This window comes from Platichthys flesus, chromosome 2 (assembly GCF_949316205.1).
Source record: "Platichthys flesus chromosome 2, fPlaFle2.1, whole genome shotgun sequence".
Classification (NCBI taxonomy): domain Eukaryota; kingdom Metazoa; phylum Chordata; class Actinopteri; order Pleuronectiformes; family Pleuronectidae; genus Platichthys; species Platichthys flesus.
The window spans coordinates 9,408,851-9,472,130 of record NC_084946.1 but is presented as its reverse complement, the minus strand read 5'-3'; the positions used below and the strand labels follow the sequence as shown (position 1 = coordinate 9,472,130).

Genomic DNA, 63,280 nt, shown 5'->3' with positions numbered 1-63,280 from the left:
CCAGCAAAGTTAATTGCTTGAGAGACGCAGGTACCTCCACACACTCTTACTGGAGTCACACACCTATATGTGTGTTGATATTCTCTGCATGCCCTGACACCCTCAGTTTGGTTTGTTGAATTCAGATTTTATAACCAGCAGCAGCAGGGGCCCCCATTATTTTTGCTGCATGGCTCGTTCTCAGAAACCTGGAGGAAACACACACTGTTTTCCTTCACACCTCTGTGCTGTATAAGCACCTGAACAACCACACCCTCTGTGGGTACGCTCACATATACACATGCACATGCAAGTTCATACAAAGTTATTGAATACACACAGTTAGATAGTTAGTTGGACTCCCCTTTCGGACTGAGAGACCTTGTTGCTAGAACAGGCCCTGCGAGTGGGGTCTGCAGCATACCTCTCGGAACACGTAACCGCTCATATCAAACTGATACAGATGCACCGAAATGCTGCAATCCAAGACTGTGCTGCCAAACACTCGGACAAACAGCAGCACCTGCCTGAAATCTTGGATTGAGTGGAGCGTAATGCCTTGGCTTCAGAGAGAGGGTGTGTATTTCGGTGTGCCTGTGTGTGTGTGTGTGTGTGTGTGTGTGTGTGGTTGTGAGTTCCTTCAGGAGTGATCGTGATGAAGCAGGACTAGCATTAGGTCATCAGTGCTGCTGGCGTCTCCACAGCTGCTGGGAGACTGGTGGAGACATGTCCACATATGGAGGTTCTCGCTGCTCTCAAAATATTTCATATGAGCAGCACTTTGCTCTGAATTGAAACCAGAAATGTGACTTTGTGGGGTAAAATGGGTCAAATGATTGGTTACAGATTTTCAGAGGCCTATTATTGTCCCAGTAACAAACACCGAATGGCAAAATGATGTACATGGAAATTACAAATGTGTTTCATTACCGGGAGGTTCAGTGTTATTGTCAAATTATTCTTTTATTTTGGTCAATTCTGACTTGAGGCACAATAAATACTGTTTATAGAGCTGAATGGGGTTAGCCAGAAGAACACCATCATGCAAGAAGCATACACCTCCTACAGCTTTCAGTAAAAATTACTTTTTAGCTGAAATCATCTCAAACTCTTGCAATTGAAAGTAAACCATGTGACCAGGTGCGTTGGTACAGAGAAGGCAAACTAGGCCAATGCCTGCAGAGGAGGCCCCCTGCTTGTTCAATCGTGCAGGGCCCCCTGGGTCCCTTGTAACGCCCCTGCCTCTTACCCATGCAACAGCAGAGCATGGCTGCATGTCAAGGGACACAAAGTAGAGTGTGGGGTTAGTGAGGTAGTTGACCAGTGATATGTATGTTCACACCTACAAGCATTGTCATGGATCTGAGATGAAAAATGTTCTGTTCTTATCTACCACTCACAGAGCTTTATAGTACATGTCATATTCACCCATTCACACACACATTCATGCTCTTCATTCTTGAACACTTTTTCTATCACACACCATTTATACACGTAACAAAACTATCGGGGCGATTTGTGGATCAGTATCTTGCCCAAGGACACTTCGGAATGCAAACTGAAGGAGCATGAGATTAAACCTCTGACCTTCTGGTTAGTGGACGACCCACTCTACTTCCTGAGCCACAGCTGCTTCCAACATGATGTCTGTTACACACAATGTTTTTTTGAAAAGCTGGCGGAGGCTCCCAGTCCTTATCCCCAGTGCTGCCGTGGTTTCTCTGGAGTTCATCTTTCCCACATCTTTCTACATTAGAGGCAGCGAGTAAACAACTCATGACCGATGGTGACGATGGACAGAAATATCATAATTATAATGTATTTATCAGTACAATACATGCAATTTTCACCCTAAAGCCAAAGAAAATACTGGATTATTGTCAGCAATGCGATGTGTGAGTGTCGGTGCATTCAAAGCTATTTTCCATCTGGCTGTACAATTGAAACAGGATAGCACATTGGCTCTCTCATATCCACACTGCGCTGCACCCCACCTCTGCAGGCAGCCCGCCTCGCGCCCGGCCAAACAGTATCTGTAGCTGTTGCCATTCCGCCGAAGCTGCTGGGTGCGAATCTGTGCCGTGTTTAGCGAAGGAGATTGTGTATTTTGAGCGTGTGCTGGGAGTACAGAGGGTCAATAAATATTTGATGACAGTGCCACCTCTCCTCAGCGCCCCAAGCCCCAAGCAGATGATCTCCTGACCTTCAGACACCCAGGGCCAGATGAATTATTGAGAGCAGAGCTGTCAGTCACGAGCGCCGGGCCAACTCCAGGTGGAATAGAGAGGGAGGGTTATCTGTGATCACATCTCGCTCTGATGTCAATCTCCAGACCACCTGCTGAATGGACACTTCAGCCTGAGAGGGAAAGGAGTTTGTCAAAGCCCAGCATAGTTATCTTTGTAGCGAAAGCACAATATAAGAGCTAAAGCTGATCCTACATGGATAGATGGATGAAAGAGAGAAAGATCTATAGATAGAATAGAAAGTGTTGTTCTTATCCTTCGGCATGAGGATGAATGCACACTTGACCTGACATTTAAGATAAATGGTTTTCTTTTATCCTTGTTGCATTAGAAGTAATTCATGCATCATGACGAAAGTCTGGCTTTTGATTATGCCAGATGTTCCCAATGTCTGCTGCGACACTTCTGTTTTGTATTATCCTATTATTTACTGCTTACATACTTGCATCACTTGAATGTAACGTCTATTTTGATGTGATAATAAGTGATTGTTCGGGAGTTGCTGTGGTGCCGAGGCTCTCTGAGGGACAGCAGACTATTGAACTCACTGTGACCTGTTAAGCTTTGTTTGGGTGGAGCCCTTCGATTTCACCACTCAGCTGTTAGAAACTGCTGTGTTTGTGCTCGCCCGTATGGATTAATCAATGAGTGTGTGCGCTGGCAAACAGCTGAGAAAGTGATTCAGTGACCGCCTTCATCTTTAGTATGTGTGAGTGTGAGCAGTGTGTGTGTGTGTGTGTGTTAGTCTGTGTGCACTTGTGTTTCCGTAAGCATTTCCTGAGGCCTGTGGTCCAGGAGGCTGCCTCAGCCTGGAATAACCTTCTCTCATGATGGTGTCGCATATGATACTTCCTCAGGCCTTGGCCAAACACCACCCGATCCCTCACCCAACACTTCAGCCTGATCCTTTCCATCACCTGTATTCCTTTTGCTGCACTCCCACCGCTATCACCACCTTACTATCACCTCTTCCCTTTTCCATGCGCTGCACGTTTCAAGTCGCCGCCCGACCCTTCTCTCTGCTCCCTGTCTCCCAGCCCCAGCAACAACTGGGCTCAACTTGCAGCTCATCAGAACTTTTGCCCTGGTTTGGCTGTGGTTGCTGTAGCTGACTTTGGGCTGTGGTCAGTGCCTACATAAGGCTACGGCCATACTACTACATTCATACCACTATGGTTCTAGTTTCAAACTATAACAATCTCTGTCTGCATGAGCTAGTTGGTCCCACATCAATTTTATGTCCATACAATACTAACCCTGGACAGGTCGCCAGTCAAACGCAGACAGTGCGGAATTTCCAAGTCATATTTTAGTAAAATGATCAAAAAGCTTATATTGAGTACTTGAGTGAGTTCAAAGTCCATGGTCAGTGACAGCGTAGCCTGGAAGCTGGGAGACATTCAAAAACTTACTGTGATAAAAAAAAACTGATAGGTTTGTTGAGTTTATAGTTCACTAATACTTTCAAGTTATTGCTGATGTTATCACTTCCAAACACATGAGTAAAGAGAAGGTGATGATTCATAAGAGTGCCAGTGGAAATTACTTTGTTGATCCTTTTTGAGTACTGTGGTGCAGTGAACTTGTCCGTTGATGAGGTTTTGTTCTATATTAAGGTAATTTTTGATAAAATGTTAAACTGTGAGCCCCAAGACATGCAGCTATGCATAATTGGAGACTTTAAATTGAAAAATTCCTTCCCACTAGCAATGGACAATAATCATAATAATCATAATAATATAAAAATGTATTTAACTTGAATTAGGTGATTTTTCAATACATCATATCTAAACACAAGAATAAAGATAATCCGATTAGATAATAGATGTATGGATCCTACTTGAGGACAGATTACCCAATTTAACCAAACCACTGACACCTTGGTATTAATCTGTGCATCCATGAAACATTTCAATCAGACCACATCTCCACAAGAGACTCCCATCCATCTCATGCTTGTGGCCAACCTCTGTGCGCTGTTGACAGTGGGTTTCAACCATGATAAGTGGGGCTGGCAGTCCCACTTAATCAGATCTCCCATTTAGTTTAATGGCGCTCATGAGTGACAGGTGACATTGCCGTTTCTCAAAGGCAGATGCTCGTGAGAAGAAGTGGGCTCTGCATGGATGATATGCAGCAGATTGCCCCCCCCCCCCCCCCCCCAGCTGTCGAAACGAAAAGCTAAGGATGTTCGCCTGCTCAGATCTGACAAACCACATTACGGGGAAGTGTGGTGATCCATATGGATTGGACTTCAAAAGAGGCAGATTGGTATGACAATCAAAATAAATGACGGGAAGGTTCTTACTCTTTAGGCATTGATGCAACCAGAAGGTTGTAGGAAGGGTATCATGTTAATGTGATGAGTCCTTGAACAAGGATGCATACTCAAATTCTGCACTCTGACTTTTCATGAAATGTCAGATATATTTTGATGCATGTCATTATTGCTCATGCACTCTTACTTGTTTGAAACACACAGAGAGTATTGTCTCTCTGCCATGAGAGTGATTAAGCCAGCATCAGTCTTACTGTCCCCAGTGGACACAGGCTTTGTGTTTATTTCAAACACAGTGTCCCCGCTGCTGCCTTTGCTATCTCAGCTATGGGCGTCAGGGGAGGCATTCTGCTCAGGGCTTGGATTCTTATGGGTTTCCTAAGTGAAAAGACAGGCCCTGTCGGGATTACTCCTCCGCTTTATTGCGATGGCTTTTCCATCGACACTTGGACACTTGCATGCTGCAAAGCTCGTTTGCGCTGACCACAGTCTAACTTTTCAGTGTGACTTTTGTCTCGAGCAGCGCGTCGCTTTATGTGCAAGTTCAGCAGAAAAAACAATCTGCCTTTTCGTTTTACCTCCATCAACACTCAGCCGGGGAAATATTATCAAGTTATAACACAGGTGCTGAATATGACTGATATTCAGAACCGACGTGGGTCCAGTTTCACAACCTGCTAGGGAGACATTTGACTGGTATCAGTCTCTTCGGCAAATAATCACCCCTACTCCCATTTCTTGCATGAATTTCAATTTCGTATCTCTCACTCTCACTTTCCCCCATGTCACCTTTACCCTTTCTCATTTTCTCATGATGCTTTGTTTTTTATTACTCTTCCTCCTCTTCATCATAACAAGCTCTCTCTTTTGGTGTGTGTCTAGTAATCGCTCCTAACCCTCCTTAAAATACGTGTATAATAAGAATGTTACCTCTCTTGCACCGAGCTCATTTCCTCAGCAAATCACCAGCACACTAACTCAGTTCTTTAGATCCCCTAAAGTCTATTTTCTATCAGGGTAATTATGAGAATACCAGAGAATTACAATAGACGAATCCAAGGAACATACTTCATCTTGTATTTCTGTGGGAGAGGCTATAAGAGAGAAACAGAGACGGAGTGAGAGAGTCAGTGTAACAGAGTTTGTCGGCTGTGATGGTGAACTTTTCCCCAGTTCCACCTGGCTTCAGCGGAGTGCTTTTCAGCCATGACGGGCCCCTGGGATCTGGTGCTCAGCGGAGCGGCCTGTGCATATGGACTGTGATCCTGTGTGTGTGTGTGTGTTTATATGTGTGTGTCTGGAGAGACAGCTGTCCAGCTCATCTTCCCCCCTTGCGGCCTGCTTCATTTATAATTAACCCAGATGACCAGGTGGCTATGTCCCTCTGTCCCTGCCAAGGCATGCTTCGTTCTGACCTCCGAACTTCTATCAGACATTCCTCAGCTCATGTTTAGCGCTCATGTACGCTGCTTGGTTGACTAGACATCTCAGCCCTGGTTTTGGAACAGCAAGCTGCAGATACACAATGAAAAATTGGACAAGGCAGCTGTAAGCTTCCACCAAAGTGCTTGTGTCTGACATCTAGTCTCCTGACAGCAATCAAACATCGAAACTGAGGGGAGGCTGCCTGCATTCACAGCAATCGGCCTCTTATCAGAAATGACCACTCTCATTTTGGATATTTGTTAAAAACATCGCAACAATGTGAATGTCTTTCAGGAAAGCAATGAGAAAACTGGTGATTATTACTTCTCGCTGTCTGAGTGTGGCTCTCTCAAATGGCTATGACAACTTGCACCTTCACATGTGGTCAGCTGTGTGTTGAGGCACAGAGAATGGCGGCTCTGATAAGGACTGACAAGAGAGTCAAACAAGCATGTAGAGGAAAAAGTTAGCAAAAGGTTAAAACAACAGAGAAGGAGTTGCACCGAGTTTGACTTGAGGCTCCCTGAGGTGCGTGGCTCACTCAAGGCCAGCAACGGGAAATTATACTGCCACCTGCTACTCTCATTCCTGGTTCCCCATGTGATGAAGGACCTGACAATGGTGCTCATCTAGAAGAGAGCACATTATATTTGGGCCTTCGTGATCAGGTTATTTCTACCATTCTCACTATACACATACCCACTCTCAAAAGCACAGACTATCACCCAGACTAACAGTTGTATAAGCCCCTCGTACTGCCTGATCAAATCATCCAGCAGGGTAACCTTTGCTTCATCTCATGCTCTCCTCACATCATTCCCTTACACAACAGTCCCCCCCCCCCCCTTTGCATGTCATCGCTATGAAAACCTTACAGACTTTTCCAGATGTGTCTCAGACTTTTAGTTAGCCCTCCACAACCGCCAACCTTTTGCTCACACAGACACACACACACACAGACACACGCACACACACACACACACACACACACACACACACACACACACACACACACATACACACAAACACACACACACACAGTTTGTCCGTATAGCCTGCGGAGCTGGCCACCAGTGGAGGGTCCAGAATAGGTTCAAGCTCACACATTCTCTGTGCTCTTCTTTCGTCGCCCTCATAATGGTGTGAGGGGGGCCGAGGGCAGGACAGGGACCCAAAGTTAGCGAACAAGGCGTATCCAGTGTCTGTTGTGTAACAGCAATACCTCCAGGCTTCCTGTGCACATGTTCTGTGTAATGCTCATGTCCTGGTGATTGGGTGGGCCATTAGAGGACATGAGGCAAGTGAAACTCTACCTGATTCATACTTCCTGTCACTGCTGCCGCTGCTACAAGTTGCAGCTGGACTTAAAAGTTGTCTTAAGAGAAGATGGAGAGATAATTCCTGATCCCAAACTGCCTCTTTACTTGGCTGAGAAATTAAAGCTTACTGAGACACTCCTCATTTTCTACCTGACATTCTTTCATATTGCACTCTCCTCTGAAGTCAGTTGTTCAGCAACTTGCTCGAAAACCCAGAAGCGTGATGCAGCAGATGTCCTGACACCTCTCTTTTGCACACCCTGCACACCCTCCCTCCCCTTCCCCTCGCTTAAAGGGCAGGGCTATAGCCCACTAATCTCCCATACCCACTTTACCCTTCTGAATGCCCCACCCTGACCCCACCTCGCCTCCCTGTGTTTGCTTTGGCACTCCACAGGACATCCGTCACAGCACCTGCCACTGCGGCCCGCAGCCTGCCTTCACCCACAGCCCCTCGAGCATGCTAAAGGGTGAGCCACGTGTCCCCGGCACCCTCTAAATAGGTGACAATACCACTGTCCTCGCCCGTTTGGATTAAGCACCGGTACAGTCCACTCTCCGTGCCCCAGAAGCTGCTCCACAAGGGGAAGGAAGGGGTGGGGAAGGGATGAAACAGGTGTGTGTTGCTTTTTCTTAGCTGTCCCCGAGGCCCCCACACAAAGCATTTCTCTCTGTCCCAGCAAGGTAGCACTGAGGTTATTGGGAGGAGGACAAAACAGGCGCTGGTTAAAGTCAAGGCTGAACTAAATTTGATTGTCGGAGTACTTTTTATGGCTGTGGCACATGCATCCCCGGGTCTACAACTGAGGCTGAATCAGTAGCTTAATTTTAATACGTCCTACATTTAGGGAGGCTTTTATATAATGGTCTTTCTTTGAATGACCAGGCAAGAGGCCTCTTTGGGAATTTGTTGCTTTGTCCCACTGCAGAGTAACCTAAAACAAGCATTGAACTCAGCACACAGACCAGTCAAAACGAATGGCACCTCTTGACACCTGGAATAAGGCGTCTTTGTCCAGGTACCCATATGTGAAGCGCAGGGAAGTGGTCCTGCATTGGCCACAACTAGGCCACACTGAAAGGGAGAGAAGCTGCTTTTGTCCTCGTTGGTCTGTAATGGACTGATAGCATCGTGCTGATCTCCCTACTTCCCCACCTGCTTCTTTCCCTCTCCTTAGTCTGCTGTCTGCTAAGGGTCACATTCAAGGTGGCTGATACTTTCACCCAGGGATATTAGCATGTGACGGCCCGAGTTAGCTGCAGATTGTGTGAAATGATATTAACAGGTATTATACATCATGCGAAATCATTGACAAAATGAAATGACAATCTTGAGGGGATATCTGAAGGTTGAACCACACTAAAAGCTCCTATTCGATTGTCGACGCATATCAGCGCTAATTATTTTACAATCCTTATGGACTTCACAACATCACCACTTTAAAACCTGACCTCTTCCCTAAACATGCAGAGGAATTACAGAGGCCCGGGTCACCCAAGTGATAGACCTCCCACGGGGGTGATTAGGTCCCCCGACTATAGTCTGACAGCCAACATCATATCGTAATTCTCCCACTGTGTGAGAAGACCTCTGTCGTAGCAGCCCAGAATGAAAGGGACCTTTTTTTCCTCCCTCGCTGAGCCATCTGACAATCCTATCTACCAGGGCCAGCAGTAACACAATATCCCTCGTCTGATAGGGTCTCTCTCCCACTTTCTCTACCTCGCTCGCTTTTCTCCCGGCCCCCTTTTCTTCCCTGTCTCTTTCTCCTGGTTGTTGTGGCAGGGGCTTGCAGAGAGGGGCGAAGGTTGGCAAGGCAGGTGTCCGATTTTCATTAGAATTGCAAATAGGAGAGAGTGGATGCCCGATCAGATAAGAAGGAGAGGTGAGAACAATGGGGTTAGAGGAGATGAGAAAGGAGGAGACGAGGGGGGGGGGGGGGGGGGGGGGGGGGGGGAGTGTAGAGGACGGTGTTTGGGTCTGACAGTGCTGCGTCTCATCCCTGTGGGGAACGGTTGAGGCACATCCAGTCCTGCAGCACACCCAGGGGACGTGACAGCTTACCTCACTCATCCTTCCTTCCTTCCCTCCCTCCCTCTATCCATCCACTGGAGACCCATAGCTAGGAGCAAGTAGAGATAGTGTTGATGACATAGAAAAGATTGTATCAGTCCTCAGGATTGGATTGGGTTAATCAAATATTCATAATAACATTGTTCCTATTATATTCTGCAAAGTGCTAGTCCAGGCCAGAGGTGCTTAAATAATGATGGATTTCACAGTCATTTTACATCGTCATCTCACCAATATTTCACACCTGATCATTTCTCTTTCTTTTCTTTCCTGATCTTGCATTCATCACTTCTCTAGTACAATGAACATTATATTTAATCACAGCAGCTTTTAAGAACTTGTAATAAATGGTCTTCATGGATATGAGCCACTGCCTAAGTAATGCACTCGCATCCACGCACATGGACGCACACACACACACACACACACATATGCACACACACACACACACACACACACACACACATACGCACACACACACACACACACACACACACACACACACATACACAGGCCCAAGACCAGCTGTGGCCTAAAACTGTCAAAACCCAACAACTGGACAATTTCTCCCCTTTAAGTGAAATATCACACCACATGTCTGGCAGCAATATCCCCAAATTAACAGAGAGGATTGGCTCCTCATTCATGAATACCAAGTTTCAGAGAAACATGCAATCATCTGCGTGAAAATCACTAGCTGAATTCAAGAGGATTTGATATTATATTTGTGGGTAGTAGTCTCTTCTTTGACATAGACACACCTTCACGTCCCTTTAGTCAGCGATCTATACACACACTCCCTGAGGGTGAGGTGTTGAAAATCTTCAATTCCACTGGGCTTGTTGCCGTGGTGAAGGCTTGCAGCGACAAGGTTGGCTGGCTGCTGCACTCCCAACATGCACCTGGGTGTGTTTGTGAAAGGACAGGACAGGCCGGAACGAAGGAACAGCTATGTCAATACCGCCAAAATGGGAAAAAAAAACATTTCAGGGTGAAGTGTTGTTTCAGTTATTTTTTTCTTCTGAATAGTTTTCCCTCTGTAAATGTCCCCGTAGTATGCAGACTATGCAGCCAGACAAAACTATTCTCCTGCAAATATTTAAGAATTTGTCCTCTGCATGTTCCACATTTCATATACAAATTTGACATTAGTCTTCCCCTCGCTAACTTTGCATCAGCAGAGGTGGATGTGAAAGGGATCTGCAGGAGTTTGTAGATGCTCGTTGAGTAATGCTGCTCCTCTCTGTGCAGGGGCACATGTGGCAACGTTGGCCTGCGTTGGCGAGCTGGCCCTGTGTTAAACCCTGCTCTGTCCTGGATCAAGTTTACAGTTCTGCTTGGTTTAATAAAGCGGATTCCCCTCGCAAATGAACATGGCTCTGGAGCACCTGGCCTTGCCCTGCTCCCAGCGGGCTCTGTGTTCTCACGACACTGTGCCGCTCCGCAGCACCTGTTGGTCAGGCCTCAGGCAGCAGATGTTCCAGCTACATTCCATCCCAAAGAGCATGACTATTGATTTGGAAGAAATCCCTGCTAGAATCCATCATGCTTTGAATTGAGAAAGTGTCCCTGTCCCATACGTCCTGCACTTAAACGGTGGTCAGCTGGCAGTCTTTTTGCACTTTTCCCTAGTTCTCTTTTGAGCACACATACATTTTTTCTGCCCATAATGTGTTTCTGGCTTTTTCATACAATTTACTCCTTATATTTGACACAGGACATAAATCACATCATCTTGTCTCTAACGTTTCCTGTGCAGGTTATCCTGCCACTCTGCTGATACAAAATGGGTCCAGCGTGGCTCAGAAGATATGAATAGTAGAGCTTCAACAAGTGGCTGGCTTACGGAAAACAAATTGGCTGTGCAGGTCGGTTATCTCCTCACATTCAGAGGTACCTGACAGAGGGAGAGAGGCAGTGGAAAAAACACAAGGGGACTGAATGACAGAAGAGTGAGTGAAAAGAGTAAAGAGGGCATGTGACAGAGCTGGTCACAAAGTGAAGGATGAGGTTGTAAAGTGAGTGAATGGCAGAAACAAGCAATAGGAATGAGAGAGTAGGTGCAGCGACAGAAGAGAACATGAAGGAGGGGAAAACTTGATAAAGGGCACACACACACACGCACACACACACACACACACACACACACACACACACACACACACACGCACACACACACACACACACACACACGCACACGCACACGCACACACACACACACTTGTGCTAGCTTAGTGAGGACACTCATTGGCACAATGCATTCCCTAGACCCTTACCCTAATCCTAACCATCACAACTAAATTCCTCACCCTAACCAAAACCTAACTGTCACCCTCAAACGTACCTGTGAGAGTGGGTCAGAAAGTGGGGAACAACTTTTCATTTTAAATGTCCTCATTTATTAAGTTCTAGGTTTAAAAGGTTCATAACAAAGATATCTGTACAAAAACAAGCACAAACAAACACAAACACGCACACACACACACACACACACACACACACACACACACACACACACACACACACACACACACACACACACACACACACACACACACACGCACACACTCCTCCACCACCATTATTGTCAATGGCCAAAACAGGGCTCTTTCACAGAAGAGCCTCTGCAGCTGCAACCTCTAAAGTCCTAACACACAATTACAGGCTCTGGTTGCCGTGGCAATATGCTTCTTTCTTCCAAGCCATGCTACTTAGGACAATGTTCAATAATGTGAACAAAGCCAAGGAAAGACCCAAACAATGGTTCTTTGGCCACAGCCTTTCTCTCTCCCCCCTTTTCCCAAAAATGCTGCAGTCTCCCTCAATGACTTCAAATGTCGCAGTTACAAAAACATTATTGAACGTTCTGTGCGTTTGAGAGCCACTGATTCAGGGGTGCAAGGCCTCCTCACAGGGGCCGAGGGCTCCTCAAACCCCTTCTGTTGTTATTCTGCTGCATTTTTCCTATAAAATGGGACATGAGAAGGCTCTGGCGTCGGTGTGTGACATGTCCTGTGGACCAACGCATGGTGTATGTGCGTGCATGTGTGTGTGTGTGTGTGTGTGTGTGCCCTGTGCATACAGACCCCATCTGTTTTGGTGGCCGGACACAGTCTGGGAAAGTGTGTGCAGGCGAAGAATTCACACACAGCACAAAGGTCCAATTATGAGCCCCCACTCGGAGAAGGAGAAGGGAGGGTGAATGAGGGGATAATAGGGGCTTGTCCATCTCTGAAGGGGGTATGATGGTTTCCTCTCACCTCGCCCTCCTCCCTCCCCCCTGCCTCCACCACAAACAAATACGTGTCAACAAGTACAGAGCGTGGAGGAAATTCCCTGTAGGAGCGGCCCAGCATTTTGTGCTGTGACTCAACTGCTGTAGTATATATCCTCTACAAATAGTTTTAATCTCATTTGTGTGCAATGAAAGAGCCACTTTCCCTCTCTGTAGACTCTTGATTCATTCACATAGACTGTTTCCTGTCTCGTCTGAGGTGAGTTTAATCTCTGGAGTGTTGGACTTCTGGCGTCTGTGCAGTTTCACCTCCAGTCTGTCCTTACTGTAATACAGCTGATAAGATAAGCCTGCGCTGGGAGAAAGTGATAGTAACTCTGCTAGCGTCACCCTTCAAGCCCCAACAGTGGCTCAACTGGTGCCCGCTCAACTTTGATTCCTTATCCCCAACTTCAGCCGCACACTTTTGGCAAATTGCTACTTCATTCAGGATCATGACGTGTCTCTTTTTTTTATCTCAACAACATGTCAGGCGACTCGGCGCTCCACTCTGACTGCACAGTACCGCTGTGGTTATGAGTCTAGACAGTCTTTTGATCTTGCGTGTCTTGTTTGCGTTAGCGGTCAGAACAATGTGTGAATTCCCTTACTGCGCTATCAGAACAGAGCTGTGCGTTTACGGGTACAAACCTCTACACATGTGGCTTGGAACTTGGCCGAGACAAAGTAAACAGCCAGAGGAACATGACCGAGTAAAGAAACACAAAGGCTGAGCTTTGGATAATTTACAATGTCAAAGACCTATAGTTAAGTTACAATGTACCTGCCTACTGTTTAACGAGCATTATTCATTGATAACAAACCTATAAAAGCAACACCAAAAGGGACATTTTTATTTGAAACAAAATCTGAGGAGGTAATTACATGAAAGATAAAGGAGCACCTTTTTCTACCAGGGAATTTAACAGGACATTACTCACTTGTATTAAAAGTAGTAGTTCGACTTTGTTTGGAGATAAGTTTATTCACATTTTTTCAAAAGCTGGATGAGAACAACCACTCTCATATATGGTCTTTAAATATGAAGGGTTTATAATGTTTTAATTATTGAGCATTGGAGGTTTGGATAAGCGATATAGGCTAACAGGGATAGGATCCTTCCCATCCCGGTCACCACCTTTTCCAGAGACTTCCATCCGGAAAAGGGTTCCGGACCATCAGGACTAAAACCTCGCGCAATCTGACTCTGCATCACACTGACGCTGCCCCCCCCCCCCCCCCCGCACGTGCTCATAACTCTGGTACTGTATATATTTTGTTCCATATTGTTCTTTTTATATTGTTGTTTTATGTTCAGTGCACCAACGAACGACACCAAGGCAATTTCCTGTATGTGCAATCATATTTGGCAAATAAAAGAATTCTGATCTGATTCTTATTCTGAACTAAGAGCTGGCTGCAGAATGAATGCACTCTCAAGAAAAGTAACCAGTCAAATCTGGTCATGGTGAAGTTGATTTCAGCATGATATTAAAGTTAGGTGTAAAATGTGTTCATGTGTAGGTCGCCTATCAACTACATATACGCACAGTCGGCGATGACTATATGCCCGAATCTGATTCCCCCCCGAATCAGATACAGATCCGAGTTTTTGAAGTGCGACCTCGGTCTGAACAGACCGTATGGGAATTCAATACGTCACTGTCATCAAGTACCTCATAATTGGGCGCAGGCGAAAGGCGGGCGGAAGTTGCCTGGCGCAAAAAAACATGTAGGACAGCTGCAACAGAGGTAGAGATTCGAGGGACTGTAAGGTTTTAGACTTAGTAATTACTTTTTTTAAACGTCTATACAAGCAAATCTTAAGGCGTCATATCGTAACCGGTCTGTGTTTGAAGGCAAATCAAGTGAAACATCTAACTCCAAACGCTCACATCTGTGGCCTCCATGTTTATTATCGAATTCTCCTTGTTAACTTCCTTCCCAGCGTGCTGCGTGTGACGTCTTCTTGTTCTTCTGCGCATGCGGGTCACATCAGGGCCACGACCAGAGTGTAAACCAGCCCCCATTTTTATAAGATAATGTGAACAGCTACAACAAAAAATGAAATTTAGAAAAACCCTCTTTGACCATCTTTAAAAAATTGTGAATAATTGAACACATTTAAGGTGCTATATATACTTTTTCACTCAAAATGGTTTGCTGCTGAGAGCATGTGATGATGGCCACCATTTGCTATTGCTTGTTTTTTCAGACAATCATAACTTGTGCACACATGTGTAATATCCTTGTTTATATTTAGAAGCTAGACTTTAATTAACATGATTTAGATATGGTTTATTATAAGAATTACGAAATTATCTCTTTACATTTATCCCCCTGATCCTGCATTAATTAATTATTGCCGTTGCTTCCCACATCTGGAGACAGCTTTTGGCAAGTAACGGAATGAAGACTGATGCTGAATAAACACCTGTTAATGCTAATGTTGATTTTTTAGCATTAGCAAGCACATATTCCTTTGATAAAGAATATTGAGGACACTTTTAAAACACAGATCTTTTTATAATATGTACAGGTTTTCTGTGTTCAAGGACAAAATCAATGCAGTGATAGTTCTTTCTGTCGTTCTTTGTTTCATTTGTGATTTTAGAAATATGCCTTCATGCGTTACAGTCCGTGCATGACACGAAAGACCATATGTCAGTGCAATGATCACATGTGCAAGGAATGGAATGAACAAATATACAGTTGTGTGGATATGGTATGAATGTGTGTTTGTGTGCGCATGTGTGTGTGTGTGTCTGTGAGTGTGTATGCATCTGACACTCAAGCATCAGCAGCTGGTGAACTGCTCTCACACACCAGGTGCAACCTGTAGCTTTAGGCGCTGTGTCAGCACATACTGTGGCAATATGACACTGTGAAGCAGGAACACACACACACACACAGACACACACACACACACCCGCACACACACAAGCACAAAAACACACACACACACACACACGCACACACACACAAACACACGCAGACATTTGCAGCATGTGCACAGAAGTACACATTCCAGATGTACATTGACACGCATGCAGTATGCAGCAGGTTTGAATATGAAAAGCATAAATCACTGATTGTATCACAGAATTTATTTTGATCTGATGGGCTGAGGGCCGAGGGAACTTTGTAGATTGCGAGAGAGAGAGAGAGCTTCATGTCATGGCGTCCCTGCAGTGCGCATGACTGATGCGATCGGGACACACAAGTGCTAAAGGCAGGCAATAAAAGGCATTTGGTTGCCATCTGTCTCTGTGGCCTCAGTGTCAAACAGTTGGCTGTCAGACTCATGCCATCGACACACAACCTGGATAACCATTAGTCCATAAACAGGCGCCCTCCTATAGACAAATGGTAAGGGATTTCAATGGTCATGTCTGTGGTGAGATAACGGCCATAACACTATGATATACAGCTGCCTGTTTGAAATACAGGCTGAATAGAACTGAATCCAAGAGAAAAGGGTTAGTCAATTTGTCAAAGAATAACTGGGTGACAAATTGAAGAATGATGTGATGTGGGGAGTTGTGACAGCACGAGGGTAACTCCTATGGATAAGAATAAGAAATCACACGAATATTCCTACTGTAAGAATCAGTAAATCATATTAATGCTTTTCCTATCTTAAAATTGTGATATGTTTTTAACAGTCCTGCAGTAGACCTAGGGGATCATACAATTTTGTTGATTATTTGTAGGAATGTCCCCTAGACATGATCCGATGAATTCAAACTTTCATAGTTTTGATATTTCAAAATTGCTACACAGGCTATAGTTATTTTATGAAGTGACCAGAAATCGAATTACCCCTCATTAGATTTTCCTCATCACTCAGATGTTTCATAGTTCTCTTCCTAAGGAGGTTACGTTTTCAACCCTTCACCCCAGTCGATTTTTCTGTTGCTTGGTATTTTTGTGTGTTTGTAATCAAGATTACACCCAAAAGTAATTGAACTGATTTCCACAAACGTTGTAGATGGTTATAGTCTGTGTCAGGGAGGAATCCACACCAACTTTTGGAAAAAAGGCACATTTAGGTGCAGCTTGGACTTCATGGCCAAACATCAGAAACCACACATGGTGCCACTTGCAGCTATTTGCACCATCTGCTGAACTTGACATTTATGGATACATTCCTTCCTCTGGTCTGCAGGTCACTCCCTTTGTCTCAGTCCAACTGGTTTTCTGGTCCTACAGTTTTAAAGAATATACGTTGCCGTGTTAACAGGTTAATCTCAGGTGTATTGTCGTCTGCAGTGTCCTTTACCTCAGGTTGACTGGTCTTGTCGGGACAAGGCATCAGCTTCTCCCAATTACTGGTAAACAGTAAGTACTTTATTAAGGCTTGATAATCTGCAGAATTAATCTTTTTCTTATGAGGAAAACATAGTGGGCGATAGCAGCGGTGCTGACAGACACGCCGAGGACACAGACACACGTCTAACCCTCTCCGCGGCATACTTCCCCATCGTCTCCGGCTTCACATAAGCCACTCGCTGGGATTTAGAGGTTATTACTTTGTGTTCCCCTCTTTGTCCGAGGGGTCATCTATCTGAGTCGAGGTGACATCGGGGTGAGCGCGAGAGAAATGCAGCACCACTTGGTAATGCAGTATTGATGTAAAACACGCAATCCTGAACGCCCATTGACTTTGACGACTAATCTTGGATGACAAACGTGGGAGTGTGGGGTTACCGAATATTTGTCGGTGAGAAGGACAAACGATGAGAAGAGAAATGGTGAAAAGGAGCTTGTGAAGACGTTCCCCCCCCCCCCCCCCCCCCCCCTCCTCATTGTGAGGCCTGTATGTGTTTGAGCTCTGAAGGTCATGGGTGACACCTGTTTCCCGTCTCTTCTCCCAACATCAAGTTGAGTTAGTGGGAGGGGTGGGGGTGGTGGTGGGGGTCTCGGGCCTAACCACAGCTGAGCACAAAACCTCCTGTGTTTGCTTCCTGTCCGGAGAAAGAAGAAAAAAATCAAAAGGGGATAAAATAGCCGTGCTTGTGTATGAGGGTAGGGAACCAATTTCCAAGGTGAAAAGAATTGCATGCATGCCTCTGAAGAAAAAAAGAGGAGAAACCCATGAGCAAGAGACAACTAGTGGCCGGCATTAACATGACGTTACAAGACAGATGTGTGGTTGGAGTAACTGCAGTGCACTTTCTTCATGACTCCAGCCACAGCAGGTCCACTTGCACCCACATGCAAATACTGGAGGGAGTTTGCCCCCTTGTGGAGGAAGATAGAACCTCTGTTAATGGGTCTGAAGAGTGAGCCAAGCCTGAAAAGGCTGCACAAATCAGACAGAATTAAAATCACTCGTGCGATGTAAATTCTACTTAACATGACGTGAATTTCCTCCGATTATGTTGAAAACGGTCACGCCTGGTAACGTTTGCCAAAGGCAGTGTAGCTTTATTGGAGGAGTCGTACCTGTTTGTGCCGTGCGGCTGGCTGACAGAGAGCCATCTGTTTTCAGTCCTCTAGTCAGGATCAGGCCCTTGTCTTTTACCATATGGTGCTGTGTATAAAATACCGTGACAAACAAAGAAGGCAGACACACTGAGAGTACCCACAACATATCTACAGATTCACACTGTACCTACAGATGAGAGTCCAGCACCTTTAAACCGGACTCGTGTTGTGGATACGCTCGGTTTGGGGGGGGAGCAGAAACACATCTCCTCCCAGTCTCTTTATCGGCCCCGTGTTTCCCAGCTGACCTCTCTGCAACTGAGGCGTGAAACTGCTCTGTGTTTAGGCCTGGCCTAGCTTAAGCCTCCATACACGCCACTGCACTCACAGCTGTATCCGGACTCGCTTCATGCGACCACAGCTGGTTCTCTTCTTCTAGCCCTGCTCCTTCCTCCTACTCTTGCTCTTCCACCATTTCTCTTCCATCCCAGCTCCCTCCAGTCAACATGCCCAACCACATATATTTTCACAGTTAGGAGCCCCTTTAAACTTGCCCTATCAACTGCCACAGGATTATTTGGTTTTCAGAGCCATGCGCATGCCACGCTCACTGAGAGAGCAGTTTAACCAACACGTCCAATGACCTACAAATGGAAAACAGGAACTTCAAAGCTGGCAAATTAATAAAAGTAAAATATGTTAAATTCGGGTTTTGGGGAAACAGACAGCAGATGGAATCAAGGTGTCTGATCTTGATGTTTTCAGCTGAGCTCTGACCAGCTTGATGCTTTGCAGAGAAGGACAGTGGAAGCTGAATTCATAACCAGCAGTGACCTCTCTCTACCTTCTGTTGGAATTAAACCTTAACACTCATCATAATGAATATGATAATTAGCATGAGACAAGTGAATCAGAGGACTGTCAGTGAAAAAAACCTCTGTCCTCCCATGATTGACCTCCATTCTACTCAGTAATAGTAGTATATTTTAGTTTATAATTTGTATTTTAGTTGTATATTTTATGTTATTATATTGTATTGTATTTCATTATTTATATTATATTTCATATTCTCTCTTCTGTTTTTTATCTTGTGTGGTTTTCTTTCTAAATATTTTTGAGCATGGCTAGACGCAGCCCGTGACCCAAGAATTTCATTGCCAGCGGCTGCTGGATGTAATCGTCTTGAAGTCTTGAAGTCTTGATACACTCCAGGGAATCGGGAGTCATACACACTTAATATTTTAACTCCCACATTAACATTGCTTATCAAAAACGATCATCGTACAAGCACTATAACCCAATTTATTTTTTTAAATCTTGCGATAACAACATCAGCATCTTCACTTCTCCACCCAGTGTATCCAGGTGTTGTCATGGGCACGCGCTGGAGATGGGAGCTGACAGCTGTTTGTGTCCAGGGGAATTATTCAGCCAATCTGGCAACCCCGCCCCGAGCACAGATGGAGAGGTTGGCAAGGTAGTGATCACATTTAGCAACGTCCCACTTCTCTCCGGATTTGTTATCATCCAAACTCATTCCGTTCCAGAGAGTGGGAAAATGAAGGGAGGAAGGGATTCAGTTAAACTTATATTATGGTAAAAAAATACTGATCTAGCTGTAAAAAGTGGTAACTTCACTGTGAGAAGCATTGGTAGAGTAGGCCCTGAACCAAGTGAGCTTTCTCTCACTTCCCTTATCCAAATGTTATGCATCCCGCAGTCAGAAAAGCCAACTCAGGAAGTATTGTGGAAAAGTCTGTCAAAGGGCAGTTGGTGGTTTTCTCCAAGCTCTCTAAATTTGGCTCATCAGAGGAACTTATCGATTTGGCCAAAGACCTTGTTTGTCTCCCACTTGGTGAAGTCTCCAATGACAGACCACTTGCATTTTACCCCCCTGCGAGTGGCAGCCAACCTTAGAGAGAGAGACAGAGTATTAATCAGCCGCACTCTGCCCCCGCCGCCACCCCCCTTCCACCCTCACCCCTCTGTTGGCTCCCACGGAATGGACATCTGGGGGCAACGCTGGAAATGAGCCTTGAAGGTGTAATTAATGAGTGCAATGGTGGGATAATTAAAGAGAACAAAATTATTGATCAGGCCGGCAAAACTCCAGAGTCTTAAAAATGTCTGACTTGAGAGGTCCTACCTCATACTGGTGTCAGGAAATATGGTGAGTGAGGTAACCCAATTCAGTCGACTGTATTTGTGCTTTTTTCATCACTCAACTATACCGAGACTTAAAAAAAGTCTGGATGTGAAAAGGGTTCATGACCTCTGACCGGATTTCATCAGGAGTGGATATCTGTCCGAGGTAGAATTACAGAAAATACCAAAGGTTAAGACTTTATTTGTGTTTTAAATGACTGAGCTGACTGAAGAGGGATTTCTGTTGCATTTCAACATAATTCTATCTAATATGTGCACGCTGTAAAGAGTGAGGAGATGAGTAATGAAACACGATCCTATGTCCCTGACATCTGCTCTAACACATACACAACACAACCTCTGAGAGCCTCAGCTTACAAATAGCTGTTGTTGCTTGTTAGTTGTAATAAGTTGGTATGTAAACTTACATGGTTTCATTTGGCCGGTTTGGAGTGGTGTCTATAACTTCTGGTTCTGGTTCTGAACTTTGCATTGGTGAATAAATCTGTATATTATCGGCATCACAAACATCACAAAATCTTCCAATCTTCCACGTGGCTACTTTAAAGGAATTGTTCCACACATTTGGGAACATGCTTTTTAGCTTTCTTGTAGACACTTGGACGAGAGTATAAAGCTGGCTCCATAGATTAGTTTAGAATAAAGACTGGAAACACATAACAGATTATATCCACTTAGGGCTAAAGCTCTCTCCTGAGCTTTTAGACCGTAAATCCCAAACTTATTAAAGCACCATAGTTTTAATGAAGATTGAAGCTGTTTGGGTCAAGTGGATAGAAAAACTGTTTCTCAGCTGACGGGGTTATGGTCAACGTTTTTGTCTATAAAATCTTCTTTTACTTAATGTGTGAGCTCATGCAAATATGAAATTAAGGATGATACCTAAAAAAGATAATTTTAAATATCAGCCTTAATTTTCCCCCTGGAGTGGAAGTGGAATTAAAGTATTTATGGTTCCATGAAGTATGTAAGTAATGGGCAAACTATGTAGTTCAGTGCACATACTTCAAATATTGGTTATAGTGTTATATTTTTTCAAAATTTCTATGCTGTTGCACAGGGGACTGTTTTATCTCAGTAGTCTATGATTATACTAACATGCATCATTTTCCAGGACGACAGAGGAACCTGTAACATAGTGATTGTAACCACCTCAAAAAAATGTATCCATTTTATAAAAGCTGATTAGTACTAAATTAACCACAAACAGTTTTCACTGTATGACAAACCGTTTGTAATGTATTATGACCTCATTTCGAAAGTGGGAGCAAAGAAAATGTAACTGAAATATGAAAAAGGGGAAAGATGATGATATTGCCTGAAATGAGATTGTCCGTAACAGTACGTCAGACCTGTTAAATAGTGTTAGGGAGAGAGAGTGGGGGAGATGAGCGAAGGGATGTGTTGCCTTTTCCTTTCTGTCCCTTCCTCTCCTCTCCTCTCCTCTCCTCTCCTCTCCTCTCCTCTCCTCCTCCTCCTCCTCCTCCTCCTCCTCCTCTCACCTGTGCTGTGGAGCTAATGATGCTGCACGCTGGATGGCCTGATGAAAGATGGACAGGATGAGTGACAGGTTTATTTTTGGCCTTGTGAAACAGCAGCGAGCATGAAAAATGACATGCCAGCATTGAATAATTAAACGGCTTCAGAGCTCCACTGATCCACCTGTCTGCAGATCAATACTGAACATTGGGAGGCAGCGTGCCATGTGTTCTAAAGTGACCCACACCAACCACAGAGAGTGTTGAGTGACCAGATTTTCTTTACGCTTAAGAGGCCTGTTATTGTTTCACGTCGTTTGACCAGCAGAGGTCATGAATACCTCGCTTTCAACACAATATCACTTCTAATAATAATTCCACAACACCCTTCCTCCCTGTTCACACCTAATGAACGCTGTCACTGTCGCCGCTCTGTTCTCAGGGCTCAGTTTTCTATTCATTTTCTTCGTATCGAACATCAAATGCTGCGCTGGGCCCTCGTGTGGGATTAGAGGGCTTGTTCCTTCCTAATGGGTCCTTGACCTTCGCAGCTTCCTGACGGGGCTCTGGCATTAGCCCTTTGCAGCAGCGTCTGCTGCCAGGGCTCCCATGATGCAAATTTTATGTCACAACATCAAACAGCGGCGTGATCAAAGGTCAGCCCTCCTTTGTGTAGGCGTTTGATATCAAAATTTCTATTTCATCTCCAGCTGTCAAGGGCTGTTAGAGCTGAAGAGCAAAGGAGCGAGGGAGGGAAAGGAGAGCAGGAGAGGTAGTCAAAGCCGGAATAAAAAGAGAGTCTGTGGACTAAGCTTGGAAAAAAGGCAACAAAGCCCACTGCAACTTGTGTGCTTGAGATGTAGCGCACATTTACATACAGGCAGTTGCATGTGTTCTGAGGTTTCGAATAGGTTTTGTCATATCTGAAAAATATACATTTTTTGCAGATTTATAGCACGACAGAGATGACAGTGTCACCTGAGACAGCCGTAGTCTCTGGGAAGTGTCTCTGCTTCGATTGTGCTTCTACATGCATGCTTGTCATCAAATCATGACGTCATGATACGTGGAGGTGTCTGCAGGAATAAACCAATCTGAATGTAGTCTTAGGATACAGGGGGAGAAGAGTTGAGCAGTGCAGCTGCCAGATCTGTGACATTATGGATGAAATTATGTTTATCAACCCTGATGTTGCATTCACTGAGTGTGTTCCTGTGTGTGGAGGTTAGCACTTCATATGCTTGCATGCATTTAGAGAAGTAAAGGTCATGTATTACATACCATAATGTCACTGCTGCTATTCCAGCAAACACACATCAGCCACATGTTTATCCAGCAGCTTCACTCGTAATCTCGAACACACGCAGGCAGGCCACTCAATAAGCTTCACACTGTTCATTAAATTAGCCTGGAGAAATAGAATCACTCCCGCACGAGGCACCGCTGGGACTTTTAGGAGTGGCTGCAAAAGCAGGATTATCATTCGACAGCCTGGCAGCATCGCCGCATCCCATGCAAATATGTTACCTGAGTGCAGGCCTGAGGAATAAATCTGCAGGCTCACGGTCGAGGGAGAATTCCCATCCAAGGTAAAGCTGGCAGCGTCATATGCAGGAGGAGTGTCAGTCAGTGGAGCATCAGCATGTCAATCAGGGTAAAGTGCTTGGGAGGGAGAGTTGTTTGGTTTGGTGGATCAACTTTTTGTCACTTTATTTTTGAGGGGAGAATCAAGCGTTAACCTGTTTTCCGATTGTGTGATAGACTTAAAAAATAGAGTTGAATCCATCAGCTCGGCTTCAGTCATTTTTTTTACTCTGCATTTTCTCCTCCAGATGCTAGGTGGCAATGTTGCTCTTTCACAGAAAACCACTTAGCTTCACTTGATGGCTCGGGCATTCTCATTTTTTTAATTTCTACATTTTACTCAGTAATTGTTCAATTTAAGCCCATCAGTACACACTTTTGGCAAATATACTGTTATATGGAAACACAAATGAAGGAAAATCTTGAAATTACGAGGGTAGAAAAGATGTATAATGAGCAAGCACGACTATGAGATGGAAGAAAGGGATGCAGTAACTCTCAGTGACAAGATTCAAAATTTGTTCTGGTTTATTCATTCTTTTTATTCTTTGTTTCTTGAAATATGACACCTCACGGTAGTAACTTCTCCAAAGGAGAAAAAGGTGTCACTCAACTTGACAACCAATGTGTATTAACACATATAAAAACATTTATAAAAAATAAAAACATGTTAGAATTACATTTAAAAGAAAAGGAAATAAAAAATAAATAAGATAAAACATTTAAAATGCATAAGAACAGAAAAGAAAGAAAGTGATAAAATATAATATATAATAGCATAGGTGTGTGTATACGTACACACACACACACACACACACACACACACACACACACATACATTTATAGCGCTTTTCTTGGTGACCACTCAAAGCTCTTTATAATGCAGTATTGACATTCCCCCATTCACACACACATTCATATAATGCATCTATGTCCAGCACTCCCTCTATCATCCATAACTCATTCACTGCTAGCACAGCGTTCAGGGGTAATTTAAGATGAAGTGTCTTGCCCAAGGACACTTCCGCACATGGAATGGAGAGGTTTGGGACCAAACCACCAACCTGAGACCTGAGCCACAGCTGCCCCGAAACAAATTAAAAGTAACATTTGTTATTATTAGACATCTGATTAAGAAGTTAGTTAACAAGAGAATATGAAATATATTTACAACAATTCAAATCAAAATGAAACAATGAGAGCGATGGAAAAGAATCATTTTACACTTGAGCAGTCATATGTAATGTAGGAAGATACAATAGAAAACAAATCCAAGTCATATGCTACATGTATGATATATAATTATCCTTCTTTCAATTAATGGATGCAAACTATTTAGTTTTAAAAGTTTTTTTTTTAAATTTCTTTCCACATTTCTTTATCCAATCACTCTCATCCATAATAATAATAATAATTTCACGATAAATTATGTTTTAGAGAATATTTATTCTTCAACCCCTGCACATGCAGTACCTGCATTAAGTGGTTGTGCTGACGCACAGATAAGAGAAAAGACTTCCAGTGGGAGAGTGATAGAAATCCACATCTACTGTAATCCATAATGATCAGTTTCAATGTGAATGAAGGAATGGTGAAAATGGGAGGATGCCTTCCTAAACAGATTGCAGGTTGCGGGGATAGATCACTTGCATGGGGGGGTGATCATTCTCATCATTCTCCCCCTGATACAAATGCGGGGGGGGGGGGGGTTATCTCCCAGCTCATGAATAGGCTTTGTTTATAATGGAGAGCCTCCTCATGGCCACAAGCAGCAACATTAATTACCGGACAAAACATAACCCTCAACATGTTCACTGATAAGCATGAGATTGTTTCCTTTCCTTTATTTCTCTCTGTAGGTTTTTCTTGCCTCCCCACCTGTGGAGAGACGGGGAGAGAGCGGGAGGTGGAACAGAATAAAAATGAAGTTGGAAAAGTTGAGAGACAGATAGGCAGACGGAGAGGGAGATACAGGCTAACAGAAACATAATCACTGGCAAAATGAAAGGAAAACACAAGAGAGAAGAGGGCAAGTGAAGCGAGAGACGAGCAAAGACAGAGAGAAGTGGATAGAGAGAGAGAGGGAAGAGAGACATCACTTTCTCAGGCTGCTCAAATCCTCGCTTCTCCACCAACGCTCGTCCCTGATGTGGCATGTGGAGCAGGGCTTCTGCTGCGGTTCAACAGCTAATTATCACACACGCATGCACACACACACACACACACACACACACACACACACACAGCCCTGTCTCTATGACATTACATCGATTTCCTGACACTACTCTTATCTTACTTGCCAAAAAAAACCTAAACCATAACCATGAAATGTGATGATTTACATTATGGGGACCTATTCTTGGCCCAATAATGTGTCTGTGGAAACAAATTTAGATCCCCATAACATATGTGAAACGTGGACGACACACACACACACACACACACACACACACACACACACACACGTACTCACAACCACACACACACACACACAACCACACACACACACACACACACACAGATAAAATGAGCCAAAACCTAACCCTTAGAAACAACAGTATGCATTCTTAAAAAGTTTGGAAAAGGACATGTCTTCAATAGGCAAGACAAACATCACACTTTCACTACAGTGTTCGCAATGTGACAATATCTCTGGTTCCTTCCACTCAACCCCCTAAAATCAGAAAATCCCCATAATAGGACAAATGAGGCATGAGTTTGGTTTACCATCAGTCACAACCTGCAGAGAGCGAGTCAGGCCGGAGGTATTAACTCTGACATTTCCAGTCCTACTGTGGCAAACGGTGTCTGGCTGCACTCAACCCCACCACTCCTTGGTCTGTGCTCTATCTCGACACCTCAGGTCACTAACTTTGACTGCCTAACCGCCCTCATTAGCATTCTAGAAAGCTCCGTGGCAGATATCCAGTTTCTCTCTCTCTCTCTCTCTCTCTCTCTCTCTCTCTCTCTATCTCTCTCTCTCTCTCTCTCTCTCTCTCTGTGTGTGCGTGTGTGTGTGTATGTGCGTTATGTGTTTGTTTGTGTGTGTGTGTGTGTGTCTGTGTGTGACTAAAAAAACAAAGGCCAGTTGGTTTAGCTGCACTTTATAGGATTCTGCTTCTTCTAAATTGCCATGGTATGACGGAGCCGAAGCGGACGGGAGAACGGAGGGGAAAGGGAAATCGTTTCTGTAAAACAAGGTGTAGTCTTCATAAAACAACTACAACAACAAAAACTCCTGCAGAAAGGTGCATTGTGATCTAGCTAAGTTTATCTAGTAATTTAAATTGGATCAGGCTAATGCCTCAGAGGGAGCTACATCCTATGGAAATGCAAGTGGCTTGTTCAAGCTTTGTAAAGTCATATACTACAAATTAAAATGGGCTGTACTATTTCTTATTCTACCTGCTCCACTATATGGCTGATCTGCTCATATACTATTAATAAAGATGGAAAATGCATCTCCACTCCTTCCCACTATCCAGAGGTGAAGCCAAAATAGCCTGGATACGGATGCCATCATCTAACACTTTCGGTACCAGTAGTGCTTGAGGGATGGAACCATGGTGGTGAGTTCTGTTGATACACATGCTTGTTTCGCACCAATTGTATAAATAAACAAATAATATTTTATGATAACTAAATAACTAAATGTCCCATCTACTAACATAAAGGAGGTAGGAACGACAAATACTACAGCCAGCCACCAGGTGGCGATCAAGATGCTTTGGCTACAGTTTTGGAGAGCAGTCATGTCATCCATCTTTATACGATCCGATTTTGCTCCACTAGGTTTATTCTGGAGCTTTAGTTACTTGTCACTTTTCAGACTGTATAAAGAAAATCATATTATTAATATTCACTGAAGCAGTTGAAATTAGGTTTAGTTCAACATTAAAGTGCCAGTTTTTAATGCTTTAGTGATAATATTTAAACAATGTCTTTTGCACATGCTATTGACATTTTTTAAAAACAGACCGTTATATGATCCTGTATAAATAAGCGTTGTCTGTGTAGCCAAAGACTGGTTTGTATTTGCTAATCTTTTATTTCCAGTAGATCTCTTAGACACACTTTCCAGTTGCTTTAAATACTTATTAGTGCCCCAACCATCAGCTAATGACAAGAATCCACACGAATCTGGACTAATGCTTCGGGAGTATAGCTTGTGACTAATTCACTTTTCTTTACTAACTCAATTAAACAAATAAAATCCAGCAAAGACACAAATGACTCAGAGAATCATCCTGTTCCAGCCCCATTTCCTGGCAGAGCAAGGAAAATATCCACAACAGTGTTTTAAAGACTTGAATTAAAATAACCATATTTAAAAACAGATCACTATGAGAACGGTGGCTTACGGTAATTTATTCATTAACATATTACCATTATATTGGTTTTGACAGTGCAGTTTAATAATCGACCATCCAGTTGCGGTTGCTCTGATGCTTTGCTTTCAAATTGCTCATCAAACAAGGCTCGGGGTATAAATATATTAATTCACAGACTGTTTAAGGTAAAAACTGCTCCCAGGAAATAAACAGTCTATAGTCAAAACTTGAATTCATCTTTAGTATAAATCCTGCATGTGTTCTTCTTTATTTTGTCCTAAAAACGCTGTTGGCTAACATCACCGAGCTGTTCTGACAAACAAATAGCGTTTGGATAAATCTCCTGCTTCAACAACTTTGCCCCTGCAGTTTCCACAGCACTGTTAGGCTGCCCACTAACTCAGTGATTTGGCCTGCAGTCATGGGATTAATAGAGATAAGCACTTGTGAATATTCCACTCCCTCGTCGATGAAGGTCCCTCATTTATCACCCAGCGAGACCAGTGAATAATACATGGGCTTGTCCTGTCCACACACAGTAAAGCAAGGGCACTTGCAGTAAAAAAGTATCACCCTTGTCTAACCAGTGAGGCCACCCCGAGGCTGAATCCGACAGGTCTATTTGGAACAGTCTTGTTTGACCTCTCCCTATGTCTTCCCTTGGAGCCATGTGTGTAGCCGATCAATCAAATGATAATACACATACACACACACACACACACATATACACACACACACACACACACTCCTGTTTGACTGTCCATAGCTTCCTTTCGGACACACACATCAAGTTACTGCATCTGTTCCTGAGCAGACGTGAATTCTGCGTCACTGAAACATGAAGCAGTGATGTCCGGTGTGCATGTAAGCCAATATCAATAAAGCCCAGCATCAGACTGCTTCGGCATGCATGGTCCTCCTGAGTGGCACAGCAGTCATCACACCAGAAAGACTCTGATTACCGTGCACTCCTCAGTGAGGAGTCTAATCTAAATGTTCCAGCAGGTGTCGGCAGGTAACATCGCGTCCAGCTGGGGTCTTTTTCCGCACGAGCTGAATTGACATACGAGTGCAGTTCTGAGGCAGAGTATTTGCTGATGTTCAAATGTGAAGGTGGGGGAATCGGATAGGGAAAGCCCTCAGCCATGGGAGGGATACACAACAACATGCCCACCATGAGGGATCTGGTTTCATATTGTGTGGAAAACCATCCCATAGAGCGGTGCAGCAGCTCTGGGTGAGATGATTAAGTGCTAAAGTTGCATTTTCTCCTCTGAGCAGGCAGCCCTGAGGCCATGAGAGGCTGCATGATTGCCTCTGTGTGCTACATTACATTGACATGATGGAGAATATTCTCCTGGGGCCTGAAATAATGTAACAGGAAAGTGGGAGGAGAAAAAAAAAAGCCTTTTCTGCTGGGACTTTAGAATTCTCTGCCTGCAATCGGATTTGCTGATAGATCTCCCCATGCCACTGCCTCAGTATTGACGACAAGCAGAGCATTCGTGCACGAGTGCATGGCAGCACACACCAGGGGAGTCCTTTAATCCGATTCTGCTATTAGAGCTTCAGACCTCCCCGCTGGGTGTCTTGAGCCTCCCGCTCTGGCTCACCCTCAAACAGAGAACACAACCCTGCTGTGGACGCACAGGTCTGCAGAGAAAACCTCGGGAGGACAATTTAGAAGGAGGAAAAAAGAGGCTAGTCAAATCTGGTGAAAATGTATGAAGTGCATGTTTTTTTTTCTCTCTTAACTAATTAGGGGGAGGCTATAAAAAGCTGAAAATGTATTAAACCAAATCCATCAGTTGGACCAGTGGAACAAATGGGACGACCTCACGGTGGGAGGCAGCACAACCTTATTTGTTTGCTTTTACAACTTGAAGGGCATCCGACTGGAACTGTCACCAAAGTTACAGCGAATGTGAGTCTTGGCCTCCAACTAGTCACTGTAGTTTATGGCAGTCAGCAAAAAAACATCTGCTTTTATCCAGTGTTTTCAGTGCAGTTATATTCTCAGCACGGTTTCAACACAGTAGGACATTTCCTTCTTGGGTCTATATCTGCTAAACCATGGGGTTTGTCCTCCATCTCACATCTATGAAAGCATGAATGGTTAATATCGCCACATGAAAAGCCCTCCCTCTATGACGGAAACAGACTGGATAATATTCAAGCTTCTTCCAAAAGACTCTGATATGTGTACAGTCGTATCCCTCTAATGAACTCAACCTTGAGGAATGCTTGTTATTGTCTAGGCTTGAGTTGTAAATATATTAATTGATGTGTCTGTTAACCTCTTGGCACAAATAAAGAGTAATTTAAACTAGACAACACAGTTTGACATTTTGGTCTTAATAAAATGAAAGGATTCCTCGACACTATTACTCCTACTTATATTTATTTGTTAGTTTAATATTTACAGCGACCAACTTGTTAGGCTGACTCATAGAATTTATTTAAAGATAGACAATGTGTCTCCACTTTTCTTCCAGTGTTCAGAAATGAAGCTGAAACATCCAGGATACAAAAAATGTTATAGCATCAAATAACTAATATAAAAAACTCACTTGAACTTGAACTACCTAACATGACAGAATCCATCAGTGAATGATCAACATGTTTTGGCTTTACCTTTGGGGAGCTGATATTTGTATCGTTTTTAGGTTCATATAAAAAGATAACATGTAATAGCATTGTTGAGCTAACTTTAGCTACATACAAATAAAAAACTTCTGTCAATTTGCAGCCAAAAGATGACTCAGCATTTAGGATTAAACATTAAAAACTCTGAAAAATATGAATTTGACTTTGACTTTTCAGTTTAGTCGATGTTCCATCCACTATCATGGAGAAGGCAGAATTTATGATCTATATTTCAACCAGATACTGGGTGGCGATCAAGTGCTTTGGCTTCACTTTTGGGGAGCTGTCATGTCGATCATCTTTATATAAGGTCAGTGTGTTCGCTTCCAAACTTCCCAATCTAGTAAAGCAGCTAAACAACAATCATTAGCAAATACCTTTGTCTGCAGTTTCTACTGTTTTGGTGGGACTATGTGGAAATTAAGCTGCACTGTGGGGGACTCAGACAATCTGCTTATCAGCTCCACAGGTGACGTATGTGAGAAAGAAAGTCAGAGTGAGAATGGGACTTTCTAAACATTGCAAAGGACTTACAGGTCTGCATTTACAGCAGCCTCCCATAGTGCTCCTATTTGTCTCCTCCTGAGTAGCGGGTTTCGGGGAGCTTGTGGCTCCTCGCAACATCTGCAGGCATTCTTCAACCGGCCCCCGGAGGCATATAATAACCCATTACCGCCATCTCTCACAAAAACACACATTTAAACTTCAATTACACCCCCTGCCTCCTCTTCCTCATGCATCCAATCTCTTCTCCTTGTTGTTGCACCTGGGACTCCACCATTTAACATCCCATTCTGCCTTTCTCTCATCCTCCCAAGAGATTACAAGAGGCAAGCAGAAAACTGAGGAGCCGCCTTATGAGAACCCTTATTATAAATGTATACCCTGTCTTTGATTATTTATGTACTACACAGAACAAACACTCACAAACACAATTTATTACTTAGATATATCACACATTTTCAACAGTGAACATTAGTATACACATTTACTTTAAGTGGAACCAGATATTAATGCACATTAAGTCACACACACACACACACATATATATATACATCACAAAAGTGTTTGAATTCATTTTTCCTTGTTAGTCTGAATCACAATTTTGTTTGCAAATTAGAAACAAGTATTCAGCCCCCTTGAATTTCAGACACTTGAAATTTAAATCAACTGCCTCCCTTTCTTTGTCATTGAGATGTTTCTACCCGTGGTGAATTCAGTTGATATGACATGAGTTGGAAAATGCAAAAACCAAGCCACAGAGTTGAATGAACTGCAGAGCTAAGGCAGGGATGAGGCGAGGCACAGATCTGGCTACTAAACAAAACTGTTGCATTGAAGGTCCCCACAAGCAAAACAAAATGGAACAACCAGGACTACTCCTGGATTTCGCTGCTTAGCTTTACTGAGCAACTGGGGGAGAAAGGGCCTTCTGAGAGGTCTGACCAAGAAACAAATCCTTGAGTGGCCCAGCCATAGTCCTGACCTGAAGCCAATAGATCATCTCAGGAGAGACGCGAAAATGTACACTGTCGAAAAATAGCCCCCATCCGTCCTGACAGAAGAGCTGGAGAGGATCTGCAGAGAGAAACTATAAAAAATCTCCAAATCCAAGTTTTTCCATTTCATACTTGTGAAAATGTAAGAATGTTATCTGTGCCGAGGGTGCTTAGGCTAAGTTCTGAATAAAAGGGTCTGACAATTTATGCCAATGTGATATTTCATTATTTTTTTATTACATTTTAAAATATTTAATAAATTCCTATGTTAATTGAATGAGGATAGATTGCATGAGGCTGCACCATAAACTATGATAAAGTGAAGGGGTAGAATACTTTCTGAATGCACTGTACATGGGAGGAAACACCAAAGCATGGTTCTGTTTCTGGATCTGAGGATGATCATCAAGAGATGATCCGGTATATCCCTATATCGTCACCTCTTCTAATTTCATTGGTTGCAGCCCTTCTGGCAATTTACTGGCCTGAAACTGTGAACCACACTATAATAATAGATCTCTCGTTCAAGCTGCTGTGACCAGAAAATTCTTGGCGAGATGGGGAGAAAGCAGAAAGTGCAGATATCAGGTTATCAGTTGCAATGTATCAAAGAAAAGGGGGACATCTGTGGACGGGTAAACAGAAACCAGAGCTATCATCAAATAAGAGCGGCCCCAGGAAGCCTTTTTCTCTCATTCAGCAGTAGCCGGGCCCAATTTCACAGGCTGTGCTGTGGCTGAATGGGAAGAAATTGGAAAGAAAATATGAAATCGATTGCTTAGATTGCAGTTGTACTTTTATTTGTCTCTCCTTCTGTCGTTTTAGTGTTATGTAGTGTTAGAGTGCATTTCCAGCCTACACAGCAGTGATAATGGAACTGCAACAATGGCGCTACTTTTAAGTTTGCAACAATCTCCTTCTGCATGCAACAAATACTGCTAAAATAATCTAGGAATCTATCTACTAATTCCACAAAGGCCTGTCTGCCTTAATGTGGCTTGCATATCTCTAAAAAAAAAAATCATCTTATCGGCTTCACAACTGGCATTTGTATAACTGTTGGGTCGGAAGTTTGTGAACAACAATTAAAACATAACGTTTCATTTTATGAAGAAACACAGACAATAAATACTGGTAAAAACAAAGGCTGAATCTTGTTGTTCATAGATGCACAACAGCTTCATTTCAGACAAACAAGTTAGGATGGATACAACATATTCAAACGTCACTCTGCACCATAGACTGATTTAGTGTTGACATCATGCATGTTTAAACAGACACCGTCAAATCATATATAAAATCTAAGACCATCATCAAATCACAAAGACGTGGTAGACATTACCTTCAATGATTATAGTTACTCTGTTGCCAAAACACACGGTGCAGCCCATAGGTCATTGTGTTACATTGTCTATTGCTTGACTTGAGAGTGCACTCCAGCTCTCTGGATCTAAAATGAAACAATATCTAAAGTCAAAGTGCTGACTGTTTGAAAGTGTTGCAATTCATAGACCTTTCTCACAGCAGACATATGGTCATGTCACAGTTGGAAAAGCACATTAACAACGGTCCTGTTCTATCCAGAACCACAGTCAAAGTCGGAGACGGCTGAGCAAGCATGAAAAACGCCAGGGACCCTGAAACTGAAGTAGTTAAATGGAATTCAGTCGTCATTCATTTTGTTATTTACACCTGGTCTGTGTAAATAAAAAGGCTTTATATTGGATAAAAGGGTGAACAATGTACGGTTTGGTGTAAACAACTTTCTATTATACATAGAGTCCTGTATTTTGGCAAAGTGACAGTGTGTCAACTTTCCAAGATTTTAGAGTCAGCACTTTACCCTCACTGACACTGAGTCACCTCAAATTTAATATGTGCTGAAGAACAGAGACAGCACACTGAAAAATGTCACTGCCCAAGTACTGGAATGCACTGTGTTATATTTATAAGTAATACATTTATGTCAAGAAAAAGTACATTTTTGTAAAGAATACCTTTGAAATTAGCAGTTGAAATGATCTGATATTCTGAAAGACCATATCAGAGTTTTAAAATATACTCCACCTACTTCTAGACGGTGAATCGACATTTAAAAAGGAAAAGTTGGAAGAATGTTCAGATGAGGAGCTGAAAGGAGTTGATGATTCAGCTGAAGTCCGGGCACTGAAAGGATATGATGGATATGTGTCAGTATAAGATCTGAATTCCAGACAGAAATTCATGTGTATAAACTGACAGACAAAATCAGCTGAAGTGCAAAAACCGAAGGAGAAAAAAAAAAACCTCAGTTGACAAAACTGAACTTCTTTTCCTTCCAGGGAAAGACTCTCCCATCCACGACCTGACTATTAACTTTGACAACTCTGTGTTAACCCCCACTCCGACGGCTAGGAACCTGGGCTTAACACTCGACAGCCAACTCTCCCTTACTGCCAACATTTCTGCAACAAACACGGTCCTGTAGATTCATGCTGTACAACATCAGGAGAATACGCCCCCTTCTCACTCAGAAGGCGGTGCAGGTTCTGGTCCAGGCTTTGATCATCTCACGTCTAGATTACTGTAACTCGCTCCTGGCAGGTCTACCTGCTACTGCCATCCGACCTTTGCAGCTCATCCAGAATGCAGCAGCTCGACTGGTTTTTAACCAACCTAAATTCACTCACACTACTCCTCTCCTCCGCTCCCTTCACTGGTTACCAGTGGCTGCTCGCATCCGGTTCAAAACACTAGTATTTGCGTACCATGCTGTGAACGGATCCGGTCCAGTCTACATCCAGGACATGGTCAAACGTTACACCCCACCCCGTTCACTCCGCTCTGCTTCGGCCAATCAGCTCGTTGCTCCCTCACTGCGAGCCAAACACTCATCAAAAACACGACTGTTTTCCGTCCTGGCTCCTAAATGGTGGAATGAGCTCCCCATTGACATCCGGACATCAGAAAGTCTACACATCTTCCGCCGAAAACTAAAAACATACCTCTTCCGACTTTACCTTGAATAAATAAAAAAACAAAAAACAAAAAAAAAAAACACTAACAACTTTTTGAAACTAACACTTTAGTAGCACTTAAATGGCACTTACTTATAGCATTTTGTAGTTTTGCTTTATTTGAAGAAATTGTATTTTCTTGATTCTTGTCGTCCTTGGTATGTACCCTCGGGTTTGAATGCACTTATTGTAAGTCGCTTTGGATAAAAGCGTCAGCTAAATGAAATGTAATGTAATGTAATGAGGAAGGAAGTGTTCTTATTTCACAGGACGAAGACGTGACAGCTGATAGGCTTTGAAGCATTAGTTAAAGTGATTTATGATGTTGAGGTGTAAGATGAAGTGTAATCAAGGAAAGCAGATAGTGTGTGCAATAGTACAATGATAACTGGTAAAGGCATGTGGTGCCGTGTTTAGTACGGTCGCCTAACAGCAAAATGGCTGGTTTGACTTAGGGTCCCTCTTGGGAGAGGCGGTGGTCTAGTGGCAGAAACTTGGACTATGGGCAGAGAAGGTCTCTGGTTCGTCTCTGGTTCGACTCCACGGAGAGACAACACAAAAGACGAACCTGGATTGATCTGTCCAAAAATCCAAGAGTCTCCCTACCCTGTCTAGTGCCCCTGAGCAAGGCACCTTACTCCCCCAACATCTGCTCCCCGAGCTCCGTACATGGTCGCTTACTGCTCTGTGTGTCCAGCACCAGTTGGGTCAAAAGCAGAGGTTAAATTTCCCTACCTGCATGAATGTGCCTTTGCATGTCTGTGCATGTGTTTGGGACTAATAAATACATCTTAATCTTAATCTGAGTGGAGTTTGCATGTTCAGGGACTCTGATTCCTCCTACAGTCTGAAGAGATGCATTTTGGGGTTGGGTTAATTGGGGACTTGCATAATTCTTGCTGTTCTGGGTTCATACCCTCATGGTTGAATGCACTTATTGTAAGTTGCTTTGGATAAAAAAAAAAATGTGTCAGCCAAATGATATGTAATGTAATGTAACTTAATAATATATTTATTTTTATTTATATGTATATATGAATTGATAGTAGATGTGAATATTAGGGTGAATGTTTTTTTTTTTCTGTATGTTGACCTGGCAATATGCTGGCCAGAGCGTACCCCGCCTCTTAGCTAAAGACAATTGTATAAATGATGGATGAATGGAATAAGAAGTAAAAGCAGTGGAGCTCTAAGATGTCCAGAAAAATAAAATAAATATGTTGTATTTTGTAAGCTTCATATTTGATGATACCTCACTGTTATGGAACAAGCATAATTACTTTATCTGACGCACCATATTAGATTTACCCAAGACAGTTGTGATATTCATTGAAATAGATATCAGCAGCAAGATAGTGCATTAGGTATTCTATGAGCACAATGTTCACTGCTTAACAATACCATCATCAGCAAGTCTGATGTAATTATATCTATAAATCCATTAGTGAATGATCTGTATAATCAATACAGATTAAATGATAACATGTTATTGCAAACAATCTATTTGTCTTGAAAAGATGAGGTTGCAGGTGCAGTGTTGTGAATGTCAAAAGACCTACACCAGCAAACTCCCCAATGAGAGTTCAAACTGCAATGAATTATCAACTGTCATCACCACAAATGAGCTTGAAATATGCAATCAACATAATAATAGAACATTTTAATGAAACACTTAAGTTGGAATTAATTGGTAAATGAAAAATGCATGTTTCCCTGGGCAATTTTAAATATTTAATTTTGTAATGTACCTTTTCAAGGAGAGATTGAGTAACGTAGCTTCTTTTTTAAAGCAAATCCATTACATAGAGTAATATTGTACATCAGGTATACAGTTTATAACAAATAATATATGTCAGTATTCTTCCTTCTTCTGGCGTCTTCAAGCCTTATTTATCTCATCAAAATATACAGTGGCACATGAGAAAGGGTCGGGCCTTTTATAATCACTGTGTTAAATAAATCTATAAACACAATAGGCACATTATACAATAAAGACATGAATGGATGATAAATCACTGGAAAAAAAAATCAGATAGATATATACAATTGTCAAGATTGACTGAAAAATAATTTTGACTTCCTCTGTCACCGTCGGTACAATTTCAATATTCCACCTTCTTTTCAAGGTTAGGGCCGTGATGCCGTGCAAAAACTTACCAGAACTCAATTTGTTCAACTTTAATAAAAGGAAATACAGTTTAGGTGTTTACATGGCCAGCACAGATACGATTAGATGACTGAACAGAAATATGAAAACATGCTGGAGGCATAACAAGTCTACAGCCATTTAAAATTTCACTTGTTTTCATTGTTGCAAGTCATGGAAACCAATTTAATGAGACAAGTCAGAGAGTAAACAAGGCTTGTTTTTCGTGATGCAGGAAAAATTGGAGACTGTGCAAAACTACAATCTTTAAAAATGTCCTTCGAGCAGCGCATCAAATAATTGATCTATGGTGCAAATTGGACTCCGACCTGTACTAGTGATAATTTGTTTCTGCCAACTGGGCCACACAGACACACTGTGCTTACAAAGTGGTAATTGACGTGAGTTGTGCAGAGCAACAGCGCATCACATATACTGAAGCAACATACTTAAATAAAAAAAACTAGTGAAAATAAATGCACAATTAAATTCACGACAAACAAGATAATTTCTATCCATGTTGAATAATGGAATTATAAAATCATTAAAGAATATAACACATTGTAATAGTGAATAAACACTATTGGTCAAGAATGTCACATTGTTGTTGGTGTTATATTAGCTCATTCAAAGCATATATAGCTTTGAGGGTAGTTAACGTCTTTAGATATTATTCTATAGCAGATCAGCAATTTTCTCTTTTGGACATGTTGTCAAATTTTGCTCAGGCACGTTTCAGGCATGCTTATTGAAAAAAAAAAAATCGAACTATAGAGTTTCAAAGAGGAGCAAGAGTCCTCCAAAAATATCTCTGTATTTGCAGCTATTTATAGCTTTCTCCCCTCTCTCCTGACGATAGTCATCACTCCAACTCTGAAGAAACACATATCTGGAGTGTTGCTATCATTGTGAGTTGTGTGGGTTAAGACCAATGTTCGTCCTTATATATATTGGAAATACAACCACAGGATCTGCAAAGGTTTCCAGTGGAGAAGAAGAATGTTTGATTTATTGTCATTACGATTGAATAACTTGCTTTTAAACAAACGTGAATTAGTCATTAGCAGCGAATATTACAGAGAAATCCCTTGTTTGCCAAATTACTAAGATATTTCCTGAATGAAACTGAATAAAATACCTTCTTTAGTAAAATACATTCAATTCCCTTATATGATAGATAGATAGAAAGATAGATAGATAGATAGATAGATAGATAGATAGATAGATAGATAGATAGATAGATAGATAGATAGATAGATAGATAGATAGATAGATAGATAGATAGCCTCTGTAAACAGTCAACATTGTGTTGATTATCACATAAGAAATACTTAACATAAGTAAAGATAAATATACCCTAAAAACAAACCAAACACAATGTACATTGTAAATCTGTATCCCTACAGGGGATCCTGGCTCAGGATGGTTTGACACTGAAAACAGTTTTGTGTTGTCACACACCCATATTTGCCATCTAGCCTATATGAGTATGTATACAGAAGACACTATACTTGTCATAGGAGTGGTGTCACACACAGCTTCCACTCGGAGTGCTGTGGTTTGTCGCACCTGTTCAAACCACAGGTTAAACCGGCTTGTCCTGACTGGTTTGCCCTGATTCCCCCGAGTGTGGTTCCCTTACTGGTCACCATCTACCCACACACATCAACTTTTTCCCTATTTCAGACGACAGCGCGGTGATTGGCTGCGGGATCTGCTCTCCGCTCCCTGATTGGCTGCCCGTTGTTTCCGGGGCTCCGCTGTGCGCTCACTGACGTTTCTCGGTGTGAGCCCCCGAGACAGACTGGAGAGAATGGCTGCCAGTGGAGGTTAGCGAAATCTTCCTTGTTTTCGTCTTTCAATCAGACTTCAATGACGCCGTTCGAGCGTGTGGTTTGTGTGTCCGCGTGTTAGCGGGGTGTAGCTCTGTGCAGCGACGGACAGAGTCGCGACGTGCTGGCTTCTTGTTGAACGAGGTCAGCCTCTAAACGACTCCTCAAAAGTGTTGCTTGTCGTTAGCCGGGCTCCGCTGCTTGCGCTAGCTGTGTAGCTAACTTTCGGCCGGTTAGCTCGCAGTCCACAGCTGATTGTGTAAACACTTGTTTGTGACAAGAGACAAAGGGTAGACAAGTTGTTCTTACAGTTGCTATCAGCGGTATTGACGCCCCAGCCCCTGCGCGAGTCTCTGTTGTGTTTTTAAGAGTTAGAAGTGAAGAGTTGAAAACAACCGAGGGCTTTATCGCCCTTTAAATCTCGCAATGTTGTGTCAAAGAAAGCTTGCTAACATTAGCTCGGTCCGTAGCTGTCGGCTAAAAGTTAAGCTTGCTTGTCAGCTAGCTAACTTAACTACGGGCGAGCTCTGCAGTTTTTCGTGGTAAACAAACATTCAGAGGATCATTTTTGCAGAATGACCATTTAATATTCTGGAAATTTAAAGTTGGCTTTAGTCTGCGGAGCTACCCCCAGTATCGCTGTGGGTACCGGCCGGGCACTCATGCGAGGAGTTAGCAAGCTAGCTACCACCTGGCGAGGCACTGGTTCTCTGCTCACTGGTCGGGAGTCTTTGTCCTGATAAGGAGTTGGCCCCGTTCAACACGAGGTGTTTGTTGGAAAAGTTTATCCTCGTGTGTCTCCGAGTGTCCATGCGTGTAGCGGCACATTACAGGAGGTATTACGTCGGGATGCCATTTGTGTATAAGTTGCCATGACACGTGTGATAAGAAACATGTTTACTTTGTAGACCCTCGGTGTCGGGGAGCCACACGAGTTTCTAGGCCCACATGTTATCCCCTATATCATAAGTCGCTCTGTGACAATGTGGGCAACTTCAGCTCAAAGTTACAAACAAGGTGATTTAGAAGAACGGCCGTTTTGCAGTGCCCGTTATTTATTATTATAACTCGGTCATATAAACTCGTGGCCCATGTTGTAAATCAACTTTGATAATGTGTCAAAAATTTTTTAGATCAGAGTTGATACAGGACCTTTCTCACTTAAACACACTGCTTCAGTATCCCTTTCTCAGAGTATTCTGCATTGACCTGTCTTGATTAACATATTGCAAATCGTTCTTTTATGACACAGTGTAAATTAATAATTACTGCATTTATCATTTAAAGTAGTTGACTCTGTGTCATGTAAACGTTTTCTATTTAAAGGTATGGCCATGTAGATGTGCTGTCATCAACTGGTGTTTTCTGTTTTCTTTTATTGAGTGTCAAAAATGTATCCAGGAATGTTTTGAAATGTCTGTTGTTTTCCTAATGAGTCCAATCAAGTCTTCAATCCTTGTTTGAAATCATCGGAATCAGTTTTTTTAAATGAATGGACGGTGTCTGTCAGTATCACACTTTTACCTTCTGTTGTGTTTGTTTTTTGGTCACAAATAATGGAGTCCTTGCATAGTGTTTATTGTAATATTTCCAAGTAACTAGTACACACTTAAATTATGATCTTGAAATTGTCTGATTCCTAACGAAATGTTTTTTGATCTAGAGTGTGGACTCGTATTAGACTTCTCTCTGGATTCTATTCTCTCACCAGATGTGTTCTCAGGTTCAAGAGTTTTGTCCCTGACAATCTCTCTCTCTCTCTCTCTCTCTCTCTCTCTCTAAACTGTGTTGTCCAGAGGTAGGGAAGCTGTCACAAGTACAAAATGGGACACCTCCAACAACTAATTATAACGGGGTAGATGCTGTTCATGCCTGTAACCTCCTTCAGCAGCTCAAAGCCTTGTTCGATGAAGCACAGCTCACAGACATTGTTGTAGAAGTGGACCTTGGCAAGACTTTCTCATGTCATCGAAATGTCCTTGCAGCAATCAGCCCATATTTTAGGTAAGCTGGATACAGGTTGTCTGATTCAATGTAATGATATCTAGATCAAATTTGCATGCCGAGTTTTAACTTGATAATCATTTACTATAGTTAAGGTATTTCCATTTCCTCTACCATCACCACCAGGTCCATGTTCACTAGTGGCCTTACGGAGAGCAGCCAGCGTGAGGTCAGAATCGTCGGGGTGGAATCAGAATCCATGCACCTTGTCCTTGACTATGCCTACACATCCAGGGTCACACTCTCGGAGTCCAATGTACAGGCCCTGTTCACCGCAGCCAGCATTTTCCAGATTCCTGCACTACAGGACCAGTGTGCCCAGTTCATGATTAGCCGGCTAGACCCACAGAACTGTATCGGGGTCTACATGTTTGCTGATGCCTATGGGCACCAGGAGCTGAGAGACAGTTCACAGGACTACATCCGCAAGAAGGTTAGTATAACCTGAGCATATGGTTCTTATCGATTGTACGATTATGCCTCCCTCTTCTTAAATCAATTTTTTACTAATCCATTTCCCCCACCAAAACGATTATTTTACACTCCTCACAACTGTGTTTGGTGTCTCTCCTGTATGTTTACCTGCAAAAAACTGACTATTTTATGTTTTTGTGATAGTTTCTGTGTGTGTCGTGGGAGCAAGAATTCCTCCAGATGACCAAGGAGCAGCTGGTCAGTATTTTGAACAATGATGACCTCAACGTGGAAAAGGAAGAGCATGTCTATGAGAGCATTGTCCGCTGGCTAGAGCACGATCTGTCTGGTCGTGAGGCCCACCTAGCCGAGGTTTTTTCCAAGTGCATCCGTCTACCCTTGCTTGAGGAGGCCTTTCTCACACGGATACCCGCCCCCTTTGCCTGTGCCCTGTCTCTGTCTAAAGACCATGCTGAGGCCAAAGCCCGCCTCAGCGGCACCAATGGTTGCCCGCAGCGCCTGGGTATGACCGCTTCTGAGATGGTCATCTGCTTCGATGCCGCTCACAAACACTCAGGGAAGAAGCAGACGGTGCCTTGTCTTGACACAGCAACTGGAAGAGTGTTCAAGCTCTGCAAACCACCCAATGATCTCCGGGAGGTCGGTATCTTGGTGTCCTCTGAGAACGACATCTACATCGCTGGCGGGTACCGGCCAAGCAACAGTGAGGTGTCTATAGACCATAGAGCAGAGAGTGACTTCTGGCAGTACGAACATGCAGGCAACCGTTGGCTTACACGTGCACCTCTACTGCGAGCGAGGATAGGCTGCAAGCTCGTGCACTGTTGTGGGAAGCTTTATGCACTGGGAGGCCGAGTCTACGAAGGCGATGGGCGGAACGCGTTAAAGTCAGTGGAGTACTATGATGCCAGGGACAACTGTTGGACAGCAGTCAACCCCATGCCAGTTGCCATGGAGTTTCATTCTGCTGTGGAGTACAAAGATCGAATATATGTCCTCCAAGGTGAGTTTAATCTGCTGAGTAAAACTATTTCCTCTCTACAGTGGACTGAAGATGACAGGGATTCATTTTATATTTATCATTTATTCAAACGGAACTGAAAATGGATGAAGTGTGTTTTAAAGAATTTGATTTCACTGGATTATGTTTCTCTTTCTTTTCCGCAGGAGAATATTTCTTCTGCTTTAATCCGCGTAAGGACTACTGGAGTCATCTGGCCCCTATGAGTGTCCCCCGGAGTCAAGGTCTGGCTGCTTTGTACAAGAACTGCATCTACTACATCGCTGGAATCTGCAGGAACCACCAGCGCACCTTCACCGTGGAGGTCTACGACATAGAGAAGAACACTTGGAGCCGCAAGCGAGATCTCCCCTTTGACCAAGCCACAAGTCCGTACATCAAGGCCATGCTGCTTCACGGCAGGCTGCACCTGTTTGTGCGAGCCACACAGGTCATGGTGGAGGAGCATGTGTTTCGCACCAGCCGAAAGAACTCCCTTTACCAGTACGACGACAAGGCAGACGTATGGACCAAAATCTATGAGACACCAGACCGCCTCTGGGATTTAGGCCGCCATTTTGAATGTGTGGTGGCCAAACTTTACCCACAATGTCTCCAGAAAGTGCTTTGAGGTAGCTCATTTTTTGTGAACCTAATCTGTGAGGCAGATGGAGTGGTGTGATCCTGCCTGCCTTGTGCCTGGTGTTACCTTGGTTTTGCGCCACAAGGATCATTTTTGGTTAAAGTCTTAAGTCGTTCAAACTTTGGTTTAACATGATCAAAATGGGGGTGCTTTAAAAGATTGCAGTATTTTTTTCCCCCCAGACAGCACCAACTACCCACACCGATGCTTGTTTATCAAAACCGTACAATGAATCATAAGTGCAATTATCCTATTTTCTCTTTTTTTTTCTCCGCTTCTTGTTGAGCCATGTTGTTCTGTTTTTGTGTTAGATACATATATAGGTAAGGATTTTTACAATTGATAAGCATGCAAATGAGGGTGTTGGCAAAATAAAAGTGCCCTCTGGTGATATGGATGCTATGTGTCAGCATAGAGTGAAAATCTCTATATATATATATATATAAATAACTATATAAACTATATACATACGGGTAAGATGAGTACCGTAGCTCATTAGTAGGTTGTTGGCTCTGAGGTTTGTGTTTTTTTTTATTTTCATTCAGTGCTCAAGTCTCTTATTTGACAGATAAGTTTAAATTTGAGGTGTGATTGTGATTTACTTTACCTTAGTGTTTTTGAAGCTTGAATTATATTTGTATGGCCCTTTCTTCCTTCACAAAGTCAGTGTGTCAAACAATACACTATGTGTGGCTTCCATGCTATTTTTCATTTTAACTTTGAGATTCCAGTTTGCATGGGGGCTCTTAACTCCCACTCTTTTGAGTTGGAATCCATTTTGTGTCACATGCAAAGACAGCTTAAGTAAAATTCTAGAGTACACGTTCTCCACATTGGAGAAATATGGACGGAGTCAAAATTGTGACAACACTAAGTGGAACATTCAGACCAACTAACAGGCTTACCTCAGACACTTCAGAGATCTTTGAATAGGAGAAAAGGGACATTTCAGGCCGTCATGTTGACAAAGCTACTGTGTGAAAGGCTTTGTTAAGCATTGAGCTCCATTAAGGTTGTTTTTCGACATTGTATTACACAGGGTGGAAAGAGGCTTCCTCTTAAATGCCAAAAAAAGCATTTGAGGTCTTGTTATCGTTGATCTGGACATTGGAAATCATTTTGTGGTAGCAATAACTCATGGAACTGTGATTAGGCTGTATTATGTTTTATTACCTTAGTAAAAGTGCATTAATTGTTTTGTCTGTCTGCTAGTGTAAATCACCTAGGTTCCAATAATGATTGTTTGGCTGTTGCATGGCTGCAGGCTTGAAGTGATGTGTTATTTAGTGCAGATCATCTGGGATGCCAATGTGCCTGTGGCATCAGAATCAAACAGGGGAAGAAAACTACCTTCTGATGAAGAGCATCTGAAAAGTCTTACTCAGCGTTGCACTGAATCACTCTCCACTTCAGCGGTCCTTAAACGGCAAACTTTACCAAGCACCCTCAAGCAGACTATAAACAAGCGAGGGCGGCCCCGGTTGTGTGCTAATTTATCTACCGGCCATGAATCTGTCTTTACACGCCATCACACAGAGGACACAAACTGTTGGTGCTGCTTCTTTTTTGTTGTATTTACTTTTTTCTTTTCTTTTTGACAATCTTGTATAGAAGAAGTAATACCACCATTGACTGGGGTTCCCTGTCAAAGTGTGACATTTTCAGTGCCGTCAATTTCCTCATGCAGGTCCCTGTGTCATCTTTGCACTACACATTTCCCTTGTATTTTATCTTGACAGAGTGGCCCTCTATTACAAAAGAAAGGTTTCAGCGACAGCATAGCAATCATCTTAAGAGATTTACATGGAAATTAATACTAGAAGACTCGCATCCAGGAAGGACTTGAGGATATAACTTCTCCAAGAGAAGATTCACTGTTGACTGAATTTGAGCCGCCTCTTACTCGTCCCAGCTTGAACGATCCTCATCACAGGCGAGAGAAGGTTCAAGCTTCAGCCACATGTCCACAGACGGCCATTTGTGAACCAGGAACGGAGAACTCTCAGGATTTCTACTGATACACAGTACTGTATTTAAATGTTTTTATGTGTAATATACTGTACTATAGGTTTGCTGTACTTGCACAGGTTTTTTAAACTTCAGTTTCTTTTATAACTTGAAAAAAAAATAGATGTGATTTTTCTCCAGTGTTTTTTTTTTTTTTCTTATGTAATTACCTATTTAGTTATGGTAGAGTAACCCTGCTCTGTTGAGAGAAAAAAGGATGATCGACATGAGTTATACATTTTTAGATTTTCCTTATTTTTACCTCCCAATCTGTAGTACAGTAGTATTTCTTTTTAACATCTCACCGAAACTTAAGCATTACAGATCAAATAATATTGTTAGGTCATGTTTCAAACACCAGTCATGTAATACAACAAGCTACTGTTTAACAGTTCGTAGCCTTGGTGCTACGATACATAGCTTCTTCTGGTCAACTACACGCATCGCCTATTGGTGCTATTCCATTTTGTTCGTCATTTCTCTCCTCACTTTTTCTTTGCTGGTTTTGTCTGTTTTTGGGGTTTCGGGTTGTTGTGGTTGAGCTCAACTGTGAAATTCACATTGCACATAATTTGAAAAATAAAACTGTTAAAAGTGATTTTTGTTGTACATTTTTAGTATACTATAGTTTTCCTATCAATTAAATGTTAAGTGAATTATAGGATGTTGCAACAGTGGGAGACAGTGGTCACTCCACGGACAGCCTTGAGACCTGCAAGGTGAACAATATGCACTGGAGACAAAGGTCTCTACACTATCCTGAATGTAGTCTTTCTTTTTTTATGTAAATTATGTAAATGTAAATTATTTGAATACACATTGAAATCCTGCATTAACATTCCTGAGTGGGTTATAATTAGGTTTATAATAAAGTCAATGTTGTGAACCCCATATGTAAAATATGAATGAACTTCAATACAATCAATTGTAACACTAGGGTTGGATCGATGAATGTAGTCAAGCCCCCATAGGACGCCGCTGGGCCACGTGACCAGATGTGGAGTGAAGCAGGGAGCTGAAACTTCGTGGACAAGCCGCCGAGCTGCGGAGACGCTGAATGAAAGGTAATGTCCGCTCACACTTAAGAAAACGCAGGAGTTTATCCGTCTTTAACAATAATAATTCACACTGAGGGTTTCACACCGAGGTCACTGTTAGGTTCATTCCGGTCGTCCACGTGTATCTCCTTTACGTCTTCGTCTTTTCAAACTAAAGCGCCTGAAGTTAAAGAATTGACACGGTAGTTTTTCACATGAGGATAATAAGTGAGCACACTGTCTTTGGTCGTAAATGTTAGTTGTGGTAATTTTCGTAAACAGCGTTTAATATACGGAACTAACTACGTGTGTGCGAGTGTGTGTGTGCGAGTGTGTGTGCGTGTTGTGTAAATGACGCTGTGGTCCTCATTAGCCTAACATACTGTCACATGCTGTCTCTGCACTAGATGTTAGTCAAAAATAAGATCATCACTTAAAGGTCACATGTGAGTCAGTATAACTGAGAGCTTGATGTGATGAGTAAAGAAACCTTCTGTGACTCATCAAACTTGTGTGATAGTTTCTATAAAATGCTTATTTTATGGTCTGTTAGAGTCTACTCTTCTTTTTGCATTCATGATATTTGTAATCCAATCTTTCCCTGAATCAAAATAAGGAATCGCACGTGTAGCAAAACTATGTGCCATTTTATTTGGTGTGATATGTTTAGTTGTTTTCAGTCTTTTATTTTGAAATTCATTCCAGAGGTTCTCCAACCTCATGTTTGTTCCTTGTAATAATTTGTCAAAGCCCAACATGCTTCACTCTTCTATTTTAGTTATGTGAATGAAAGAACAACACAAGACAAATTTAGAAAGATTTTAGACATGGACAGATATAAACACAGAATACACATATCATGAGCGGCTTTCAGACATAGCTCTTTTTGTTCCAGGTATAACATATATTCAGATAATAAAGTGTCACATATGTTACTTTCCCCTCTCAGAGCAGGAACATGCCGCCCTCACCACCGGACTCGTTGGGCAACAAACCTCTGGATGGCGGTTGGGGCTGGATGGTTGTATTCGGGGCTCACATTTCCATCGGGTTCGCCTACTCCACGCCCAAAGTCCTGGCCATTTTCTACAAGGCAATCCAAGAAGACTTAGGGGCCAGCTACAGTGAAATAGCATGGATGTCATCCATCATGCTGGCAGTCATGTATGCAGGCGGTGAGTTGATTCAGGCAGTAAATGCTCGAATAGTCAGTCAAATTCACTTTGGTTTAATCATTTGAAAAAAAAATCCTGATTATCAGCAAGATTGTCCACAGATTAATGATCATTGATAATGAACTGAATACTAATTTAACTAACTTATAGATAATGTATCTAGTCCAGAAACTTGTTTCAAACACCAATTTAGTTCAAACTAATTATTTAAATTAATTTATTGTTGGTTTTCTTTCTCCAAGCGGGATTAAATACAGCAGCAAAGTTAATTCTTTATCTACTTTGCTATCAGTGACCAATCAGTAGCTGGTTGTCTGGTGCAGTCACAGCCATTGTCATTCACATCACAGCATTTGTAAAACTCATGTGTCCATTACAAAGTTTTCTCCCTAAATACCTTGTTTGTTTTTCATTATCAAGTAATTCCAAGATTTGTTATGAAACCTCCTGCTGCGAGGAGGCATGGATCAACCAATCGTCTATGTTGGTTAAAATCAAATGAGTTTTAGAGTGAGACGCACATACTTCATGTGCCTCGGTGCTGACCCACCAAGCTCACCTTCAAGCCGTAGCACCGATAATGGTCTGCTGATCAAGAACGGTTAACATTGCCTTATAGCTCATGTTTGAATATGCACTTTAACAGACCACAACTTAACCATTGACTGCAGCCTTGCATATCTTTAAGAAATTAGTGGTTTTTATTTGTACTCATAAAGCCAGATAACGGCCATTTTTAGAGAAAGTGATTTCCAGTTTTAGCAAAAATGGAAAAAATCCTTTTTACTGTCTGTCCTTTCCCCAAAGAATGTGTATGGTTGTGCTGTCGACTCATTTGGACAAGAAATTGTCTCACATGACAGACTGGAACCACTAAACTAGCTGGAGGCTGCGTAATAAGGGGGATGTTGGTCGCATGTACGACTCGCCTGACTTTAATTAAACTATCCACTCTGACACCGTTTGACTATGTCCTTTTGAGAGTTTAGCTTTTCCTGTTTCTTACTCATTCAAACAGTATATATTTTAATAACCTGACTGGTGGTAATGCAATGTGTGAAACACAACTTGGAAGGACTGTTATAACTCTTACAGACCAGGGAACAGTTATAAGATGATATAAACCTTTATTATTCCCACTGAGGACATTTTCCATGGAGGATAATGGCGAAGCTGTCTTCTCTGATGGACAACCAGTCCCCCCTCCTGCAGGGAACCGTTACAGCACTGGGCAGCTCCTTCAGTGACGAACTGATTGACCCTTAGTGCCTGAAAGAGAGGTATCGCAGGCCGTTCCTCCCTGCAGCAGTAAGACTGTACAGTCAGCTTTGTACAATCAGTTATTTTTCAGACTGATGGATTTTTTTCTAACCATTTGGAGAGCAGATAAATTGATTGATGAAACACAGGCTCCTCATCCATAGGAATGGAACTTTTTTATGCCAAAACATGTTCATTGAGGGCATTAGATAATTGCACCTTCCCAGTAGATTACTTAGTTATTGGAACAGTGTCTTTCTTATGTTTATCTTTTTTTATTTCCCCATAACATTTGCCTGACTCTGTTAGAAATCTCAAAGTTATCTAATGTGTTTGACAACAGTATGACAGCAAACTGTAAACCTCTGGGTTGCTGCTTTATATCTCATCATTAATGGGGCAATAGTCTTGTGCTGGGCAATAAACAATCTCAATAATTTTTGCAATATAATTTTCATCAATAGTTGTTTTTCAAAGGATCAATATAGATTTATGCGTTGTGTTGGTACATTGAGGAGATTAAACCACAACATTTACTCAATAGGGAAAACCAGTATTTATACTAATATGAAATAATAATGTGAACATGATAGTTATCAATTACGACACATATATTTTTTTTGGCTAGCCTCAACTAATTCCACTGTTTCAACCATAGATATATATATATATATAAAGGCTAGATGTCTTATCCGCGTTGCCGGTCAACGGAGTCGAACGTCCGCACATGGAGGCCATCTTGCCACAGGCAGCTCGCCTATCCATAACATTGTGTTGGTTGTGTTACATGTACTTTTTAAATTAAAAAAAATTCTTGATGTATATTTGTAAAGGGAAATCTTGTACCTATATAGAACATTATTCAATTTTTTAGAAAATAACATAATTATTCATAAATATGCAGTGTCATAACTACATCTCTGACGTTTGTAACAAACCGAACCGTTTAAAAATCGGTTGAGAATTTAGCAAGTTATGGTGATTTTAAAAGTACGTACCACTACAACACAGTGTTATGGGTGGGCGAGCTGCCTGTGGCAAGATGGCCGCCATGTGCGGACGTTCGACTCCATTGGCCGAGACATCTAGACTTTATATATATCTATGGTTTCAACCATGAGGCAGTTTTGGTGGATCAGTGTCTTGACCATAAGAGCAGAGTTTTTATCCTCCTTTAAATGCAAGATACTTTTGATTGGTCAGTGGTTAAAATGTTGCAATATGTCGCTCATTTATACAAGATAAAAGCTTGTTGGGTTGGACGGGTGAATGTCATGCATGTGTTGCAAAAAATCTGCTCCTTGGCCTGTGTCAAATAAGATCCACATGGCTTACCACTGCTTCCACAAGGGTCAAAGCAATCAGAGAAATGTGGATCACTTCTTTTTATAAGCCTGTAAACGTACTTTGGAGAACTCGTTAGCTGACACGAGACATGCCAAAATAAAAGTCTTGTGTCGTGTCAAATGAATTCATCATTAGGCGCTTTCAAGGTTACAGAACAAAAGGGTGTGCGACTCACCTGAACTTAACTCGGAGAGGCCTTACTGGTGAAATATTCCCCTCCACTGTGGCTGAGGCACATGGTTTTATCATATTGTCCTTGGCAAGGCTTCAGCAATGTCACCCAGTGGAGTAGAAAGACAGGGGTATATATCAGAGGAGGGTTCAGCACACTGGGGTCTGATGCCTCGTCCCCGTGGGAGAGGCATGACAGCCTTTTCAGAAAACCTCTGACTCAAGGAGTCCAAATGATAAAGTTATAATGGAAGTGGAAATGGTGAGAGTGTGGGAGATGCCCTATTGTGACACAGCTACAATGAGGAAGATGATCTATGTTTGACCCCTGCAGGCGCCTGGTTAACTGTATAACAGCAGGAGTGATATTTTTGTTTCATGTACAGTAGCTAGAGTGGTAAGCAGGTAAAACTGCTGAGAGGTTCTCTACAGTTCAACATGAATTTCATATCCAAGCAATATCTATTGACATTGATAAAGGTCAAAAGGAAAATGTTCTTTTTAAAAAACCCTCTTTATACTGGTTCTCTAAACTGTGTTTTTTGGATAACAGTATTTTGTTTGCGTTAAAACAACACCACTGTGCCTTAGAGCATGGTGACATTATAAATAGCTCATAGGCATGTGCATGCATTATGTTATACAACAGTTTTAAGGTACATAGGCCTGAGGGAAATTAGACATCTGAAATACACCGATGATGTTCTATTGTTGATGGACACATCCGTTTTTAATTGTGGCCTAAAATGTTTTGATAGCTCAGCCCTTTTTTGACAAATATTTGATTAATGCCATTAGAATAACCTTTTTGTGCTTGTAGAGACTGGACATTAAAATGAATGTGTAGTAATTTAGATTTGACTGATATTATTAATATTCAATACTGTGTGTGTGTGTTTGATAGTCAGCTTTTTGTAGAGATCTGCCCCTATGGTCAAAAACAGATACAAGTTGTAAAGTAAATACTGTTACTGAAACATTATCTATACTCAAGTTTTGAATTAGTTTGAAAAGGTGAAACCACCCATATACACCAACATCAAGTAAGGTAATACAACCTTAAATTCACCTTGGTGCGTATGTCTACCTTAAGAAATTGACAGGTAATTATGATATATAAACTTGTTATTAAGAAGGAAATGTAAAGGATGGTTACAGACATGTTGGCACATTTGAAGTTATACAAAACATACACAGAAACATATCTAAGACAAAAGTGGTTTCATCACGTGATGAGCAATTGATAATCAGGTCTGGTAAAAATCCTGGAGAAGACGGTAGGTGTTTGTCTAATATTGAATCATCTTACGGTTGACCGGGCTGTTTTCAGTTATCACCATCCACACACGCTCCTTCTACCACTGCCCTGAGAAGCAGCAGCATGTGAAGCCTTCAATAATCATGGCAGCCTTTGTATTAGTTTGAACCCTCTACCCATTTTCTATGTTTGACTTAAATTATTATGTATTCAAAGGATTGGTCCTGGTACCGAGGAGAATAATGACTTTTTCATTATGGCACGCTGCTGAAAGGCTGGTGCTGGAGCTTCACTCTTTCAGGCAAGGTTATGAGATGGAGGGAAGACTGACAGAATATAAAAGGCTGTTTAATTGCTGATTGATTACAGAGCGTAGTATTCTACATTCTCAGGGGGAGTATAATGAATCGCCAAGTTGCTTTGCAGTAAATGCAAAAGTACAGAGGTGTTCCATCACTCAGTCGATTGAAGACTTGTTCTCTGAGTCCTTGAACAAGAACAGAGTGGAAGTTAAATGTTAAAACTGTTATATTGAGATGTAACCTTTAAATGTTGATACTTTCTCTTCTTCTGTGCAGGACCTGTAAGCAGTATGTTGGTCAAACGCTTTGGAAGCCGACCAATGGTGATGCTGGGTGGACTGATGTGTGGGGCCTCTTTGGTAACGGCTTCCTTTGGGAACTCCATCGTTTACATCTACTTTTTCATCGGCGTCATTGGAGGTACAGTGCTTGTATATTGTTTTATGAAATATTGGTATTTTTTAAAAGTTTCATGTGACACTACTTCACCACTTTTATTGTTCCTGCTACTTCGATGTAGAACTTGAGAATCCATAGTAAATTAGGCGTTGATCAGACTTGGTATCAACATCCGTCCTGAGGGATCTGATCACAAGTGGACAAGTACATGTGTTCACGCCTGACATTACCATGCGTCCTGAATGTGTCTCCTCCACATGTGATTACTTCCTTGCTCTATAGGCCAATTATAACTTACCTAATTTCTGTTCATAAAGACTAAATGATGTTATTTTTACCCAGTCTGCGTTTACAGATGTGTCAGAGAGAGAGGAGTCAGGAGGGGCTGAATTAAAGATTTGACCAATTTGAGAAAAAGTATCAATCACTTTGTGTTGATCAAAGTTTATATTGTGGCCACAAACAAATTAACGTATGGACACTGAGAGGCATAAATAAACTATAGTGGGCCAGAGGACACCAGCTGGGCCTGAGGTCCTTCTTATGTTGCCCAGGATGCATTTGCATTCAAACAGCGGAAATAATGTGGCTGCATGCATCACAGACAACTTCTGAATGTGGTGTGAGATATCGGTTCTCTGGACTCATTCAGGATGCATATTGGTGTGTTCAGACCCGAACTTATTTCTTACCACTTGTGATTGGATCACTCTAGACGATTGTTAATGAGTTGTGAACGGCTGTGATCTCTTGGTTGACCAACAACAGTCACAGCAATCAAGTAAACGAGCCAGCTAATTTCACAATATGGATTACAGTCTTACTCACTTTCTTTCTTTCTTACCATTTCCATCAGCCCTAGTCAAACCCCCATGTGGTAGGGAGGTTGGCAGCCTGCCTCCTTTCAGATTCTGTCACGACGATAGGTTTACCACACCAGCCTCTCCTGACTGGGCTGCTGTGCAGTTTGTCAGGGGCCCCTGGCACCTGCCCCGGCTCCTGGGGCTGCGGTTAGAGCACTGAGGGAAACAGAGTCAGGACAGTAATTAAGACAGAAGTGTCCCTGATCCCAGAGAGCATGGTCCTAACGTGGCCCTCGGTACTCTCCCATAGGCTACCATTATGGACGTCACATGGGGCTTCCCTGCCACCCAGTGAGGCTCATTACCCTGCCAAGGACTGCTGTGGAGGATTAATAGGCCCAGCAAGTGGCCAGACCACGTGTGGTGCCTGGGAGCATGTGTGAGCCCTGCTCTGCTCCCCGGTGCCCTGGCACACTGACACAAAGGCATCGGGAAGACTTACCTAGCAGACATGCTCACACGTGCACACATGCATGCACAGATGCGGACGGATTCAAAGTGATAACCAATTAGCTGAAAAAATTTACAGATTCAGTGAGTGGCTCGTAGTAAGCTATTATCCTCATGTCCTGTAGGAGAGGATGGATTTTGAAGTAGGCATGAACAATAAAGGGCCGGCTTATTGTCATTAGACAAGGTTACAGAAAGCCGTTATGGATCATACGAGGCGCAGAGGTCGGCCTATAGACATTCAATCTCTGAAAGGTTCATATTTTAAAGTATGTGGGGCAATAGAGGACATTCAAGTGATAAATTGCTCAAGAAGTAGGTTTAATAGAGCCCAAAAAGTTTTAATAGAGACAGGAGACATCAAAATGTTAAAAAAAAAAATGTTGGCCATGCAATGCTTACGAAATAGTGTGCAGGGTGTAGTGGATTCTTTAGTAAAGCTCTTACACATGGAATATTTGAGGGGCAGTGGTTTATTAAGCTGTTTTATTTAGCCTTTTGTTCCTAAAGAGGTTTGTGGTTCAAATCCCAAGGGGGCAATTCCTCCGATTCGGTCACCTGTGTTTCCAACGAATGGAGATTAAAGGAAGAAAGGTTCAGAGATATCATCCCGGATACTATTCAATGCAGTGGTTTAAAAGCAAATTCAATAATCTGAAATCCATCTATACTTGTGTAATTCTCTACGGTAACCAGTGAGACGAGGCCAGTTCAGAGAATAGAGGGGTATTTTTTCTGCATTTTGAAGCAGCGTCAGGCGAAACAAGGCTGACTGACTTTATTTGTCCTGCATAGAGAGACCTGCAGTAGTCAAGGAGAGAGGAAACAAAAGCATGAATTATAGCATATACAGTACCTACTTTGATTTGAATATCTAATTGTAAATCTGAGGGGTCGTGTCCTTGTTACTGCACCTATAGAATATGTATAAAAAAAGTATGCATGAATAGACCGGGAAAAAGATGCACCCTCTGGAGTCTATGGTCGCATAATCTGATAACATGTCAAACACACACATTAACTAACAGTGCTTTGATTTACTTGTTACGTAACACAGTTAAAATATTGATCCAGTTACTCAGAGAAGCCACATTATTTTTGATTACATAAATAAATAATAACCTTCTTAATAATAACTTTAGTTATATAGCACCTTTCAAAAAATCAAAGCGAGCAAATAATACAAATCTAAAATATATGACGGCGGATAAAATCATTTAAAAGTGATGGCAAAAGAAAAGGATAAAAAGACAAAAAACACATCACGCAAAAGCCATTCGTTAAAAGTAAATTTTGAACGATGATTTAAAAACAGACCGTGAAGTGTCAGATTTCCTCAGGTAAACGAATACAGAGGGTTATTTATAAAATTATTGTTATTTATACAATTTTATGCAAAAATAATGTTTCACTTTCACTTCTATATTTATACATTGTAAAATCAGCTGTTTCCTCTTCTTGGAAGAAACTGTTTCTGAATTCCACATCTATGAAACGTCCTCTGCTACTTCTCTGTTTTGAACAGACTTAGAGTAGAACAACTTTTTTCCAAGAGCTTTCTCTTGGAACCAGAGGAATGAATCGACAGACAGATACAGCAGCCCGACACCAACCTGTAGCTCTCCATCTTGGATTGATTTATTGATAAAAACACTGGAGAGTGAGCATGTTACCCAGACTGTCTAATTTCTCTCCATTTAACTGGAGAAGTCTTTTCTGAATTAATTCAGCTTTCTGTGATGAGATTTAGCTGCCACAACTGAAATGAGATGGAACCCTAATGAGCTACACGCGGAATCGCTCTTAATTTAATCTAGCAAGTGCCCTTTGGAGTTTGGGTTCAACAAGAGTTTCTTACTGAATATTTTGTTAAGTTACTGTGTATTTATTTATTTTTCTTCACACAGGTTGTGGACTTTCCTTGAATCTGAATGCATCCCTCACCATCATCAGCAAATATTTCTTGGCCAGACGTCCTCTAGCCAACGGACTGGCGATGGCCGGGAGTCCGGTGTTTCTTTGTTTAGTGGCTCCTCTAAACCAATATTTGCTGGATAGGTTTGGCTGGAGAGGAAGTCTGCTCATCCTCGGGGCTCTGATGCTTAATTGTTGCGTTGCCGGGGCCCTGATGAGACCAGTTCTTCTGCCCAGTAAGACAAACTCTTGTACATCACAGACGATGCTGGAAGAAGAGCCAAACAAGTGCAGCACTAAGGTACAGGGAGGCTGCATGAAGGAGGCTAAGAACTTTTTGAATTTGTCTTTATTCAAGGATCGAGGCTTCGTCTTTTACCTCATAGGAAACATGATGTTCATCTTCGGTGCCTATGCGCCCATCGTGTTCCTGCCGGACTATGCCATGGAACAGGGTGTAGACAAGTACTCTGCGGCCTATCTGCTATCTATAATGGGCTTTGTGGACATGTTTGTTCGTCCTGGCACCGGCCTGTTGGCCAACAGCAAGTGGATCAGGCCCAGAATCCAGTACTTCTTCAGTTTTGCCATGATTTTCAACGGTACTTGCCACTTACTGTGCCCGCTGCTGAATTCCCATGCCTTCCTGATAGGATACACAGTGTTTTTCGGCATTGGTTTTGGCATGGTCTTCGCCCTCATATTTGAATGCCTGATGGACCTGATGGGAAGTCAGCGCTTCCCCAGTGCTGTTGGAATGGTCACCATCATCGAGTGCTTCCCCATGCTACTGGGACCACCTACTGCAGGTAACTATACACACTCCACATAAACTCTCCATTTCACAAAACACAGTATCTGTCTGACTGGTACAGATAAACAGATAAAGTCATTAGTCTGAATAAGACACTAACATGTACACAGAGTTGTTTTCCACACAGGAGCTCCAGCAGTCATGTCTCTTTGATAACATCACTGCCTGTAACAGAGCTCAACAGATCATATAAACAAAATGGACATCATGGATTTATAGATTCAATTATTCTCTCGATAGCTATTGTAAGTGGGGATTTGTGTTATTTTATTTCACTGCATAAATTCTGAATTACTGAAATTATTTTGCTTCAATGAACAAATAGGAGAAATAGCTCTTATCGTCTGCTTCAGTACGACTCCACCACTCCTGTGTCTGAGAGAGCTTTAGATGAAAGTGTTGGATACATATCTTCATGGTCAGAATTACTGTGTAATCAGGTTGATAGTTTACCCTCTTTGCTTCCGTGACATTTTCAAGACTGGTGCAGTTTTTGAAAATCCCACTGTAAAACATTCTTCTGTTGATTCAGTAAAAACAGAGGCTTTGCATGTAATGATATACACTGTCTTTGAGAAGGGAGCCATTAAAGAAAATAGTTTTCAGTAAGAATTTCTCATCAATCAAGCAAAAGCACTTTGAATTGAGGCAGGCAGAGAAGAAGTTCCTCAAGCATGTGAATTTATTGAAGCTTAATGCTAATGCTAAAGCTACTTTGTTGTGAAAAGGTCTTTAAAACCATTCACATATACAGATGTCGAATAAACTGTATAACAAGTACAGCGCAGCTCCACATCTTGAATATCAGTGTATTTCTACAAAGTGACATCACTGATACATATGGCTATAAGGTGGTAAAGTAAAACTTCATAAAAGTTATGAGCCAACCGAGTATAGAAGTATTGACATTGGTTGTTGTATTGTATGGTCTGAATGTAAACTTGTAAGTGCTTTATAGACCTTGAACAATTATGGATTTGTCGATGACAGTGTGGTAGAATAGCTTGGGAATCCACTGCCCCTTTATTCGGTAATAAATTGATCAATCCATTGGTTAAAGGTCTAGTGTAAGATTAAGGTGAAAGGGATCTATTGGCTATAGAACATAAAATAATCCTATTGATGTTTTCAAACGTGTTTGAGCAACTTAACTGTAGGAATTGTTGTTGTCTTTACCCTAGAACGGGCTCTTTATATTTAAGCAATGTAGGGTAACAATATGTGCAGGTCCTCTATACAGACACCACCATGTTTTCACAGTCCTCCAAACTGCACAAACTGAACATCTTTTGAGTTTTCTATAACAACTGCAGTTACCAAAGGTTCTCTTTCATGTTTGGAAGGGGAGGGTGAGCTGAGGGGTATTCAACTGCAACATGCAGCTTTACCACTAGAGGCCACTAAATTCTACACACTGAACCTTTAATAAGTGAATCTTTTGCAAAATAATTAGCATCTTTTGATTGATAATTATCAGCCTCCAAAATAGGCCAGACTTGTTTTAAATGAATTATCTTTGAAGAAATCAATGAAAATGTTGAAAATCACTCTTTCTCAGAGTGTTAAAGACTTTGTGGAAAACAAAATCTGGATCCACACCAAATTTTAATGGGTTGTTACTTGACCCATACCACATCCTTCCAATGATTGTAGTTCTAGTTTCTGCGAGAAACAGAAAATCAAACGCGGATGGAAACATAACCTCCTTGGCAGAGGTAATTATTTTGCTGGATTCATAAAGTTCAATTCAAACATGTTGCAGTTTGTTGTCTGGTGATTCACCATTTGCTGAAACCATTAACTCTTAACCCTTTCTCCAATAGGTGAAAATAAAATCACAAAAACATAGACTTTAAGCATTACAGTAACCACATGTCTTTAATATATTTTTTCTCTATAATCCCACACACTGCCCTCACAGAGTTCCACATTAAAACATCCATCTGCACGTGTAATGATTATTAGTGTGATGCAGTTTAAATCTGTTTAATGGCACACAGAAGCTTCCTCACCAGTAACTGATGTGCTGTATGTGCAACAATCAGTATGCCAACTCTTGTGTTCGTTCAGTGTCCCTGACAAATACACAGAGGACGTTGAGTACCTGCTCATCAGCTGTGCATATCGTCCCAGTGACAAACTTCTCTTTTGCCTCCAACCCAGTTTTTAATGAGGTGAACATTTATAGGCCCCCAGTTTGTCTGGTGCGACTGTGTTCCGAGGCGCTCATTTAATAGGGTAAATAAGTGCCTCCCTGCACGTCTAGCATTCTCCTCCAGAGGGCACAGTCGTTATTTCTCCCCCAACGCCGCTGCTTGTTACTGCTCCCTCAAAACCTGCGGGTCAATCCAATTAGGAGAAGCCAAGGTAAGTGGGTGTAATTAGCCTTTTGCTTTGGGTGTTTAATGACGCTCGGTTCAAACTCTCGTCGTCAAAGTCCTGTACCTGGGCCATAATTAAGCTGTGAATGCATTATAAAGAGGTGGCTACACCAAATGGACTTAATTACTGCTCAGCCAATCAGGGATAGTCTTAATGAGGCCTATGTCACCAGCGTACACGCATCAGATGAGTGCTATCAATCAGACGATGCAGCTGTCATTGAGATTCTTGGAACTGATCCAATCGCAGAGTGACCCCTGCCAGTGTCCAACTGGGAGTGCACACACGCACACAAACATCCTCACGATCTGTCGTAAAGATGATAATTAGTGTACTTAAGATGAACAAGGAAGGAAACTGCCCATTAAAATTAATCGATTGTATGGTACGCAATAAAGGTGCCTCTTACAATGTTAGCTAAAACTCTCAGCAGTCAGAACAAAAGCTAAAGTTTGCTGATGAGGTGAAAATAAATTGCAGGAGTGGCATCTAACAAAGAACATTTACTTAGGTATCTGCTGTACTCAAGTAGATTTATCTTCAGGTAATTTTCACTTTTACTCTACTACAAATATCAGCAAATGACATTTTCTACGAGACACAGTTAAATGTTTTAAGATTATTAGAAGTCATCAATGATGAAAGGAGAATTGATTCAATCAATGGGGGGGCGAAATCATAAGACTCCGCCTCCTTTTAACGAGAGCAAACCGCAGCAGCAGCATCATCACACCTACGAGCCCTAATGATGTAGTAGATCACAGATAATTGCATTAGGGAGCAGGCTATGCTTGGCAAGTTACTTTTACTTTTAATTCTTTAAATATACTAAAAGCAAGTACTTACTTTTTCTCAAGTGGAAAACTTAAATCGGTACTTTAACATATACTTGAGAACATCTTTGTCTATTTATGTGTGCTTTAATTTAAGTACAATGCTAAGCACTTCCTCCACACTAAAAAACTGGACACTGTTTTTTTTTATTTTCAAATTATGCAGTGGAATAAACCCCGGTCTCTGATTAGCAGGAGCGAGTGTCTCACTATAGGAACGCCTCCTGACCTCATCAGAAGCGCAATAACATATCCGCTTCCCAAATTGGCTGGCTGACTGCCTCTGTCAGAAAGAGACTTCATCTTTATATAATATATGATAAAAGGGACTCTCTCATCGATTTCTGTCAGGTCCATTCCAGAAAGGTCATTTATTAGATCACTGTAGATCTAAAGGAACGAAAAAGCAAAGGAGTGTGATACTTCGAGCCATTTGATGTTTAAAAACACAATTTATGGCAAAAATGCTAATATTCATGCTCACTAAAGGTGTGCAGCTTCACGTTTTCCTCCAGCTTTTCATCATGAAAACCTTTGGGAAGCAGAAACTCTGGCTTCAATCCAGACAACCATCTTCTCATTAAAGTCCAGCTGGCTACTTCATCACACACATTTTCGTTCTAATAAAACAGTTTTGATTAACAATTCGCTATGCATGTTCATTTTACCACAACCAGCTTCCATAAAGAGGTGAGCCTGATGACAATTTCTCATTTAATTATGTTCTGAAATGGTATAAATGGGGATTTTAATTGACCTGAACACACAGACCATCATAGATTCAGAGAGATGGCAACACTCGGCCATCGATCCATATCTGGAGGTGAGTCAGTGTTGGGGGGGTCGGGGAGGATGCAGTTAAGTTTCTGAAAACATGGAAGCTTACGTCTGATCTACACAGCATTTGTCACTTGTCTGCAGACCTGGTCTCGGTATTTATGGCTCTCAGAATGGGCCTCTCCTCTGATTCGTTTTGGTAGCAGTCGTCCAAATAGCTTTCCCAGAGTTGCAGTGAGAGCCAGGAAGGGTGTAATGGCCCTCTGTCGTTTCTGATACGGCTCTTGTCAGTCTGGCTCCACTTCACTCTCTCTCTCTCTTTCACACATAAGCCAAATCTGAGTTTGGTCTTACTCGTCCTCTCCGAACATGTCAAGTTGGTCAAATGAAGATACTATTCAGTGACATATTGTCTTTTGCTTGTCATGATGGACCAGTAGTTTGTAATATCATAATTTCTTCACACAGGTTTACTGAGGGACATCTGCGGCGACTACAAGTACCTTTTCTTCATGTGCGGCTCGGTGATCGTGGCCGGCGGACTCTTTCTCTTTGTGACAAACATCTACAACTACCACATGCTAGATAAAGAGAAGACGGAAAAGGACAGGGAGCAGAAGGAAAACCCCTCAGAGAACCAGGAGCAGGTTAGCCTCTCAGAGGCACAGATATAACGTACACCTGAGATATTGATGGAAAGAACTTAGACCTCTACTGAAGAGGTGAATCCACAGAAAACCACCAAATTAAATATATGCCCCTTGTTCAACCTGGATTCTAGGGGGTCATAAGTGTAGTGTTACTGGAGTGGACAGGTCCACACTGTACCATTTTGTTTTCTCTAAGTGAGGAAATACAACATTTGTGCTGCCAATAGAGGACCAATAAAATCATGTGTAGCGGTAGCTCCCAGAGGCCTTTGGGCTGTATAGTGAATTTTTTATTATATCAAAACTTCGTAGACCAGTAAAAATGAAAAGGCAAAAAATCATCCCCCCACACAACATTCAGTACTTCTGAAACTGATCGAGCCAACCACAACCATTTATCTAAACGTGGCAAGTTTGATACAAAGAGTGACACAAGCATTTACGCTAACAAAGAGATGGCTACTACTGTTGAATCCACTAGAGACATTATTCAACAAACAACAACAAAAGAACAACAACTAATGTGCGTAGTCTGTTTACGTATTTTTATTACTCTGTCACACGTTTTTTACTCTGATTGAATGTAGGTCTGATCCGCCACCAGTGATAACACCCCTTGAAAATCTAAGCGAACTGGTCTGGCAATGCCCAAATAGCGTAGTCATTACTGTTGGCGTAACATTTCTTGCTGGTCTGGTTTCTCTAGGAGTGTCATTGGCAACTCTTCATCGATTGTTTTATCTTAGAAATTAATCCACTCACCAGTATTAACTAAATCAGGTGCAAGTTCTGCAAGAAGCTCACTTTCAATGGAGTCTAAATCTAGATACTTTTAAAATGAATCTTGGAAACTCTTTATAAAGTCTACCTGAAACTGAAAGAATGAATTATAAACATTTTTGAAGGATTCTGTTTCTTAAACTGATTTTAGTCATTTTATGTTTTTTATTTTTATAGACAATCATCCTATCATAACTCATTCAGCTGTATGAAAAAGCAGTTAGAACAGTTTGGGTGATCGTTTTTAGCAGCAAATATGACCACATTACAATAGTTATTTAGAAAACATAAGAAGATAATGTCCCTGTTCATACTTTTGGCCAAATATAAAGATTGAGGGCAGGTCTATATGTCCTCCCACTGTTCAAAACTGAAGCAAAGCAACCACGGATAATGATGAACACCTGAGCAAACATCACAGTGGTAAGAAATACCCAAACTGACAGAAACCATGTTTGAGAGAAATTTTACATGTTCTTGAACTTTTTTGTTTGGTTTATGTCCAATCTGCTAACATGGAGGAGTCTTGGTTTAAAGCCTATTCTAACCACCAGGGGGAGAAAATGTGTTTTGGGTTGACTTTTTGATTGTCATGTCGTCCGTCTTTGTATACAGTCATTGGCTCATATACAAAAATTGCTTAATTTACGTTTAGAACCTACCTCCATGTCCACAGGCTGGTGAGGGATGATGAGAACAGCTGACTGTAGACATGTTTTTTCTTGGGAAGTTCTTGACTTGACAGTGATAAGGTCCTTTTTTTTCCAATGTAAAAAGTACTGTCTCACTGTCTCGGCTGAGTGAACCATCCACCTCCATTTGTTTGTTTGCACCTTAGAGGTCATTTGAAGGAAAAGCAGTGTGGGCAGAGGACACACTGCCTCTTTCTTACCACTGCTCTTTATTGCTACCACTGGATTGTGTATGTGCTGTATTCCTTTGGCTTCACTGTATTACATTGAATGACTGTGGCTTATAAAGGCAGCTAGCCTCAATATGTGAGGGTAAATCTGAGTTAATGAAATGCAGGAGTTGTTCTGTCACAGGGTCATGAGCGCACACGTCTGCTTTTGTTTCCTGTTATTCTTCACTGTTTGTATCTAAATAATCGTATCCCTTTATAAAAATATGAGAGCGTGCATTTTATGTTCCTCTTGCTTTTCCTTTTTAGTTGGTCAAACAGCTTTTATCTGAACATAAAAGTTCTGCTCCCACAGAAAAAATGCTGTACACGAACCTCCTGAAATGTCTTGTTTGCATTTTTTACTTTTTTTTTCATAAAGCGTCTGCGTCATCATAAGATTTCCACCTCCAGGCAGTTTTCACTCTGATATAGATGTTACAAAGTTCTTATGTTACATGTGAAATATAAGGGCTACAAAATACAAACTGTGAAATGTCCTGCTCAAGTTTTGTTTGGTCTATCAGCTGGTTCACGTGAACCGACATTGCTACAGTATTAAGCTTTTTAGGAGGAAGGCCCAGAACTAAGATCTGTCTCAGACAGAGGGAGATGCATGAACCAGTCAATGGTCAGAATGTGGGCACTTTAACGGTTCGGGTGGTAACTTCATGGGACTGGCACCAGATCTTTTGTACTTGGAAGTGTACCTTATAAAATCAGCAATACATTTTGTTCATGAAATTCTTTACCTGCCATTAAAGACAGATGTTTTTCCTTCTTCATTTACTGTCAATTTATTTTACATTCAGTACTGAAGTGTGTAATAAGCAAACATTTCATCAAATGAAAGGCATCGACGCAAGTGAAACTCAGACCTGAGGAAATCACTCAAATCAGAATCTACCACACAACCTCCCAGTGTTGCTGGCTTTTTCCAATTTTTCACGACAATTAGAAGACTGGGAAACAAGTTTGGAAATGTCAGCAGCTTAAGGGCGTGAGCACCTAATGAAGCAAGGCCCAAATGTTCCAGGCTAGTGCCCCGAGCTGCATGGAGCCTGACACACATCAGCAAATCAGTGGGCCAATAAATTAGAAATGCACGGGCAAACACACATACACACTTTTTTTTGCCATCTACTGTCCTTTAGCTTTGTATTATGCAAGGTCTT

At 42.0% G+C, this 63,280-nt stretch overlaps 2 protein-coding genes across 2 annotated transcripts; both read left to right on the top strand.

Annotated features, from left to right (window-relative positions):
* Window positions 1-38,580: 38,580 nt before the first annotated feature.
* Window positions 38,581-45,390, top strand: kbtbd8 (kelch repeat and BTB (POZ) domain containing 8). The gene is made up of 5 exons (XM_062397118.1): window positions 38,581-38,700; window positions 40,500-40,707; window positions 40,834-41,140; window positions 41,326-42,145; window positions 42,310-45,390. The coding sequence occupies exons 1-5, from the start codon at window positions 38,685-38,687 to the stop codon at window positions 42,771-42,773; spliced, it is 1,815 nt and encodes a 604-aa protein (XP_062253102.1). The 5' UTR covers window positions 38,581-38,684; the 3' UTR covers window positions 42,774-45,390.
* Window positions 45,391-45,696: 306 nt separating this feature from the next.
* On the top strand, window positions 45,697-62,885 carry LOC133961778 (monocarboxylate transporter 2-like). The gene is made up of 5 exons (XM_062397132.1): window positions 45,697-45,856; window positions 46,779-47,004; window positions 51,619-51,762; window positions 54,962-55,777; window positions 60,243-62,885. Exons 2-5 carry the CDS (start codon window positions 46,788-46,790, stop codon window positions 60,446-60,448), a joined length of 1,383 nt encoding a protein of 460 aa, XP_062253116.1. The 5' UTR covers window positions 45,697-45,856; window positions 46,779-46,787; the 3' UTR covers window positions 60,449-62,885.
* Window positions 62,886-63,280: the final 395 nt, after the last annotated feature.

Bases quoted from the DNA above. Each gene is read 5' to 3' on its own strand.
- kbtbd8 (XM_062397118.1), top strand. The intron at 41,141-41,325 runs GTTAGTATAACC...TTTTTGTGATAG, and splicing joins AGGACTACATCCGCAAGAAG to TTTCTGTGTGTGTCGTGGGA. The intron at 42,146-42,309 runs GTGAGTTTAATC...TCTTTTCCGCAG, and splicing joins TCGAATATATGTCCTCCAAG to GAGAATATTTCTTCTGCTTT.
- LOC133961778 (XM_062397132.1), top strand. From the start codon at position 46,788: ATGCCGCCCTCACCACCGGACTCGTTGGGCAACAAACCTCTGGATGGC. The intron at 47,005-51,618 runs GTGAGTTGATTC...TCTTCTGTGCAG, and splicing joins GGCAGTCATGTATGCAGGCG to GACCTGTAAGCAGTATGTTG. The intron at 55,778-60,242 runs GTAACTATACAC...TTCTTCACACAG, and splicing joins ACTGGGACCACCTACTGCAG to GTTTACTGAGGGACATCTGC.